This window comes from Buteo buteo, chromosome 8 (genome assembly GCF_964188355.1).
Source record: "Buteo buteo chromosome 8, bButBut1.hap1.1, whole genome shotgun sequence".
NCBI classification, from domain to species: Eukaryota; Metazoa; Chordata; class Aves; order Accipitriformes; family Accipitridae; genus Buteo; species Buteo buteo.
In genome coordinates this window covers 35700172-35772260 of record NC_134178.1, presented here as the reverse complement: position 1 = coordinate 35772260, position 72089 = coordinate 35700172, and positions in this window count along the sequence as shown.

Sequence of the window (72089 nt, the reverse complement as noted above, 5' to 3'; positions counted from 1 at the left end):
TAAAATAGCAGCCTTTTCATATTTATTTCCTAGTAATTCAGCTTCTGTCATATGTACCCTCATTTACACACTGAGTAAAGTACTCAACCAGTGATCTCATCTTTCTCCTAAAAGATATTACCAAGATGCATAATTCACTTGCTAACTAGAATTTTCTGATCTAAAATCTTTTTGCTATATTGAGCAGAGTGAAAGTAATGGTGCTGCATCAGTTCTGGAGTTTTCTCTCAGGAGTTCATCAAGTCTAATGCCTGTTGCTTTTTTTAACTGTCATGTAGCTAATAATCCTTCTTCACTTATGGTGCTGCATTTTGCAAAAGTGCTTTTCTTCCCCCACCTCTGATTTGTCTCCAGCCAACTCTTCTAACATCGTTCTAATATACAGTGCTGCACAACTATCATCTAGGTATTTTTTCACAGCTGTCTTCTGCCCCTGTGTTGGTCAAAGGTCCCATGCTCTTTTACAGAACATGGGTAGTGTGGGGTTTTGTTCAAATACCAACTTAATTTAATTTTAAAAACCCACAGTTTACAAATATATTCCTTCTGTGGGTTCCAGTCAGTTGTCACTTCCCACTTCACTGTTGCAAGCTAATGCACGATGGTTATGCTGATCCACCCTCTGAGGCGCCTGCAGTTCAGTTTGAGATAAAAAAATGGAAGCATCAGTTAAGTGAAACCTTTTATATCCATCTCTGACAATTTCAAGGTATCAATGACCTTTATATTGTAAGCACTGGTATCCAATACAATAAGACATGCTATGAACACATAGGGTGTGAAATAGTGACCAATCTGCGTATGCATACGTACACGCACACTTCGAAGCAGGAGGGTGACTTAGGTTTTATTTACCTCACTAATGACAACAGCAGATGTTACTCTGCAAAACTATTAAGATATCAGTATTAATTACTGAGGACTATTACAGAGCTGTACAAAAAGTCACTAATTGCTAATTCTGTCCTAAAGTTCCTTATTTGCTGGCAAAACTTTTACACAGCAATATTAGTACTGTACTTACTTTCTTTAGCACCCAGAAAAGAAGCTGGTATGTTGGACATTCAGCCACAGCTAAAGGCTTTGCTCAAAAGCTTGTCTGCTCATTCCAACAATATCACAGTAGTTCCAATTAAAGATATCTCCTTTCCCCATATATTCTGCCTCACACAAAAACCATGCTCTAACAACATTATCCCAGTCTTAACAGATCTGCTCCTCTTATGTCTCAAACTACATTTACCTAGTCTGTACATAGGAGAAAATCACCATTATGTAAAACTATCGCATAAGATGCCATTTATATTATAGACCTTTATATGCATCTGAAACTTTGGTTAATAATTTGATTCATACCAAGAGGTACACGTGTAACAACCACAAAAGTAACAATGGAATTGAATGGGTATCAGCAAAGGTTTGATTTGGTCTTTGAGACTGATTTTGATATTAAGCAAAGATAATACAGTTGCCAAGTGAAAAAATCAGAATCTTCTAAAATGTAAAGTTCACAAGATTAAAGCTAAGAAAAGCTATTTATATTGAGGTAGTTACATTGTTAACCATTTTTCTTCTGAGCATCTAGTTAGCTTTCCTATCTCCACAGGAACTTCTACCAGCGTGCTGGTTTTGGCTAGAATAGAGTTAATTTTCGTCATAGTAGCTAGCATAGGGCTATGTTTTGGATTTGTGTTGAAAACAGTGTGGCTAACACAGAGATGTTTTAGTTCTCACTGAGCAGTGCTTACCCAGAGCCAAGGCCTTTTCTGCTTCTCACCCCACCCCACCAGCAAGCAGGCTGGGGGGGCACAAGAGGTTGGGAGGGGACACATCTGGGACAGCTGACCATGACTGACCAAAGGGATATTCCAGACCATAGGACGTCACGCTTAGCATATAAAGCTGGAGGAAGGAGAAGGAAGGGGCAGACATTCAGAGTTATGGAGTTTGTCTTCCCAAGTAACTGTTATGTGATCCCTGCTTTCCTGGAGATGGCTGAACACCCGCCTGCCAATGGGAAGTAGTGAATGAATTCCTTGGTTTGCTTCCTTTGCATGCATGACTTCTGCTTTACCTATTAAACCGCCTTTATCTCAGCCTACAAGTTTTCTCACTTTTACCCTTCTGATTCTCTCCCCCATCCCACTTGCGAGGGAGATGACTAAGCAGCTGCGTGGTGCTTAGTTGCCAGCTGGGGTTAAACCATGACAGCCAGTAAGTGTAATGTTTGGTACCAAGCAGAAAAATTGGAAGAACATTTAAGAAATTGTGGGCCTGACTTGGTATTACTTACACAACACGTTCATTTCATTCTCTAACAACTCTGTTACTAAATTTAGTTTGATTAAGGCATGAACTTCCTTACTACATAAATGGTGTAATCAGTTTGCTAAATATAAACATAACAAAGAACAGGGGAAAAAAAGTGAAATATACATCTAATACCTCCCCTTTAACCCCAGCCCCCTGTGAGTGTGAGTGTATCCCACGTCCATTTAAGGGACAAGGTGAGTTGATTCCCATTGAAGTGAACAATGAACACAGCAGACCTCAGCCTAATGCTGATAAGAATTTTACAAAATTTGTATTTACAGTGAGAATGCATGGGGAGTATGAGGTTGGTATTAAAAAAGAATTTGCTAGTTTGAGTCAAGAACAGGAAGCAAAACCCAAATGTCATCTGATTCTTCTAGCAAACTACACAAAGTTGAGCTAATGCTCAGCGTCAGGCTCTGGCATTCCTATCAAGTGAGCAGCAAGTATTTCATAGCTGTCATGAAACCATAGAAAAGTGACCTTAATGACAAAACATATTATTTTATAGTTTCGTATTGGTTTACATTAAGAAGTCTGGTCATTTAAATGCAGCTGACCAACAGCTAATCCGTCAGGTCCTCTGAATTTCCTTCGGGAAGTTAGTCCAGATTCATAAAGATGGTTCAAGGAGCAAACTGTGATCACTGCTTTTACCAGCGTATAAACCATCAGATCTATTTCAGTTGTTTACTGTGGTGTAATACCATTATTTGGTAGCTTCTGACTTAAATATTTCATAGCTTAAAATGTACTACTGCCTACTTCAGACCAACTAAAATCAATTAGAGTTATGTTGTTTTGATCCATTCTGTCTTTTCTCTTTTCTCAAACTCACAAGATTGTGACCACAAATGGAGGGTTTATGTGTCAGGGAAGATTGTCTGGGGAATACATGAATAGTAACAAACATTCAGAAAGCTTTGTCAACTTCTCATCAACAACTCCCATTCAAGAAATAGCCTCCTATCCCTGCTAAATTGTCTCAAAGTTTAATTTCCACACACTGCCCCAACCTGACCTGGTTGAGGGCAGGTGACAGACACCCCGCGTAACTCTGCTATGGCTTGTCTGCCGGGGACTCTTCTCTAACATCCTCCTCACATCCCAGCAGCAGCATGCATATGAGGATTATCAAGACACACAGAACGAGAAATGTGACTTGAAAAGAACGGGTCTTCTGTTTGTAGATCCAGCAGTTGAGGGTGGCCAGCATAAGTTTCAACCTGGCAATAGCGGCTCAGTGTGCAAAGCAGCATTGATCCCTAGCCAAAGAGCTCTCATGGCAAGGGTTTTTGTTAGTTTGTATTTTTACTCACTGGCTTTGGCTAACTGCTTGCCCCATCTTCCAACTGCTTTTTCCTGTTCCAGTACGTTTCTAGTACCTGCCGCATGATTACCTTACGCAGCACCGCTTAATATGAATAGTTCATCGTAATGAAGACAATGCCTAGGAAGTAATTTCATCACACAAAATACCAAATGAAAATATTTCTCAGGTGTTTTCTTATACCGCTTCAGAGTATTCTTAGTCAAGGCCAAATGTTCAGGTGTGCAAGACTGTGCAGTCATGACAAGCAATTCCCTGTAAGATGTGATATTATGTGTCTCATTAAGTCTTTCCACATATATCCAGCTACTGTTTTGTGAAGGAGTTAAATGGATTAAACAGCAAAACAATGTATGAGAAAATATTTCCAATAAATATTTCCTTACTTATTGCCTTTAAACAGAAACAGGAATCATTCACATAGTTAGCAAACCCTTTGGTTTCGTTTAACAAAGATGATGTAACAGGCTGTTATACATGCAATCTGGAATTTTCTCCCAAGATCAGCCTTTTTAATGTTTACTTCTCATACCACATACTCTTATCTTAGTTATGTTAAATGGTAACTAACAAAACTGCATTGTTGAATTATTAACCAAGTCATAGCTTTTCTTGTTTCATGCTCAATTTACTTCATACTTCCAAGTAGACTTCTGCCTGATTTTCAAATACTGCAGAATGGTTGTAAGTCTAACCTAACTCATCTCTCTAAGAGCAGAAACAAGGATCTCCGTTTTGAATCAACAAAGCTTCATGGCTTATTTTCTGTTGTTGTTTTAAATGAGTTGATGAAACAGGAAAAACTTTTCTAGATTTTTAAAAATGGTTTAAAACATATAAAATTACTGGATGAAAAGATACTATTGAAGCAACAGAAATAATCAACCACGTTTCCTAAAATAGCTGAAGTTTTACAACTGTTCAGTGGGAAGACAAAATATATCAAAACCAGTCACCCAAATAAAGAGGAGAGTAATTTACTTAAAAACATTTTCACTGCCGATTTTATAATTAACTCATAATCTTGGGCAATATAGGAAGATATTACTGAGAAAAAAAAATATAAACTTTAATGGTTATAATGCAAGCATACTTGAACCTGCCAGCACACAAAGTGCAGATTTCAACTGAAGTAAACTTTTTTGGTTTGTTTGTTTGTTTTTTTCTTTATTACTTTACTTTGGGATTACCAGGGGAATAAATGTTGATACCTAGTTTATTTCTAAAATAATTTAACTTGAATTAGAAGCAGAATCAGACCTTTCAGAGTTTAAATACTGGACTGGATCAATGAATTTATGTGAAAATAAGCATAATTTTTTCAGATTTTAACATTCAAGTCATGAATTTTGAGTCCTAACCCATTTAGCTTCACAAGTCTGCAAAGACTCCCCCTCCTCTCTTTTACCCCACCTCACCTAACTTCTAAAGTTTAGAAACAGAACCAAGCGCTTCCTTTGAGAAACCCAGGACTCTCATGCTACTAAAGCAATCCTTCAATACACAGCATGAAAGCACAGCAAAGTGCTCCTTTGCCACTTGTTGTAAGACTGACGACTGGAACGAATTTCTCTAAGATGAGGTGAAGATATAAAGGTTATTTAAAGATTGGGTCCTAAGGAAAGATTACTTAAAAGATTGAACTATTGATCTATTCTCCTCCCTGCCTCCCCCTAATCTGATCTCTCCAACAGTTTTGAACTCGTTAAGAAATTTCAGCTTCATTTGACAGAGAATAGACAAGAGGTAAGGTCCTACAAGGTCTGAGAAAATTTGCTGCTGGGCAGAGGACACAAAACCCAAGTCATTGCCTCTAGCGAGGGGAAGACTACAGCTCTGAGCTCTGTTTTCAAGTCTGTCTGGCTCAGCTGAGCAACCAACACATGCATACAGCTTTGAAATAGCTATAGCATAAGCTGTGACTTGCTCATCTTCTCTGGCAACAGAAAGGGAGATGAGAGCACACATGGATAACAGAGGGAGAATGGGTAGGGGGAAAGTACACACTTTATTTATAAAGACTGTCAATGCAGTGTAACCCAGAGCTCGCAGCTTGCGCCTAAGCAATCCACTGACTCACAGTCATGCTGGCTGAAGCAGAAGGTCAGACCCAACCTACAAGGGTTAAACAGTAAGGTTTGCCTAGCCATGCCTAAGGGTGAGCCAGCAGGAGTTGTTAGCCATAAAGAAGAATTAAATGGGTTTGATAGGCAATCTCTAATGCTTTTGAATTAATTGGACACTCTTTCGTGCCAGCTCAGGAATCGCAATACCTATGACGGGCATGGGATGGGAAGGCATGATCATGCAATTCTCCTTCCAGGTATGGTAACACTGTCTCCTTCTTTGGGCAACCCCCAGTACCTAGAGAGAGCCAAGAAGAGCTGTTAGCTGGGTGGGACTTCCAGTGTAATGGCTTTCTGGAAACTCTTGTGTTCTCAGAAGCAGCAGCCACTGGCCACTCCCCTCAGTCCAGGAGTAACAGCAATCTTTTATTCTCTATCAAGCTTTAAAGTTAAGAGCCCCTTTTTGTTAACACACCTAAATCTAAAGATTCCGTAAGAATAAATGCAAGTTTTTCATTAGAGAGGTGCATGGACTCTGCACATAATAAAAACAGGAGAGAAGAGTAGAAGAAGAAAGGAAAGCAAGCAGGTCCAAACCCGACACCAGGGACCTCGATTCCTCTCACCACAAACCTTAAGAACAAGAATAATTGTCCTCACTTTACTCTTGCAAGAAAGTCAAGCTCGCTCTCACACACTGTCTCACATCTTCTTTCTCCTTTCCCAATGGTCTGAGACTTCAATCTTTAGTCAGCCATCCTTGCTGCAAGTCTCTTTAAATCATAGTTAGATAATCTCCCAGATTGTGAGGGAACCCTTTGTCAGAGGAATTCCTGAGGATTTAACTCAAATTTGATGAAATTGAGATTTGCTGAATTAAAAAAGGACTAAAGATACGATTCTTTGTTCAAGTAGAAACCCTGTTTTACCAGCAACTATTTTTAAGGAACCCTGTAACAAAATAAATATGCTTCTACATTCATGTTCCCGTATTTTATTTTCTGTCAAATAAGACATGAATTTATTAATACCGTGATCTCTGTGTCTCATGGGGAATGTGGATCTCAGCCTGCATGCTTGCAGGCTCAGCTTAAGAGATCCAACACATGTAGGCACCAGTTGACCTAACTTCACAAAATCAGTTTCAGTTTTGCACTCCAATAGTGTATGTGGCTCTTATTCACATGCAAAAGCCCTACACTTCAGTACAAGCAATAAGGATATATTGATGATTATTGGAAGCTAATCTATAGGCTGTTGGGGCCCCATTACTGCTCCTCACAAGGCAGTTTAAACCATACATTGTAATCAATCCACATTTTTTTGTGCAAGTACATTGCAGAAATGTGTTTTCAAGGAAAAATGGTAGTGAGTCCTATATCTGTAACAGAGAGGTCTATTCATCCATGGTATTCTATTTTCAACAGCTGCTTCATACCCATGTATTCTGAAAGACACTGTGGTGCTGCTTCAAAATCTTTAGGATTAAAGCTGTGATCTAAAAGTTTATTCAAGTCATGTTGAAACACAGCAGGCTGCGAGGCTGAACACAGCCTGACAACTAGTCTAATGTAGATTTAAAAGTTATTTTAGGAATCTAGCATATATGGCCTACATCTAAGGTCAAAGTGGGTAGACCTCAAAGTTATTTCAACTCCTCTCACTGTACTGCATCTAGCAGCTCTCACATCAAGTAGGATTTTCAGAAATGCAGATTGTTAGTCTGCTGGTAAATAATTTGTTTCCTGACAGATCTTGGATGGCATACATGCTGCCATAATCGGGATATACTTACTACCCTCTTCAGACTTTGCTCACACCAGTAATACATGCTTTGTATTTGAAATATTTCAAACTGTGATAATATCCATATTTTACAAATAGGATTGCTAAATATCCACCTTTGAAAATGAGGACATCTTACCTAATGGGCATACCTCCAAATATCACCAGTTTTCAGAGACACTTAAATTTAAAAATACATATTGTCAATCCCAAATGTTGTGGTTCAATATCAACACTTTTGAATAGATGGAAACTCAGGAAAATGAAAAATAAACCATTTGTCAGACTGAACTTCCATGCCAAGTGAACGCTACAGTTATCAGCAAATCTCCAATTCTCAAGTCGTTAAAAAAACAACATGTGGTTAGTCTGAAAACAATTTGTTCAGAATATGATAAAAAAAACCAATGGCTGGCCCAAAACTGGAGACAAGCAGAAAGTCTTGGGTGTTTAAGACACTCGAGAACTGACTGAACCTCCTTCTCTTTCTCTACATCCATATTATTGTAGCACTTGAAAAGATGAAGCTACAAACAGTAACATTACAATAAAAGTTTTATATAAAACTTGTACATTTTTTCACTCCTGGAATTCAGAGACCACAGGAGAACATCTGTGTTTGGTGTGCGATTACATCAACTGTATCTCCAAAACTCCTGGGACTTACTCCCAGGTGAATAGTGTCTACTGTAATTTCTAAAACATGGACACAATACTGTCAAAGCTGCTTTATCTAGGCTTTCTAGTTAGCATCCAACTCAAAAGCTAGACTTGTCAAGTATACATACAAATGCCTCTGAAAATTTGGGTTGCTTTGATAAGGTGAAGAGTGAAAAAATAATTAAAAAAAAATATATGAAAAACACTTCCATTTGCTAGAATCCTAATTTCTGGCAGTCCAATAATAATTTCTAACCTGGGTACCGGAGAGAGAAGACTTAAGTTTCATATTACTTCAAAAACCCCCAAGAGGATTTCAAAATCATTTCAGCCGGATGTCTAGCTGGCAAAGAACAGGAGTCCCTGTCATCCAGATGCAGCACAAACAGTTACTTAGGACTGTGCATATCAATATCTGACAGCTTAGCACCCCCGAAGCACTCATGGTTAAAACGTGGAACCAAACCTGAAAGGAGATCGAGCTATAAGGATAGTCTAATGCAAAAATCCAGAGTGCTGTGTTTCAGCCACTGCCCATGGCCTTGTTTATTTTAACCTCACCTTATTTTTTAAACGAAGTGTCATAAACCGCATACAATTCTCAAGACCATTCTGAACTGGAAGATTACATCTCAGTCGCAAACAATTCATCCAAACAGACAGAGGTGTCTTCAGGCCAATAAAACAATTGCTTTTGTCTGTAAAATTTAGTTGTGAGTATAACAATATTGCCTAGGGACAGATCCTTGTCCTTGGCCAATTCTTAGTCATCACCACTGAAGGCATGCATGCACACAGTACAACCAATAGCCAAGCTTTACCCAAAATATGAGCAGCAGCAGACAAAAGCATTTTCAGAACTGAAAATGAATAGCTAAATATTTCTACACTACTGACACCTTAAACCTATTTCCAGTCCAACTACCAGCAACCAAATCTCTCAGTTTCTCTTAGAGCTGTGTTCACCCATCTCCTTGACAAATGCACCAGTGCTAGGTGCATTTGTCTCTGAAAGAGATGGCTCTTTGTGCAATACAGTTTGCACAACACCTGCATTTCCAGAAAACACTGATTCATGCATTCCAGGGGACGGAGTATCCCAACATCCAGAAAAGCATATTCTGCAAGCCTGCTGAAATAAAGGAACAGAACTGAAAAGAAATATCAACGACTGGTTTACACTGCTCTCCTACTTGAAAGTATCCAGAACAAGATTCTTTAGAAATAGTTAAAAGAAAAAGAGGGCCCAGTAGCACAAGTTACTCATACACACACAAAAATTTCTTCCTAATATATGAGATGTTGTACACACATGAATTCATTCATTTTTATAATTTACTACCCTAGTTAAATACCATAGTTCATATTCTCCAGCCATATTAATATTTTTTCCTGATTTTATTTTATCAAGGCCTAACTTGACACTAGCAGCATTGATTTCCACGCCTTAATTATATGACCCCATAGTAAGCTTTTCCATTTCTAACCAATTTTAACAGAATATACTCTATTACATCGACATTAGCTCCTGATGTTTTGGCTCCTCAACAAATAGTGCTCTTCCTCTTAAGTAACCTACATGGTATAATCTGCATGGTGATTATTTTCACCGCATATTTCAAGGTGTTTTTCAGGTCAACAAATCACAATGACAGCAGATAATAAAAACAGTCTACTGGACTGTACAAACACTTCTTCACTGACACCGCAGTATTTTCAAATTAAATAAACAGTAGGTTCATGCTGCTGCATGTTAGGATGAAGGACTTTTAAGGATCATCTACACTAACAGCAACTCTGATTTCCTTCTTCAGGCCAGATCTGGAAGCAGTGGCTCCTTCTGGCACTGGGAAACACGCTGTGAGCAGCTAAATTCCACACAGGTTATTTCACACTGGGTATCCAACCTTCCAAAAAAAGAAAGAAAAAAGTTAAGACTGCTTATGCCACATAAATTATACACATCTTTCAGTCTGACACCTCAAAGCTTACAAATAGCTAGGTAGACATTGTATTTTTGATCAGGTAGCCTACTGGTTTTGCCCATGCTGTCTCCAAATTAGGACATGTGCCAAAATTGGGTCCATTGAGAGACAGCCACTCTTGGCAACAATGACTTCTTTACTCAAATCAATGACTGCAATCACATTTAGCACATCACTAAAGCACTCATACAAGCAGACACTGGTCTCAGCAGAGACCTCCAGTCACTGGTGTTTATCATCAGGTGAGGCAGGTGTTTGCCCAAGATCTCCTCTGCCATCACACTTTATTCCCTGTGATTTGACTAAAAAGAATGGGAGAGCAGATCTGAGCTGTGTACTCACACAGCCAAGAAAAAAACAGATAATCTCAGCGGGAAGGTGGCAAAGGCAGCTTTGCCTTCCAACTGAGTCTGGGACCTCTCTCCTCCTCATCCTCTCCTTGGCTGCAGGGAAGCAGCAAGCAGCGCTGCTCTCAGCTGAGAGAAGGCAAAGGTTTCCTTTGCTGCCCAGTAAAAGGGCAGGGGACAGAGAAGTCACACAGCCTGACTTTGATTACATCGGGACACCATCAGGTACAGGACTGACAGGTAGCTCCTGCCCACAGCTGCGATTTACCATTCTGTCCACGCTGCACATTAAAATTGATGTCAGTCTTTGGCCTGGGATTTTAAACCACACGCCAGCAGCTCACAGCTTTTGCTCAGAGGTGTAACAGTAGCTAAGGTAAGCAAGCTGGGGCTCAAGCTGAGACTACAAATTAAGTCAAAATACAGCTTAGACACACACCCCACCCCGCTGCCAGGGGAAAAAAGAGAGTTGATCGCTAAATGAAATTGTTCACTCATGTTAAGAGCATAAGAAATGCCTTACCAGGACAGGCCCGTGGTACACCTTGCCCAGTGGCAGTAGGACACCCAATACTCAAGACTACCTACAGCCCATTACTCTTGTGCTCCCCTAGCACCTACAAGAACTGGATTATGGATGCTAAAAGGCATATCCTTGTGTATCCCCTACTGCTTATGGACCAGTCATCCATCATGGTTTGTCCATCCATTTCTGGATCTGCTTATATTGTGTATGCCTCCACGACCTCCCGAAGTCCACTATGCGCTATATAAAAAAAGTACTTCATCTGTTTCAAATCCATTTAAATCCATTTCCTAGCTCTTCTGTGGTGAGATGTAATGAATAACAGTTCACCTCTTGCCTTCACCAATTTTATAAGCCTCAGTAATACCCTACCACAGATGTCTCTGCTCCAAACTAAAGAGCCGCAACCTTTTCAGTCTCCTTGATGAGGCAACTGCTCCATTCCCTTAGTCATTTTGACAAGGTACAAGAGTAGCAATTAAATCCCTTGTGTCTGTCTTGAAATGTGGAAGCCAGGACAGCACATTGCCGTATCTGCTGTTAGTATTCACCTGTAACCGCCTCTAGTATTCAGCACAGTTATAGGGAAGGGGGAAAGAATACTTTGAAAATAGGATTGTTATTCATGCCAGCACAGCATTAAGTGAGTCCCTGATACGGTTCTGAACCATTTGTTTTAAATGGGCCCAAACTACACCTAGTCCTCATTGTTGAAAAAATATGCCTCAAACCCTATGCATTTAAAGCATCTTACCCTAACAGGGTATAAATTTTCTATATTTGCAGAAAGGTGCTTTTGTATACTTCAGAAGCTTCACAAAATACACGATTCCCATTTCAAAATGCAATCATCCTCCCTGTTTTTCAGGTAAACTGTATCTCCAACTGTTGTCTTTTATACAGTTGATCAAACAAAACCCAAACAATTAAGAATCCTATAATCAATGTATCTCTACTGCCTGAAATTATATAACTACAGCTATCTATATAAAATGGCTGTAAGAAAAAGCCTTGCTTGATCCAGACTGGAATAAAAGAATCCTCTAAAGTAACGCTTCGCCATTTGATGAATTATCAGAACTGCTTTGTTGTTGTTACTAAGCCTGAAAGACAGGAAGAGACAGCCTTGAGTCCTAAAGTATTAGTTGCATGCAACAGAGACTCCAATACAAACAAACAAAAGTTACCAAACCAACATTTCCCCTACTCCATTTCAGTCCCCTACCCCCATACACCAAACAAACACAAATTAAGCCAACCTTTTATTTTCTTGAAGGAGTTACACTCTTAGCCTTTGGCACAAAAATCAGGACTCTTATCTCCCTTCCTTGCTGAACCAGGAAAGAACATAACTTTTTTAACAGCTATTACGTGTGTGATTTCTTAAATAATGAATTCATCTTCCCTGTTGTGGGCACTGTTTTTCTGTCGATTTTAAACTGGACTAAAAAGTCTGGCTACAAAAGATATTAGAGCAATTACAACCCTGATCTATTACAGAGAGGAAAAGGGAATCAGAGTTAAATGCTATTGGATGGCACGATGTGCAGCACCAGGCTGTGGTGGAGGTGAAGAGAGAATATGCAGCATGGAGATAGAGTAGGAAGGAAAAAGGGCAGAGGCTCACAGCTGCCTTTGCAGCTTGCCTGTTATCTGGTCACCTATCTGGAGTAACAATATTCATTCATTTCAATGTAGAATTCTCCATTCTCTTTCCTATGTAGGTCTAGTAAAAAACAACAACAACAACAAAACCAAAAACCAAAACAAAACCAGTTTTAACATTGCAAATACTTCTAGTTACATCTTTTTTAAAAGAATGTTTAAGTGTCAGTGAGTTACACTGACAGTTTTATGCAGCTGTCAGAGCTGAGCTCCCGAATCATGTATACTGGGTTGCCTGCTAACTGTTCAAGGTTTACTCTTTTGTCAGCTCACACAGCATGCTTCTCCTCTTTCTGCAGAAAGTAAGTTTGAGTGTTTAATATGCTACAAGCTATTTTCCATGTTCTCTTGAATAGTATGTGTAAGACCACAACTATATTAGAGAAGTCTTTATCCCATTATCAAGAAAAACTCATAAATATTCAGTCACTTCTGAAATTACTTCCAGGTGAGGAGTAGCATTACTCGAGGTGAGGATTAGCATAGTAAAGCCATTTACTTTCAAAATAAAATAGTTATCATTAGTTTTCACACCTGATTGTAGTAATCAGATCCTACTCCATTAACCTTTATTATGCCTGGGAGTAAAAGTAGGAGAGCACTGAACTTTCCTTCCTTCCTCCCTGCTAAATCTCTCCCTTTTCAGTGTGAGGTGTGCCTGACCTAGATATACATTTTATTCAAACAAAGGATGGAAACTAAAAGTCTTTGTGTGGCACAGGTAGAGATGCAGGGGAGAATGTCAAACAGGAAAGCTTGTTTGGCCACTCACTTGGAAAAAAAGCACAGCCACTTGAATTCCTATCAGTCAGAAATGGCCTGTGGGTAAGTTGCTTCATTTTGAATCTTTTATTTTCTTTGTTAGCTTTCAGCATCCTTTTCCCTTTCAGATATTCTGCTTAAAACAAACAAAAAAACCCCTTCAGAGTGATAGCGATCCCTCCAGACACACAGATATTTGACATATGTGACAGAGAGGCACAGCCTTGAAAACGGACCAGAATGAATGAATCTGTCTGTAGTCAACAACACAAAACCCCCAAACCCTCATATCTGAGCTGAATTCTAAAAGCCAGCAACGTTAACCTTCCTGTAATAAAGTAAACCAAACCTTCTCTAAAACCCTACCCAAAAGAGGGGTGAATTTAAACAATATATTCATGGAAGAACTGAATTAGACTGCATTTGTTTCTTTGTTAAACCACTGATTCATTCAGTGCTGTCTTTTTATTTGACTTATTTTGTGAACCGGTTGAATCCTCAGAATTTGAAGATCTCACTTCATTCTAAAATATCAGCTAAATCAGGATGCTTTATTTCCTAAATGGATGAAAGTTCAATTATTTGTGCATCTCTTCAAGTAAGTGTTCATTCAATTTCCAGAGAATCTACATTTGTACTTTTGCCAGTAGATTTCAACCATACCTTATCAACAGACTAGCAAACACAGAAGTTTACAATTTCACACACACCCCCCATTTGCACAGCACCATAGTTACTGCATTTTTTGTTTGATATAAACCCTAGCAGAAGGTTAATGTAGGATGGACTCCCAAAAAGTGAGGCTTAAAGACAGATTTGAAGTAGGAGGAGCTGTTGATCACATATGCCTGTTGTTAACAGATTTTATTCTTTTAAGCAGTGTCAGAGGGTAAGAAAAGAATGAATGTGTTGAAAACTACCGTGAGGAAACTTAGAAACAGGATATTCTCTCTCTGTGTCTTTCATTTCCAATCATGATGTTACAAACATTAAGAATGTGGAATATAGCTTCCTTGCTTCACAAATATAGGCATGTGGAAAAAACAAGCAAATGTAATTTACACTAATATATAAATATCCTAATGCCTGATTTTTTCTTTCAGCTAAAAGAGGGAAGCAAGTATATAGAATGTCCTGAGTTGGAAGAGACCCACCCATGGGGATGGAGTCCAACTCCTGGCTACACACGGGGCAATTTAAAAGGTAAAGGTAAATCATATATTTAAGAGCATTGTCCATTGTCACTTCTTGAACACTGACAGACATGGGGCCTTGATCACTTCCCTGGGGACCTTGTTCCAGTGCCTGACCACTCTCTCAGTGAAGAGTTTTCTCCTAATATCTGTTCTGAACTTCCCCTGATGCAGCTTTAAGCTGTTCCCTCGCATCCTATCACCGGACATTGCAGAGAAGAGATGAGCGCTTCCCTCTCCACTCCCCCCATAAGTTGTAGGCAGCAACCAGGTCACCACTCAGTCTCCTCTTCTCTACACTGAGCAAACCTGGTATCTTCAGCTGCTCATCATAAGTCATGCCCTCGAGTCCTTTCACAATCTTTGTTGCCCTCCTTTGGACACGTTCTGATATTTTTATATCTCTTTCATATTGTGGAGACCAAAACTGCACGCAGTACTCGAGATGAGGCCTCACCAATGCTCAGTATAGTGGGACACTCACTTCTTCTGACCACTTAGCTATACTGTGCCTAACTTACCCCAGGGTAGGGTTGGCTCTTTTGGTCACCAGGGCACACTGGTGACTTATATTGAGTTTACCATCAACCAAAACCCCCAGATCCCTTTCTGGAGAGCTGCATTCCAGCCTCTTGTCCCTCAACCTATACGCACATCCAGGATGACACCACCCCAGGTGCAGAATCTGGCATTTGTCCTTGTTAAATTTCATGTGCTTGGCAATAGCCCAATGCTCCAATCTACCAAGATCTCTCTGTAAGGCCTCTCTACCCCTGAGGGAATCAACAGCTCATAATGAGTGTTGTTGGCAAACTTAGTGTGCACTCAACTCCTGTGTCCAGGTCATTGATAAAAACACCGAAGAGAACTGACCCTAAAATTGAGCCCTGGGGAACAGCACTAGTGACTGGCCAGATGTTACCCCATTTACTAAAATGCTTTGAGACCAACCTTTCAGCCAATTGTTCATCCATCATATTGTATACATGTCTAGCTATATGCTTGCCCAGAAAGATACTGGGAGAGACAGTATAAAAAGCTTTCTTAAAATAAAAAAAACCCAAACAACCATATCTACTACCTTGCCTTTGTCCACTAAGTGGGTAACATTTTTATAAGAAGATATCAAGTTAGTAATATATGACATTCCTTTCATGAATCCGTGTTGGCTTTGACCGATGACTGCATTGTCTTTCAAGTGCTTTTTCAATAACTCCCAGAACAATAATCTCCATAATTTTACCAGGCACCAAAGTGATACTGACAGGTCTATAATTACCAGCATCTTCTTTCTTGCCCTTCTGAGAATTGAAATAACTTGCCAGCAGCCAGTGACTGGGACATCTCCAGATTCCCAAGGCTGTTGATAAATAACTGAAAGAGGTCTTGCAGTAATATTGGCCAAATCTGTCAGTACCCTGGCATGAATCCCATTGGGGCCCATAGACTTATGTGCATTCAGTTGCAGCAGCAAATCCTATACAAGTTCAAAGTCAACTGGGAGCTTATCACGACCCCAGGTGCGGTCCTCTGACCCAGGGTTCCGAGAGGCACGGGAGCCATCATGGGTATTAAAGACAGAGGCAAAGCAAGCAGTAAATGTCTCTGCTTTATCTTCCTCCCTATTTGTGAGGTAACCAACCTCATCAGGTAATAGACCAATGTTCTCTTTAGTCCTCTTTTTGCTATTAACATGCTTCAAGCCTTTTTTGCAATCCACCATAGTACTGGCCAGCTTCAACTCCAATCAAGCTTTAGACAGCTAGAAGAATTTTTTCCCTACAGTAGCAAACTGCATCTCTGTAGTCCTTCTGTGTAACTTGACCTTACTTCCAACGTCCATACACTTTGACACACTGGAATTACCTGCTCCTGGGGTCTTCAATATTGACCAGCATTTATGGACCCCAATTCCCTCAAAAGCAGATTCCCAGGAGACCTTACTAACTAGCTCCTTGAGCAGCCTAACATCTGCTCTCCCCAAATCCAAGGTATTAGCTTTGCTAACAGTTTTTTTTCGTATAACCAAAGATTTTAAACTCAACCACTTCATGGTTCACTGTGACCAAGACAGCCACCAATCATCACCCCAACGACAAGACCATCTCAGGCTAACAACAGATCCAGGAAGGCACCTTTCTTGGCTCCCCTTAGTATCTACATCAAAAAGTTATCTTCAAAGTGTTTCAGGTTTTTCCTGGACCTATTAGTGTCTGCTGCATAATAGCCCCAGTTAATATCTGGGAAATTGAAGTCATCTATAAGGACAAGAGCAACTGACCCAGTGATTTCCCTTAATTCCTTATAGATTAATACATTGGTGTCATCATGTTAGCTGAGCAATCTGCAATAGGCTCCCACAACACCACGTGCTTTATTAGTTTTTCCACTAGTCCTTACCCAGAGGCTCTTGACCACATCATCCCTAACTTCAAGTGCTGTACAGTCCAACTCCTCCTTTACATACCGCACTACCCCTCCACCTTGCCTGTCCCACCTCTCTCTCCTGAGGAGCCTATAACCCATACATCACAGCACTCCAGTCACTAGACTCTTCCCACCAAGTCCCACTTATGACAGTGACGTTGTAGCTCTGGGACTGAGCCAAAGCTGCTAACTTCTCTTGTTTATTTGTCATACTGCGTGCATTTGTGTACAAACATTTCAGATGCGCTCCCGTGGACTCAGTACATCGCAGTGCAGCATGAAAGCCCTCATTAGCACACCATCCCTCAGGAGCCAGGCGTTGATAAGCTGGATCTGTCTATTTCTTTCAACATCATTCCTTACAACTGGGAGGAAAATACTAAATGCTCTCCCAATCCCTTTTTCAATCTCCCCAAGGCCCTGAAGTCTCTTTTGATCACCCTTGGACCTCTCATTGCAACTTCATTGGTACCCACATGAAAAAGCATGTATTAGGCTAGAAAGCCTCCTGGTAACATCTTTAACCCAAGCCCCAGGGAGGCAGCAAACTTTCCTAAAAGGCAGGTCTGGCCAGCAGACCAGGCCCGCTGTACCTCTTAGAAGGTAGTTACCTATAACAACAACTTGCCATTTTTTCTTCATGAAGGTGGTCACGATGCGGAGGATAAGCTGACCTGACCTTGGTCACTCCTCAAGCATGGATAGATCACCTTCAACCTCACCGTGTCCCTATCTGTCCAACTGCAGAGCCTCATATCCTGGTGTGTAAGGGCACCTGGGAAGACAAGGTAGACGAGGAGGATCTCCTCCCACCGCCCCAAGCAGAGACCTATTTCTATTCACCTCTGGCCCTCAAGTCACTGCCTTCTGCCTGGCAGGAGAAGGCGCAGGATCCCCCTTGTCATGGGTTATGCCTAGCTAACGTTTCTGTTCTAGAGAGGACAGTTCCACCAGTCAACCCCCTCCTTGGACTCCTGGATGCTCCTCAACCTGCCCACTTCATCCCAAAACTCATCTACCAAGTGCAGCATCTCTTCTACCTGGGCATACCTCCCACAGGTGTTCTCGCTGCTGCCCTCAGGCACCAGTAGAAACCTCAGGCACATGCTGCAGCCGGAACAGCCAGAGAGCTGCACGTTCCTTGGGAGCTCTGTCTGGGTAGCGGCACCAGTCCCAGCGGGTGCTAACACCACAGGGGACACGCAGGACGTGGCTGTATGTCAGGTGGTCACCATCTCTTGAGACCCCTGCAGAGGGATGATGACCAGGGGTGGGTGGTCCGGCTGGTGAAGCCACAGTCCCGCAGTGTCTCAGTGCTCTCCAGCAGCTCTCCACCCTCGCTGCGGCCTGGTCCCCTCCCCACACACAGGCCGTGGGCCTTGGGCACCCCCGAACCCCCTCAGGCACCCCCCGCAAGCCTCACACTCCTCTCAGCACAGGCAACTGGTGCTCCTGGTTTGAAGGGGCCGCTGTGCCCCCCACGATCCCCACGCACAGCCCCGGGGTGCCGGGGGCCTCGCACCCCCCCAGCACACAGCAACCGCCGCCTCCGGTGCCGCCGTCGGCTTCCCGCGGTTTGACCTGGCCACGTATCGAAAGCGGATTAGAAAGTCCTGCAAGTGACCGAAACGTAACGGGGCAAGGATGCTGTTCCTTAATCAACTGTTAACTCAGCTGTACTAATTTGCTTCGAGCCAAGAAGTGCCCGATAACCAGAATTTTATGCGGACTGACTGCTCCTCCGCAAGGCCCGCAATGGGGAGCGGGCAGGGGTGGCAGCGCTGAGCACCCGGCGCTGCTCCTCGTACCAGCCAGGGGCAGCAAAGAGGGGAAAAGTTTTCTTCTAGGCTATACCTGCCTCCGTCACGACTGTGTCACAGGGACTAGAGAGTCCTGAAAAGCTATGCAGGCAAACAAGAAAGGAAAAGACTGACATTAAGGCCATAACACAGGCAGCTGATTTACCCAAAGCCTAGCCAAAAGGAATATCCAATTGCAAAAGTAATAATATATGCCGTTTTTTAACACAAAGCGATAGCTGCAGAGACATTTGTTCTCTTCATCCCTTGGACGTTACCTGCCAGATGTATTCAGGGTTTGCAAGCATCATGGCTATGTATACACAAATCTAGTTAACAAAGTAAAATCCAAGCCTGTTGTTTTGGGGGTACACGCACCACAATTTAAGATATGAAAAAAACGACTCAAAACCACTTATGTTTTGAAAGTGTTTCAGAACATGAAGTTCAATTATTAACTAATATCTAAAAAGGCATTAAAAAAATATAAACCCAGTAACTTACACTAACTGTTCAAGCTAAGTTTTTTTAATCTATGAACGTAAGTAACACTGAGTAACTAGAAAGCTTTAAATCAGATTACCACAGCAACCATTTGAAACCTCTCCCACGTAGGGACATACACATTAAATGAGTAAAAAAGCATTTACCTCAAAGTGAAAAAACATTCCATGAGCCAGTGCAGGCCGTATCTGGCTCTTTGAAAAATCCAGTTACATATATACTTTTTTAAAAAAAACCAAAACAGATCTCCTCTGCTCCTTACCCTCCAAAATCGCACACAAAAGGAAAAAAGTGAGGAGCAGCAACCACTCTTCACTTAACAATGCAATTGTCCATCCTCAGCCAAGAACTAGTGCCTCTAAATTAAAAACCTTCTCAGAAAGAGGGACTGTGAAGGGTGCTTAACACTCCCTGCCCCACAACTTGCAATCCTTTCCCTGCAGCAGCCTGCCCCGTTCCAGCCAGGCTATACCTTGGGACGACTGCACTTTGCTGAAGCCATCAGAGAAGGGGTCTGTGTTTTGAACCCTCCAACAGTGGGCAGAGAACAGCCCCGCAACGGCCAGGCTGCTATGCAAAGGTAAGCGCAGGCACCTCAGCAGTCACGCTTTTACAGCAAGGGTAAAACCACACTGCCATTGGGAATGGGATACATGTAAACATTTACCGACAGGACGAGGTCAGGTGCAATCCTAAACTCGAGCGGAGGGAGCAGGGTACCCAAATCAGCATATGTCCAAGTCAAACACCTAAGGCCAGAAAAAGAAAAGCAGGGTGACTGCCTCCCGAGCCGCGCACACAGGCTCGCCGTCCCTTACGTGCTCAGGGTCGCAGTCACAGAGTCACTCCAGCTCAGACAACCGCTTCGTCAAGTGACACTTTGCGAGCACACAGCTTTTCAGAGAAAACGATTGCGCTCAGAAAAGCAAACACCCCAACTGGCTGGGAGTCAAGTAATTAATATTTGGAATAAATATTAGAAGTTTTATCAAGGCGTCTCAGGCAAATACCATGAGCTGCGTTCAGACACTTTTCTGGATAATTCAAGGTGCTGACGGGTGAGGCTGGACATAGCCCTGATAAGTTTATAAACTCCTGCCTGGCTCTCGCACCCTGCCCGTATGTTTTCTTTTTCCACCTAGAAAACAGCAAGACCCCGCTCAGCCTCCGCTACTGGTTTCGGTCCCCGGGGAAAGCGAGAACAAGACTTGACAGGTGGGTCTGAAGCTGCAGGATCTTAAAACCCACTCGTGTCGGCTCAGACCCTCGAGCGTAAAGCTGCCCGCCTCGGCCCGCTAACCCCAAGGACACCGAGTCCTCCGGGATGCGTGGCGGCCGGCTGGCCGTCTCCCTCCGAGCCCTGCTTCCCGGCGGTTGCCATAGCACTGAAAGGCAAACCTAGCAACAGGCGCGCGAGCCTCCCAAGTACACAACTCCAAACCACATTTTTGAAATAAATTAAATTATCCAGCCCTGCCTGCTGTCCAGAAAAAAAAAAAAAAGACAAAACCCAAACAAAAAAACCCAACGCTATAATGGGTTTCAAGAAGCTGTTAAGATAGTGCTGTTTTTTGTTTAGACACACAAGAGAAGGGTTTTAATTACTGCTAGAATTAAAAGATAAGTGCTGTGCCATGGCAAAATTAAAGTTCTTTGCAGTAAGATTTGCGTTTTGATATGCCTTTTGTAAAAAAACTATTCTTCTGGCAGTTATTGACTATATAAGTAGTTATGTTAGGCAACGGAAAACAAAAGACTTTAGCTTTTATTTTAAACTGGCTTTGTCTTGTAACCCTGATTGCTTTTCTGTGAAAAAATGCGGTTGTACAGCGGTTTGTTAGTTTCTGTTAGTATCGCAAGCAGAGATTATTTGTGCCTGTTAAAAATTAATCCCACTACAGCTCAGGATCCTTACCTTCCATTTTCATGTGCTTATCAACATGATTATTCAATACCTATCTTAAACGTCTACAGTGTCTTCAGAGGCGTATTAACTTTGCTTCCAAAATTACTTATCTACCTCTTCAGCTTCAAAACCTTGCATACTAATATTTTATCTCTGTGACACGTAGTTGAAGAAAGAGCCTACAGAGGAATACTAAGAGCATAAAGCATTGAATTTCTGTAAATTTCCCACAGTTAAGTATATTTTAAGTAATGTGAATACAGCCTTTTCGTAAAAAGGGTATAAAGCTCTGTAGGCCAAATGGACATGAAGGAGGCTTGAAGAAATAGAGGAATGTTCCAGTGTTATTGCCTTCTCTTCACTGAAGGATTTTTCCTTGGCTCCAATTATTTTTTTCTGAACAAAATGTACTTACAGAAGGAACCCTTTGGGTAATCATTCTTCTCCTCTGAAATCACAGCTTCTAAATTCTATGACGATCACTGGAGGGATAATTCCAACAGAAGTGCCCCACCAGGTTTTGCAAGTCACCTCTCCAGTTAAATTCAGGCAGGATTAAGCGGTTCCACTCACTGCCCTGTGAAATTTTGATGGGATTGATTTGATTTGTTTACCTGTTATGACAAATTACCTAGATAAATAAAACACTTCTCATCCAGGAGTCAGGAGAAAATCCAGGATGTTCTACTGAGGCCCTAAGGAAAACAGTCTAACGTTCACCCCTGTTAAATTTACACACATACATCAACTCAGGGAGAAGGGGTGGGCAGGAGGGGACAAATTTCCCAAGTGCTGGTCTTTGGCTAAGGAGCAACACTCCTTAGAGAAGAGAGCAAAAACAGGGTGGGGTATAATATCTTTGTGCAAACACAAAATAAAACGCAATTATCTATTTTAGAGGTTTATCATTAGAGTGAACTCGTATCAAAACATTAATTGTCTCTCCTGTAAGCCATCAAAATGCAATCATGAACCTCCCCACAACTCCAAACCAGCACGCTCAAAGGCTGATGGCTGATTAGAAGCTTTTTGAAGGTTGTTGTTTTATTCAGTAGCTCCCCTGATGAATGCTGACTGTTCACATTCCTGTTGATATATCTGGAATCACAACTCATTAAATTGTTTCCATCTGCAATTGGTCTTTTCGAAGAAGGTGCCTGTGAATTAGAAACCCTTTCCCCCCCACTTACTGCAGATAAATATCAGAATCAAGATAGTAACACTCATGGTAAGTCAAGTACACACAGAAATTACACCATCTGGCACAATTAGTCAGCCTGAGGGCTGGTTAATGAACTGTAATATACACAATCGAGCATGCATGCTGCAGTTGCAATTCTTTATGATACCAGTGGACATGTAAATTTAGCAGGGGACATAAGAAGTCTTTCTAGTATATACAATTATTATTTTTTTATACACAAGCATTAGAACTGAAAGCTTTTTCTCCAAGACATTTCTGTACGTCTCTTGCTGTTTCTGTAACATCAAACAAATGAAGAATTTTGGTTTTATATACAGTAGAAGTAGTAAAAGGCATCTAGTTCAGACTGTGGTTTTGATAGCTTACAGCATTACACAAACACACAGAAAATAATTTTGGGGATTCCACCATCAAACTGCGATTTAAACATTGTCTACTGTGCCTCAAGAATGACAAATGCCACCATTCTCTTCACCTCGTTCTTCTCCACACACTAATTAGTAGCGCCTGAGGAATCAGCTCTAATATGGTCATCCACCAAGAGAAGACAGCAGCTGTTAACTCCCCTCCACAGATACCATTACAGGCCTCCTATCATCCAAGTGCCATTGGGAAAATTATCATCTTAAATGTGTCACTTCTTAGCTGCTCCTGCTAGCTCTGCCGTGGCAACATTTCTGTTTAAATCCCCTTCTTTTTTCAGGGCTTCAGTACTCGTTTACACAGAAAACAGTACTGTATGTGCCATTGAGAAGTCCTGAATCTTCACCAAAAATAAAACAAGAGTTTAAAAAAAAAACACACGGGTTTTATCGGATTAACCATGTGCACAACTGTCCTACTTGATAGCACTAAGTTAACTTTTATTCATTTCCATAGCCTCTGACACATAGTGTATGTACATCTATAGGTATATATATATATGTTAGAAAAACATATTTATTAAACTTAATTAGATATATATGCCTTGTCCCAAGCACAGATTTAAAAATACAGCTTGCTTATCTCAGGTAGTATACTTCCTCAAAAAAGATCCAAATACTATGCAAGTATATCTGGGCATAATTGAACACCTGCTCTCCTGCCATTGAAGTGTAGTTATCTGAATATAAGGCCAAAAAGGCTATCAAAATTTCATTTATTATTTCAATACAGTCTTTCTCTCCTGAAGTAGTGGCAGGGATGACCACCTCTTTTGTAAACATACTGCTGACGAAAGGCGTGGTGTGACACAACACTGAGGCTTTACAAATGCAGGCATACCTGATTGCCTGCTCTCCTGTGAACTGCCAAATAGTCAACAACTTGGTGGCCAACATTAAAAAGGAAAAGCATTCTCCTCATGCCTCATCTAGTGCTTTGTCCACTGTACTGTGTTATTTCCCTCAAAGGGAAGACTTTTCTTCTATCAGCATTATGTAGCAAAAGAAGGAGCTGTGAAAAAAAGGCTGAAAACCAAAGCAAAACGTAGAGAAGGTCTATGAAAACTTAGGCTGGCAGGTCTAGAGTGCTGTGTCAGCATATTTCACCTACTGGTACAGGTCAGCACTTGTGCATGTATAAGTTGACATAATACATCAAAAATTCTGCAGAGTAGCTATAAGCTAGACACCTCGCCCACTTGTACCCCCTTTCACAGCACTACGTCCTATAAACCTCATCGTTATTTGACACAGTTTTCTCAACAGCCCTTAAGTGAAACTTGCCTGCTTGAGAGAGATTCTTTGGTTGCTTTTTAACTTCCCTTTGGCAGATACTGAACTCCCCTATTTGGAAACCTCGAAGGGCAACGATACATCATTATAATAAAAAGTTTAGATTTATCTTCTGAAGAAGCAACAACAATTCAGCATCAAACACTTCTTCAGCAGTCAGAATCCTTCTTCCATATGTTGAGCCCCCAGAAGCTTTTTCCTTGGAGATAACATTGCTTGCCAGCACTTATGTTTAAAGCGAAAGCATATAGAAGCAGCTTTCTACCCATACCATTAACCACTGCATTTATTTGCAGAAACAGAACAGATGATTACGCCAGGCTCACCTCCACACATCCCCACCAGGAAACTTCTTCAGCCTATGGAGTACAGACTGCTTCCAGTCCTGCCCCCCCCCGAGGTAAGCTACATCATCTCGCAGCCGCAGCAGTTCAGGCTCCTGACTTACTGTACAACTTCACTCTGCGCTTCAAGCTCTGTAAATACGCGATCAGCGCTTCTGCTGCTCTCTGTGTGCCCCCTGATACTGCCAAGGGAAATTTAAGTCTACTTTATAGACCAAAAGTCCTTTACTAATGCGCAGGTTATTTCTGTGGATAAATTCAGTGCAATTATTCATGTTAATACCCATAAGGAGATGCAAGAGATGAGAAGGAAGAGATTGCCACGGATAAAATTCAGGGCTAGCAGAGTAATTCTGAGGATGGCTTAAAACTATATTTTGTATGAAAAGTAGAAATTACTTCATTAAGTCATTCACATGTTGAAGGTGGCGGTGAAAATTCCTAAAATTTTCATTTTGTGAAAGAATCTGTACCTTCAGCCAAGATTAGAAAACTATTTTGAAAGATTACACAGAGATAGGATTCAGTTATTCCAGAGTTTTTGATGATAGTACATCTTTCAGAAGTTACACTTCACACAACTGCACATATGCTTGATTTCTTAGACTAGCCTAAATCTCAAGGATTTTACTTCAAAGTATCTGCCTTCACCATGCTCAGTTTTTTACTTCAGCATGCATTACTTTTGAATACAAAAAGATTGAAGAGATTTTGAAATTAAAACTTTGAAAAATATCTGTCAAGAAAGTTTAAGTATAACATGCAAAGGATGAAAAGCAAAGATTAAATCTTTGTGAAATATGATTTTTCTAAACCATGGTACAAGTCTTTCATTCAACTGATTTTTGTCAGCTCTTACGCAATATTGCTGCTGGTCTGGTGAAAGCCTTATACTCTATATTGCGATTCTCTCAAGGGCTAGGAGATTCAACATTATCTGAGTATGGTTATAAAGGATGCATGAGACAGAATACTCCGTAGTTGCCTTGCTTCTTTCACATGCTGTCCTAGTTTCAGCTGGGATAGAGTTAATTGTCTTCCTAGTAGCTGGTACAGTGCTATGTTTTGAGTTCAGTATGCAAAGAATGTTGATAACACTGATGTTTTCAGTTGTTGCTAAGTAGTGTTTAGACTATAGTCAAGGATTTTTCAGCTTCTCATGCCCAGCCAGCGAGAAAGCTGGACAGGCACAAGAAGTTGGGAGGGGACACAGCCAGGGCAGCTGACCCAAACTGGCCAACGGTGTATTCCATACCATGGGATGTCACATCCAGTATAGGAACTGGGAAGTGGGGGCGGGGAATTGCCGCTCGGGGACTAGCTGGGTGTTGGTTGGGGGGTGGTGAGCAATTGCACTGCGCATCATTTGTGCACTCCAATCCTTTTATTACTACTGTTGTCATTTTATTAGTGTTATCATTGTTAGTTTCTTCTTTTCTGTTCTATTAAACCATTCTTATCTCAACCCATGGGTTTTGCTTCTTTTCCCGATTTTCTCCCCATTCCACTGGGTGGGAGGGGAGAGAGTGAGCGGCTGCCTGGTGCTTAGTTGCTGGCTGGGGTTAAACCACGACACATGCAGAGTGGCACTCATGTTTGACTGAATGGCATTTATGGGGCGAGACCTGAGTCTCGGTCCACACCCTTGTCACCTAATAATCAGGTACATTTACAGGAAATCATGGTTATGAACTAAGATTAGACACACTTCAGCAGTGGGATTTGAAAAATAGACATTCAGTAAAGCTTAAAAGAACTTGATCAGTTCTATGAGAAAAGTTAATTGAATGTAGTTTTGTCTGATATCAATGGATTTTTGATGATATAAAATTATAATGACAGACCTTAAAGTCTTCACTGACACACTGTGCTTTGCCCCTCTGCTTTCTTCACTTCCCTTGTTTTAGTGCCAGTTCCCAAATTCCCTGCTACTCATAATTCCTCTTTTTATTAAAAGCTATGGACTAACAAAACAAAGTTCTTTCTGCTTTATAAATAGCCTTTCTGTTGTATGTGCATACTGTTGTAAGAATGGCTGCATGGGGTCAGGAAAATATCTCCCGAGGTTGGTATCTTATCTCAGAGTTGGTGCTGAGGAAAACCAGTTTAGGAAGAAAGGCATGCACAGAACGATCTTTCTTCTGGTGTACTCTCTAGGCTTTGGCAAACTAGCAGTTGCTGAACTGAAGGTTGCATTCAAATCTTGTATGTTACCACCACTAATGGATTTCTTCATGAAACTACTCTATTCCTCCTTAATCCATTTACTGTTTTAGTTTTTACAACCTCTTAGAAGAATACATTCCACTATTTATTTATTAATTTTATAAATATATATTCACCAATGGTGCATTATAGAAGAAAACAAAATTTTTTAGCAACCTGGTTTATTTTTAAAGAGGCTAGACAGGTGGGGTTTTTTATTTCCCAAGCTTGTTGCCCATCAGAAGTACCAGATATTTAGATTCCCTGTCACTGCATTACGCCAGACCTTCCAGACTGTGTTGTTCCACGCTGTAAACGCAACTGATCTGTTTGGACACCAACCCAGAAGACTGCATAAACTATTATAAGTATCTTTCAGGCTGTATAGTATCACTGAGTCAAAGGGCAAGCACCACTTATGGATGCACTAAAGAGTACTTTGTACTACTCTCTTATTTTTCCTGGAAGTATCCATTCAAGTCCTGACCCACAGTGACCCTCATTAGCCCATAAAAGACAGCTAGATCACAGCTCAGGATTCAGTTGCATAGATGACATACATGTGATCTGATTTCTATGGATTTTTAGAAAGCAAACCTTTTTCTATAGTCACAGATATGCACTCACGGAAGTGGCCTGCTGATGCACGAGCCTCCAATGTACAGCTGATGAGAAAATGCATCCCGCTTTCAATTACCGAGATGAGCAAAAATGAATTGGAAAAGTCAGCTTGCCATGAAACTATTTGAAGAGTGAAGATAGCTGAGCTAAACACTGAATACTTCATTAGTTTTTTCCAAAGAAATCTCCTTTATTTCCTACTTAATATATCATAATTTCTCTTCTTGCTTTCCCTTTGCTAATTAAGGGACTCATGTTTGGGATATATCATCAGCAGTAATAGTGTGGTAAATCTACAGACAAAAAAAGGGGAGACAGCAGAAGGATCCTCATGTTTGAATAGGGTTACACCGCGAGAGGGGGCTTTATTTTTGTCAGAGCTATTTCCACATGACATCCTTCTCTCCCCCTCCTTAAAGCTTCTGTCAAAAACATGCATCTGCAAATAAGACAGGTAATTACATTTCCAAGCTACTTGTTCCAGACAGACTGTCCTACTTCTTATTTGTAAGAGTTTATGAGCCACAAAGATGAAGTTAATTGATAGCTAAATTATAGGTAGTTGCATTTAGAGGGTTAATTGCTTACTGCTTGCAACTACACTTAAAAAAAGCTAGAATTTGTATACCTACATTAAGACTGTAAATGACTGGAGAAAAGAACCAAAAGTGTTTTTTATCTCTCAATTTCAAGTCTTCAGAAACAAACACTACATCAATCTTTTTCACAAGAATCAGAACAAATCTCTCCTGCTGCTTGCCAGTCTTTATATGACACTGGAAATTACTAAGCCTCATCTCTGAGGCTTGCTCTGAGATAGTAAGACAGAAAGGCACTTGGCAGCAGCTGTTAACCCACCTGCAGAGACAACTTCTGTCTCATTTCATCTCTTGAATTGCTCAAGCCACCAGACTAATGTTTACTTGTTCACAATTAAAGGCACCACATGGCCCTCTGGGACCACGCAAGAAAGGAATGTCGGAGCTTTCAGGGCCTGAAATCCAAGCTGTTCTCCCCGTTTAAATATTGGGCAGCTATTAAGACCGAGCATATCGTGGAATGCTGAAATGGCTCACCCAGGGCAGCAATAAACCCTCGCTGACAGGGTATGCACAGCCACTCAATGCTAACAGCTGTTTCTGTACTGGAAGCCCTAAATTGCATGTTCACCCGTGTTCCCATTTATGATCATCTTCATAGGAAATAACCATTGAAACAGCTATGTTCAATACAAAAAGCTGTATTTTAAAGGATTAATTTGCCTGAGAAGTAGATAATGTTAAAAAATAGCATATATTGAAATGTGTTAGGACAAACTGACACTCACCTCCTCTTAACTATAATGTCTTTGAAAATTACTTCTGCTAACAGTTATTTTTTTCCTTATGGACAGCTAAAGGTGACAATAATTCTGAAAAGCAGACACATTCAGAACTGACAGCCGTCATGTTAGCACGAAGCTTTGCAATATATTTGTCTGTTGGTGTCTTTTCATGACAATTATGACTACTGAATATCGCCCATTTTTTACTGCTGTCATAAGGAAGCTAACAACAGAACTATAAAAACAAACGAGCCTTTTCTACATTAATGATATTGACTACCTAGGAAGAAAACCCACCACATGGCAAAGTATTCTACCTGGATTCCAGTGAAATGAAAGTAAAGTAACAAAGCTTAGAAAGTGGGCTTCAAAAGCCCACGTTATTTTATTAGAAAACTTTAGTTGCCAAGCATTTAATTTACTCATGACACTCCAGAAAGCCAAAACCCAATTTCACTCTGGCTGCTCAAGGAAACCAAACTTGAGGGAGCCACCAGGAACCCTTGCTCTTACTAGGCTGTTGCAGCCCAACATAGGAGCAGGAGTTTCCAAGGCATGAAGGTCCCCCCACTTCATGATAACAAGCAGACTTAAAAATAAGATAGGTCCACACTACTGTCTCAACAGATGAAAAGCCACAAAACTCAGCAATTTCTCACTTAATTTTTTTCTGAGCATCCCCAGTGTCAACACACAGCGTACATAAAAGTCCAAAGCAGTCAAATCCAGGGCTGTTTTCTGTCCAGCTGGATGAAGGACCGAGGGATGGGCTGGAAGAGTCACAGTGGAGGGATACCGCATCCCTGGGAGGAAGGCAGCTGAGAAGGCAGTAAAAAAGGATCTAAGGTAACAGCTGTGGGGATGAGGAACACAAATCTGCAGGAGACCTGAGTTCATCAGTTAACCTGCTCACAGAGCAGCCTCTTCTTCCTTGATAGATGCCACCTCCTAAACACTAGTAATTTCAGCTTCCTAAAGCAAAGGATCCTTTCCCTTTTTGACTGTGTCCAATTCAGTCAGCACAGGCTGGAGAATATTGGTAACTGTTCTCAACCTATTTTATTTAGCTCTGCTATTCCCTAATTTATAGTTAAACACAAATCCAGCCTGCTAAAAAACCCAGCCACTTCACCTGTTGTGTTTGGGAGGTTTTCTGTGAGTAGGACACACAGAACTGATCTATTTTAGGATCCTAAGTACAAATGAACTTCCTAAAACAAAACATGTAATTATGGTACAAGCAATGTGTTCTTTTGGAGTACATGAAATCGAATAGTGAAAGCTGCACTGAGGAGATGAGGACCAGCCTCTATTTTGAGCAAGAACTAAATCATAAATCTTTTGTCTGATCTTAAGCCAGCTCAACATCATGTAAAAGATATATGTTGACAAAGGCTGCAAAGTATTATGTCTAGGCATGCTATTTACTGTTTGATATCTAAATACTAATCTGTTGGAAAACAACAAATCAGCCAGAGAGGGTAATTCCAAGAACCCTAGCAAGATAACTCAACACCTACATTTCTTGGTATCTTTTCCCATACTTAGTGCAGATTTAGTAAGTTGCTCTCAAAACGCACTATTTATCAGTTTTTCCTAGTTTGTTCTACACAGGAGAGGTTGTATGAGAATGTCCTTTAGAAGGCAAAGGCTGTTTGCTGAGTGACACAGGCTATCAAGGAGAATTTTTTTTGCAGAGGGAAGTGACTCACAAGACTGAGTTTCTGCTGCTCCCTAACTCAGTTGTCTACCATGATATAGCTTATTTCTGAATTGGGCTGTGGAAAGAAAAGGAACATCGTAAGAAGGAATCAGATTACAGAGACATACATTAAAGCATTTTGTGCCTTTAAATGTATACTAGTATTTCAAGTCAATCAAATTGCTACTATTGAGTAGTTCATGTTTTGAAAGTCTGCTTATCAAGTCAAGCTTACCAGCTTTTGTTCTTGATTTCTAATGCGGCTAATAAGCCTTTTCTCAGAAACAGTCTTCCCTCTGTTTTATAAATATCAACTGCTACTTCGTACATTTGATTCCTATAATAGCAAATGATTGGATATGCTCAGACATACTGGTCTATAGAAAAAAACAAAACAAAACACAAAAACCCCAAACAGCATTACTCTTTTCAAACAACTATTTGTTAATCTCTAAATTGTTCAATATGTTATCCATCTCCTGTCATTCTACTCTGGTTGCTACCCCCAGAACATTTTTGTCTGCTCACGCTGCACGCCTTGAAATCCAGCCTAAAATAATCCAGCCTTCTGCCTGCTGCCCTCTTTGCCACTGGCCATGCCTGCCTGTCTCCATCAAGGTGCCATGCTCACTGCTCCTTACCCTTGAAGCCCCATCTTCAGTGTCAATCTGAAAAAGGTGCAAAAGCAGTGAGATCCACCCATAGACATTCTTCTAGATACCATACTTCCCCCTCCGCCCCCCCAAGAAAATTTTGTTCTGTTTTACGGTAGAAGAATGACATAATGCTTTCTAAATTCTCCTTGGCTGTCTTTTTGCAAACTGAAAAAAGTGACCACACGGAATTTCACCGTTCCAGCTTTTAAGTTCAGATTTGCAAAATACTTTGCATTCAAATTCCTAAAATTATTTCCTGGCATGCAAATAACTTTTCCCCACCTTTCACCCAGGAAACAGAGACAATCAGTACCAGAACCAAAAAAATTATCACTCTAAACTTCCAGTTTTCATGCAAACCACAGTTCCTTGTCCTGCAGCTAGGGCAGGTAAAAGTCAGCATTCTTAAATGTGTTTGTGAACATGCATGCAGTAAATTTGACAATAAGGATTTCCCAGAAAACTGAAGAACAGTGAAATACAAACTAGTTGATGCCATAATGAGAAAGTTCCCTTGTGATTTCTGTATTGAAGAGACAAACACTGTTTTTGAAAGAGAAAAGGTTTATTTTAAAAAAATGAATACAGTGTTATTTTTTATTTCATTTTTCAAATGCAAATTACATAGCTCTTATGCAAGGGATGATGCAATTTTTGTACTTAAGTACATCTTAATATAAATATTCAGCCTTTTGGGAAAAGTTTTTATTGCAGAGACTATGTATTCACTAAATTGCATTGGGAGTAGCTGAGGAAATGAATCACCCAAGATTGATGCTCTCTATCTTTGGAGTAGCTTATGCTGGATCTTATCTGGAAACATTGATGTATAAGGTCACTTAGTTTTATAAGAAAGTATTTTTTTAACTGATTTTTGAAGAAGTTCTATGGGCTTTAGACAGAGATTATATAAATGCTGAGCAGTAACATCAGATTCTCTTAATGAGGAAGGCAAATGAGTGTTTATTAGCTTACCTATAATCATAACAGGCAGACTCTTCAGTGTTGATTTTGTAGAGACTTTTAATTAAAAGCAATAATAGAATTTAATGAATAATGAAGTTATCTGTACACTTCTATGCCTGAGTACAAGATAAAGATGTCCAAGTCAGATAAAACGGTATCTGAGGATTCATAGCTGGTGAGAAGTGAAGAGAGCTCTAAGAAATTACCTACAACTGAAATAAACAAAAACCACAGCCAGGGATGATAAAATATAATGTGGACTTTTTGTATTCATGAATTCACTGTGTTTGGGTTTGGTTTATGCTTACAGTTTTGTTTAGTGCTGTTGGGTCCTGTCACTGATAAAGAATTGAGGTGGCATCCCCACTATTAGCTCATTTTTTAAATAATTTACAACCCTGTAAGTTTATTATTTTGAAATCTGTATTTTATATTTAAGCACTCTCTCACAGATGCTTTTACATTTAGTTAGGAGATCGATAATTAAGCAATAGAAACATTACACATTAATGAAAAGTGAAAGCAGGACATCTATTATAAACGAAAAGGTTTAAATTCTATAATTTTCAATTAAATTTGATTTTTTATGTCTATGATTAGATTTCCAGGGAGATTTACCTTAAAAGTGACGAGGAAGAATTTTTCAGCTGGATTCATATTTTTAATAGAAACTTATACCAACACTGAAAAACCGACTGAAACCATTCCTTGCTCTTTATTGCCCAATTTAGTTGGGCTTTGTTGCTGCAGGTTTTAGAAAAAGATCACCTTCCCTTAAGGCTAGCATTAAAAAGCCACAAAAGGGACAAAAAAAGGAATGGGAGAAAGATTCCGGTGCAAGATGCCTTTACCTGGGTATCCTGCCAGGGAGCCACAGGAGCTGGGCCACACTTCCACTAAGCACACAGGATTTCCTATGGCAATCATCCACAGGGCTAACTACTTCCACATGCACTCAACGTTATTACAAAACTCCTCAGCTGTCTTCAGCAATAGTTCATCTTTATGTATGTTACAATGTTCTCTAGTCTCCCAACAACAGAAATCTCAGTGGGGAACAATGTGGGCTTTTCTTCATTTACTGCCCCTGTGAAATCCCCACTCTGATGCTCAGATACATCTACGCAAGCATCACAAATAGAGCTGCATATTTTGTCACTAAATGAAACTCTCTTCCTCTCGCCCTCCCGATATTTATCTATCAGTCTGCAAAATACAACATAGTTCGGTGTGGATTTTTAGGGAAAAACGAAGCTATGCTGAATGCATGCCCTCAGCTACCTCTCCTTGCCATCTAAATGCTTAGGAAACAGGCATATTTCTATCCACAGCATTTAAGAACTGACTTTCTGATGCAATTTCTTTGGAGGGTAAGACAACATTGCCAAATCCTGAAATTCAAGGCACCGGTGGCCAGACTAGCTGTTGTTTCCTTTTTCCTCCCAAGCAGCATCGCAACGACTGTCACCCTTTTGCATTGCAACTAAAAAAGCTTTCAAGAGTAACTTTCAGAAGTTAAGAGGAGAGTCACAAATGTACTGTACAGGTCTGTAGCACGCAGCTTTACTGAGTCAGAACAGAGCCCAGGAATTAGACAGCAAAGTGCCTCTCTGAAGGCGCTGGTCCTCGAGCGGGCTGTTGTCAGCCGCGATTCCAGCATGACACACCATGACAAAGCACCCTTCTTCCAAAAAGACAAACCATCTGTCCCATGTCTCAGACCCTAGCCTCCCTTGCCTTGCTCTATTACAATGAAATCAAAGTCCCAACGTGATTTAGAAAAACAATTCCCAGTGCAGGATTAGCGAGTGCTTTTGCAGGAGCAGTAAGCATTAAAGGGCTGGCTAGCATCCCATAGAGAACACCATTATTCAGCCTGGTTCAGCACAATTCTGCTTGTATAACGCATACTCACTGTATTTTTGTTCCCACATTTCTTCATTACTGGCAACATTAGCATGAGAACAGGATCTCTGTCAGTTAAAACTGTACAAAGGTTTACAGATTTTCCTCACAGGGCATCACACAAGTATTGTCTTTGATTTTATTCTAATTTATTCTGAGTCTGCTCAAGTTTTGTTTCGAATTCCCAGTTAACTTCATTGAAACTAACAATGTCTAGCAATATGGCAAAAATCCCACAACAGTGCATTCCTTTCCATCTATTTTGCTTGAAAACAGCGTCACAAAATTCCTGAAAGATCCTCCTGTCTGTCAGGATAGGCCCATCAAATCAATTAGTGCCCATTGAAGACATCACCTGCCCACATAACAGGTGGAACCTGATTTCTATCCCAGGAGCCTCAAAGGGAAAAACAGCTCAGGCAGTGAGCGAGCTTTGGTTATCTATAAAGACTGCAGTAAAAACTCAGCAGCGCTTAGCTGGCATTTTAGTCCTAAATGCAAAGCCTATCATTCCTGCCTGTTAATAAATATTTAGAAATGAGAACCACCAGGTAACATGACAATCTCCACATGCCAAGTATCATCTAATTCCTAGTTTTCTGACACAATTATTGGTACATCTCGCTGCTTTATTGTTATATTTTCAAATGGACATTTTTATTTGGATGAATATAAATAACTGTATTAAGGCCACCTGTTAAGGTTCAGGCACATATCTGGGAATGCAGAAAACAAAAGCAAAGTCCTAGTAACCAAAACATGTTGGAAGGGAAGGCCTATCCACCCTGAACAAGAACTATCAATAGGACATATCTTGCTCTGCTCATTGTGCTTTCTATTCCTTTGACTTAAGAAGGATTTTTTTGGGGTGGGGGGTGGGGCAGGGGGGTTGCATTTTGGGGGGGGGTTATGTATTTTGTTTGCCAGTATTGGAACTTGTTTCCTGGTCTGTGAGAGAGCTGAAATAATTGCCTAAACAGTGTAATTGGGGGGCATGACAGCGAAAGAGGAAAAGAAATTTGAAAACCAAAAGGCTCTAATGCACTGAACGTGCCATCTTTTTTTTCTTTTTTTTTTTTAAGAGACATTTATTGATTAGTCTGACCTTAAGGCACTGCAATGGAGAAGATAGCCCTGCAGTGAAACTACATTCAAACCAGGTGTGAATTTAGCACCTCACAAGAGAATTCTGCCTTGTACCCTGCACCCTGGGGATGCTGGCATGCCCACCAGAGCCACAGATGGGGCCATGGCTAAACAGTTAACAACATTGATTTGTCTCCTCTTTCAGACTGGTGTCTGGGACTAGTCTGAAGATGAGAAAGCTCACTCCAATTCATAGAAAAGAATTAACATAGCAATTACAAATGCTGCTTTTGGTTCTGCTCTACATTTAAGGCCAGCTGACAAGTACAAGATGCATGAATTAAAAGAGATGGAACAAATGTTTCCCTGGGATATCGTGCTGTGCATGTTTTCCTAAAAAAAAAACCTTGAAAATTGTTTTCCTAAAAACATGCAGGCCTCATCTGCTCAAGGAAAAAGGAATACCTCTTTTGTAAAGAAAACATTCAATTCTCCACTTAGCACCTCATACTTTCACAGTTGTGCATTGTATAAATATTTGGACTAATGTAAATAGTTATAATCACAACATAGTTAAGGAACACATAGGGCACTCCAATGAGTTCACATAAGTAGGCAAAGTTTTGACTATTCTTTTTATGTTTTGTATTAAAACCCTCAGGCTAGTTCCTTGAAAAGCTGCCATTTCTGAAGTTCACCAGATTTAATGAAAAAATGCACACATAAAAAAAAAATCATTAAAATCCCTGAGAAAAATCTCTCAATCCTCTAAAGAGAAATCCCCCAAAAATTATTTTAACTAACCTATCCATACAACTCTGAAACATGTGAAACTGTTTTCCTAGAGGTCAAGCAACTCCTAAATTATTATTATTATAACTGTCTTCCAGGCTTTTTTCTAGGTTCAAAAAGCATGTTACCCATGTTCATGTTGTCCATGAGACCCTCACCCATTTATTTACAAGACCTTCAGCTTTCTGAGGTCACAATGTCAGATATTAGAAATTGTCATAATGGTGGAACTCTTCCATGAGCAACTTAAAGGAAATTCTTCTGCTGCATGACACTGGCCACCTTTTGGGACTTCCAGGAGTGACACTGTTTCTACCTGCATAGAATTGTTGATTTTTTTTTTTTTTCCCCTGGGAAAGACAGGGTCTGTAGATAGGGGCAATATATTTGATTAAATTGGGTAATATAACCAGAAAAAGTAGATAAGGCTTTCATCAAGCAAACCTGTTCAAGTCTGCAATAGTAGCAGCAGCTAACTAAAAAATAAATACCAGCTGAGAACATACTCATACAGTTCAATTAAAGAAAAACAAGGTCAAAACAATAGAAGTATGAAAGCTCTCAGACTATGGCAGCAAACACTTTCACAGGGAATGTAACCCACCTTCAGTACAGGGGCACTACCAGCATTTACCATAAGCATGTTGACTTACACAGTACAAACACATTTACAGCATGACACATAATTGGCTGAATAATTTAATCACAAAGTAAGCATATTCCTATCAAAATATCAATAAACTTATTTTCATTACATAGTTGTCTTGTCTGTATCATACAATTATCTAGAAAACACAAGGTTTTAATGAAGCAGCATAAATACCTCTAGGTGGGTTAATTAAAACCTTGTTCACGACTGGCTTTTTTAATTGAATAACACATATCTGATTACAGTTGCAAGTTAAAATACACTTAATCAACCACACAAGTCATCTTCAAAACTTCTTTAGTATTCTGTCAGCAGACTCTTAACAAATCTCATGTATTACTCTAATGAAGGGTAGCCTACTGGTTGGGATAAGTGACATACCAGCTTAAGTGAAAAAAAGTTGAGTCATTTCTGAGTTTGGAGGTGGACAGTCAGCAGTTTAATAAAAAAACATAAAAAGAAATGTATTTATATACTCAATGTAAACACCCACAAGTTTCAGAAATTGAGAGAAACAAAATATTAGAAAGTTTCATGAACAAAAGGAGGGAAAAAAGTATTCTCAGTGGAAGTGTGTCTTTCAGTCCAAAGCAGCTTTGAGTTGCTGATTGCTGTTTTCACAACACTAATAAAAAATTTACAGTAAAATCACCTCTTGACTCTCCCCCTTACATGAGGAGAAAACCATAATTCTCTGCTTAGTCATGCATGATCGGACAGCATGCACGTGTTCAGACTATCAAGCAGCTCTTCACTTTTCAAGAGACCTATTGACCATGGATATACTAGCAGCCTCATATGATCTTCCAACTATCCACCCATGGTTTCCAATCAACGCTTTTCTGAACTCAAGATCTGACAAAGCAGGAGTTGTCCCTACAGTGCCATGCTACAGGAATTTCAGAACCTCCAAAGTCCAAAACCAGACTAACAGCACACTCATTTCTACAAGATTTTGAAAGCATAATGAATCTTTAGCTAGGTAAAAAGTAATTGCAGAGCCAAAGACTCATCTTTTTCCAGTTTCTGGTCATATCTTCTCAAGTGTCCTCAAGAATCCGTTATTTCATGCACTTTGGTATAGTGGAAGAACACATATGCTATATACTCAGAAGTAAGACTAGAGAAAATACAACCCTACAGGGACTGTGCAGTCCTCAGCCCAAGATTCTTCCTGTCACAGCTGACAGGAAAGTTTTACATACCCATCATCCAACTCGTCAAAAAGATAAGTTTAATCTCTCACTGGACTCTCAGGTAGTCTGAAAATACTTTGACCTTTAAGTCTCTATTTTTAGTAGGGAAGGGTTAGAAATTGAACAAGAAGAAAAGGCTCTGCCCAGGGACATAAATTAAACATGCCAGCTGCCATAAAAAAAAGCCTACAGTTACGCTGGAAAACTCCCTTTGGCTCCAAATGTCACTAAATGCCTGTTGAAAATGGCCCTGCCCATGCTCAGTTCTGAGCTGTGACAGCAAATTTTTGCAAGACCGCGTTAGTTGTTAAGTGCTCAGATCACGCCAGGGAATGGTGAGTTTTCTAGTACAGACAATGAATCACAATTTACTGTACTAGACACAGACCAAATTTATTAACCGACTACCTGGGGATTATCACTGTTGCAGGCACTGATTGAGACACACTGATAAAGCAACAATTGACACCGAGGCAGCATTCATCAAGGAGAACCCACCCAAGCTACAGATCTGCATAGTCCAGCAGGGTCTGCCTAAATTTGTGGTCCCTGGTTCAGCACCTCTCTGGAATTCAGTTTCAGTCACAACACAACACTTTTTGGTTTTGAAATAACCACAAGGTAGACATCAAAGGTACCATTTAATTAGGACTGCTGCGCTTGAAGGTTTACTATTACTTATATAAATGTTGGAGAGTTTTTGATTATGTAGTGTCCCTTACTGCCCTACCAATGAAACTACATAAGCCTGCCAGGTTTGGTGCAATACCGATGCATCTGAAGGGAAGAGATGAATGTAGCAATACTGAAGGGAGACAATGCCATGCTATTTTAACTTACTCTACAGGCTATAGGACATGAGTCCCAGCCCTTACCAATCACATTTCACCACTCACTCAGGCCAGCTGCCTCCCAGAGTATACAATGTGTTAACTCAACTGCATTTCAGGACAATATTTGTGTTTTAAGGACATGACTGCATTACAAAGATCACATCACCTGAATACCCAAAGGGCAGACCTGTGAGAGCAGCTCAACCAGCTGAGTACTCAGAGTGGTCTACTAGGGCAGAGAATACTAATTATCCAGGTAGACAATTACACTCTAAGTCAATTAGAACTTCAAGTTATTCCAAGTCCTATGTCCATCCAGCATAGGACATCACCTAATGTCTAAACTCTCATCAATGCCTTTTTTCTGCTCCCAGTCATACTGCTAACATCGCACAGCAGTATGTTGCTTCAAATTACAAAGTGCTAGACTCATTACCAAACTCAGTCTGTTTTGATCACATCCAGGCTAATACAACATCCCTTTTAGATCACCTTGCAAACATTTATATTTGTATTTTTTATTATGTAACCATTATATCACAGATGACATGTCAAGCATTAGCCTCCAGTGTCACTATGAATCAGCAAAACTACAGATAACACTATGTTTGGCCTAGCCTGGATCTTTGACCTCATGTCTACTGTTTTTTTCTAGTGGGGTGTAGACCTCAGCTGGCAGCATACACCTCAGAGAGGACAACAAGCAACAGCAAACGCCTGCCATTGAAAACTGGTGCCTGCTGCCAACAGAATTTAACTAGAACTGCAGATAAAGCACAGCAAGAACTTTTCAGCAGGCAAGATGCACTGGTGCGCTGTTTACAAGACCTCCCAACAGAAAATCACACCTGTATTCATATGCATAAAATAAACTGCAGGTGGTGCAACAAGACACTAAAAAAGATAGAACTTTAGAACAAACATTTTATTCAATCCAAATGATCTCTTCCCATCTCAATTTGCCAGGTCAGCTCTACAGGAATATTCCATGAGTACTGTTTTATATCATCATTCAAAAGGGAAGGCATACCCTTATTCAGCAGCCAACACCATGACTCCAGGCCACCTCTGGAGCCTTGCTAGTACCAAGGAAAGGAAGAGATCCTCTACAGCCAAGTTAACGTCTTGGGGGAAATTCTACGAACTGCAGCCAGACCAAAAAGGCGGCAGCTAAAAGTGCTTCCTGTAGATTTAGTGCCTACCACCTCCAGGCACCAATAACAGGATGACCCAAGCATTTAGGCTCCTCATCTCTCTTCTGAAATAGGAGCTATCTGATGGCAGCTTCTCTGGAACAGCTTCAGAAAGTGCAACTCAGCTAGGACCCTACTGCCTCATCCTCACTGTGTATTGGAGTTGGGCCTCCAAAGAGAGGAAAAAAGCTAGAGATATTATAGCCAATATGTAGGTATTTAATAAAGTGGATATGAACAAGGTTACAGACAAACACGTAACAGACATAGGCCTAGAAAGTGTGCCCTGTTGGGGCTTTGTTTCTTAAACAACGCTCTGGGTATTTAAAACCCTTTACTTCAATGTAATACTAGAGTCAAGAACCTATTACCAAACATTGCCACGAGGGAGTCCTAACTGTCATGAAATACTGCCAGTGAGCTTGTAAAGCAGGAAAATCTTTCAACTTTTACAGAAAATAAAGGAGAACCTTGAGCTGGCTCTGTGTCCAGTTATTGCAAGAAGCAATGTTACCAGTAATCATGTGTAGTGTCATGGCCAAAGTTTTTAAAACTTCTCAATCCATTCCCAAGGCAACCACATTTCACTGACTATAGACAGAACAGCATTCAGCATTCTTTCTTCAGAAGGAGTGAATTTACATCTTCCATCAACACCTTTAGGATTAAGTGTAGATACACAGATGAGACTGCCGCGTAGCAAGATTTCAAATCACAAGCTGGTTCTGCCTTTAAGTGCCTCCTTCCTTGGGGTTTCAAGTAAGGGCAACATAGCTAAACAGAAAAGTCAGTATAAAAATCTTCATCTATCCAGGGACTGTAAACGTGGTTTACAAGCATAATTATTTCAACCACAATAATATTACAACCTATTCAAATAGTACATGCTAATATTAAGACAGCGATTCTTCAGTAGAACAAACAAAAAGCAAGAACATACTGTGACTTATTCGGATTGACCCCAGCTGTCTACGGCAAGGTAGGAATATAACATTGCTTAAGAAACCTTAAGAAATAGTTTGAATTTCCAAGTGTAAACCTCAGCTTAAGAAATTATGCAGCATTTGAGTTAATGAAGGCATTACCCAGTGATGGGGTTAATTTATGATTAATTTCACAACAATTTGTGGCAATATGTCAACAAAGCTAGAAGGTAGGTTTTGGGATTACTAGGGTGTTTTTAGTTGTGTTTTGGGTTTTATTTTCTTTTTCCTTCTGTTTTTGACTAAGAAGTATTTTATTGACTTGATTTATGCATCTAAAATAGTAGCTACCAAGTGCACTTTAATCTCATGACAACAGATGCCCACTACCAGACATTACTAAAGAAAACATAGCTCACAGTTAAGCTTTAGAAAATTTTAAAATATTGGAATTCATCAGTGATGTGTTTAACTTCAGATATAGGTTTTACGTGAAGCAAAGTCTTTCATAAGGTTAGCAAGACTACATATCAGCACCAAGAAGCACATACCACACCTTCACCGTCAAGAAAGATGCAAAGGCAACAGTGGTTTTGGTTTACTGTTAACACAAAAGCAGCTTATGATTATTAGCTGTCCATGTCTGTATATATGTAGTCATGACAGCAGAAACCCTTCAGCTTCCCCAGGTAACATACTTAATTGTGGGAAGTCTCTCCAAAAAACCAGTTATTTTTAATTCTGTATTTTCCAGTAAAATTAAGTTGAACACGTGAACAACTACATAATAGAGATGGAAGCAGAAGAATATGGGGATTACGGTGGCTCTCTTTTTAAAAAACAAAACAAATAGAGCCAATTTTGTAACAGAACTATCATATTTTACTTTTCCACATGATACAGAGAAAGCCATAACCAAGACAGAGTTGATTAGACTTGTCTGAACTGTTGTAGATCCAAGATTACCACAGTTCATTTTAATAAAGTGCATTACTAAATGAAACTACTGCTTAAGAATAACAAAAAAATATTGTAAAAAAATATTACACACGGTTGTATTTCAACCCTTGTCCTTCAACTACTGGAAAACGTGTTCCTGTCACCTGAAGAAGTATTACTCCATACTGTTTCATGATTCAAACAGAAACCTTAAATGGTTAAGAAAGTGAGCTTGTGCCCTTGTGAAGGTAGAAAAAAAATTTCAACTTTCAGCAGACCTGTAAGAAGCAGCTTGGGTGCTGTGAGCAAATTACTACACATTTGGATGCTGCAAAATGTAGCATTACTGCTAACAACATGGACTTTCTGTCAGGACTTGTAGAGGACACAGACACTCACAAAAGCAAAAGACTGAAAATTGAGAAAGAAACAGGAAGCATCTGCCATAAGTGAACAGAATACTTGAGCTTGAAAATATCACAGTCTTTGCATCAGATTTAGTGAACTCCCCAGAGGGCAGCAATGGAAATAATGATTCTTCCTGTCATGTCACTTGTACAAGCACTAATTCATCCAAACCCTGCATGAAAAGGCATAATAAATAACCAAGTAAAACTTGAGGTTTAGAACAATAATGACTATTCTCCTCTATCTGGAATGTGTGAAATTAACAACAAATGTAAAGCCTTTTGCCTATCAAACTGGGGGTGGGGTGGGGATTTCGGAAGGATGAAAATAGTAGTTTACCAATGTAATGTCCCAGGGAAACACGAAGGTGTCTTAGGGTTGAAGTGAAAGGGGCAGGGGGCGAAGTCAAGAACAGACATTTTTGATGTTCAGAAGTGAAATGCATGTGCCAAAAATCTTCATGAAGTAAAACAAAAGAAACAAGGCTGATGACATTAATAAATGGACCCTTTTCAGCACCCCCAGTGCTGTCTCTACCAGACAGTATACATTTGTCTTCCCAGCTAACAGGGAGGAGAAATAAAAAAAAAAAAAAAAAAGAGAAGGCTGATTTTATACCAAGGAAGACCTTACAACAATGCAAAGCACCGCACTAAGTGATCAGTCTTAGGGAGCATGGTGATTGCAGGTGTTTAAAAGCAGACATTAAGTATTAATTACTAAATTTGTCTGGAAAGCAAGATTATGTAGGAAACTACCTTTAATTTGGCTGTGAATTTCAGTTTGATAAAAGCAAAGTAAGAAAAATAGTTTCAGGTCAGATTTGTACCAGTCTAGAGAAGAGGCGAGAGAATTCCATTTGCTCTCTCCTTAACAGTGCACATACTTGAAAGAATCAAAAGCATGAACACGTACAATTTTCAAGCTTCTGGCTTTCTTGAGTTTAGATTTGCATTTTTAAACCCTCCTTAACACTTGCTATTTCAAGACAAAATAGTTATTTTAGAAGGAAAGAACTTTCAACAGTTCATCAAAAGGAATAAATGCAATTTGAAAGCGCTGGTTTACTGTGAAAGGAAGTTGTCTTAACATTCAGCAGGAGAAAATGACAGTGCTAATAGCCAAGCATCAGCTGCAGTGGTTCATCTGAGAGGGACGAAGGGATACTGGAACCTCCTACTCAACATGCCTTCCAGAATGTGTTCCTCAGCAGCACACAGTGATGTTGCTGAGAGATTTAATCACTGCTAGCACAGCTGTTGTGCACCCAGGAGTCTGCTGGAGTGCATGGTACACATATCTCTTTAGCCTGCTGACACAGGGTTTGCCTAAAAATAAATCATGTAGTCTGGATGACCCAAGCGCCTTGCCTTTGAACTCAAATTTTAGCGACCCACATGCCCTCACAAAAATACAACAAATTGTTAGTGACTAAGACAAACAGATAATAGTCCTGAAATTCATATCTTAGCAGCAATTTTTTTGTATTTTCCCAGATATAATTTACCTGGCAAAGGAAAAAAAATTGTTTGATATAAATAGAAAGAAAATTGGGAAATTAACTTGAGTATAGGGGTTTTCTTCCCGTTTCTATTATTTCAGCTTTAAAGCTTTTTGGAGTGTACAAAAGATCCAAGTGCCCAAAATCTAAAAGATTATAGAAGATAAAACCTATATACAGTTAACAATGACAGAGTGTTCTGATTGGCAAGTCTAAAAAAAAAAAAAAACAAACAAAAAAAACCAACAACAAACCAAACACAACAGAAAAGGGTCACTTAAGAACATAAGCTGTTCCCTGCTGGACTTTTTGGCTGTTTCTTTGTTCAAATAATGTGTTACCATTAAATGTTTTTCAAATGTTTCTTTCACTGAAAAGTCTTTTTCCTTAGTTGATCTCTATTTTCCTGTACCCTCACACACTCAATTCAATTTTTAATCTGATGAGCAGGATCAATTACAGCATGTAACACACTCGCCTGTTGGAAATACAAAGTCACTCTTCATTTTTGGTTATCTTCTACTCTTTCTGGCCTTTTATCTCTTTCTCCCTGTGGAGATCGCATCATTCTTAACAGAGCCCAGTAGAAATGAGCTTGCCATCTGAGTAGCAAGCTATTCTAGATTTTCTCCCTAGCCAATCTAGCCAAAGAAACATGACTGATGTTTTACCCTTTGCTGCACTGATGTACATACAATCTGCAGAAACCAGGTTAGCCTTTGTCTTTTTAAGCTTATGTAAAAATACTTATATCTACATAGAAGATGTTTGACAGCACAACAGCAGACGGGTCCTATCATTAACTACACACATTCAACTCATTCCCCTGGTAAAAACACTCGCCAGTGTGACAAAATTAAATCTCCCAGCAGATGTCTTGTGGGTAGTGATATCAGACTGAGTGCAAACATAGTTGAAACCAATGACATTTTGTTCTGTATCACAGCTGATAAAAGTTAATAATGAGTTGAGATCCTTTTGTTACTTTATTCCATTTCTAAGCCCTATGGTATTGCCACTGCTGCCAGCTGAAGTGATTCAACACTGTCCATGTTGAAATTATTAAAGAAAAAACCACTAAGATAGGAAATGCATTTGGTAGGTGTGGGTCCAAACAGATTTTACAACAGTTCTTGTTTCAATGGAAAATTACTGACAGCTTGAAAGGTGAAGACAAATCTTATACAATTCTACTAAGACTATGGTCACTCTGCTTTCTATTGGGATTCCAGAATATTTACTATTTATAATTTGGCACTAGCCTCTTCCATGCTTTTCTATTTCTACCTAGAAAGAAACAAACAAAGAAAATCCCCAGACTCCTTGCTAGCTTTTAATCAAAAGTTGAAGAGCTATCTTAACATCAACAGAAAAAAAATAACTTTTTTTTTTCCACAAGCCACAGCTCTCACTTGTCCCAACTAGCACATGCATCATCCTGTCACTGGATTTGCATCTAGAAGAGAATATCCATTACTAGAAGAATGGATGACAGCAGAAGAAAAAAGAAGAAAAAAAGCTGACAGCATATTAAATTCCATAACCCATTTGTTTCATAAACTGTGTGGTGAAAATGGAGCTAGAATTTGACACAGACTTTATACACTATATAGACTATATTTTTCATAATGGTTTCTTCTGCTCCCTTTCACACCTGGAGTAAACAGCAGGAAAGAAAAACTGTAGGAGCTTTATGCTTTCTTTTCATGCCCCCAGCTTCTGTCTTTCCAACTTGAAAGATGCATGACTTTGTTTTAAATGACAGAAAGGGTCTCAAAGAGTAGTTCTTTACGTTCAACAACATAGGGCCAGTCCTGGATGGTGGATCCTGACTGAGAGCAGAGCTCTGGGAGACGACCACCCTGCTGGGCTGCTGGTGCCTGTGCCTGCCTGTACCCACACCACCATATCCTCCAGCCCCGCTCACAAGCCCTTTGCTTGCAGTGCCACCCTACAGCATTTTCTTGGAGCTCGCTTCTGTCCTCAAAAATGCAACAGATCTCATGCCATCGCTGTTCTGGCCGTCATTGGCTCCCTATTCCCAGATGTTATGAGTCTTGATGTAAAGGGCTCCTATAAAGACATGGCAGCGTTTGCACTGAATATTACCTATGCAGCTATTGATTTTTTGTGTTATCCTTCAGGGTCTGAAAAAAGCCTGACAATTTTGCTAAGTATCTTCATAATAAACTTCTTTCAAGTTCTTATAAAAACTTCAGCATTAGGGGCCAAATTTCTGTTATCACCTTGGCAATCTAGCATACACTTACACCAGTTTGAAGCACTCTACAGTTCAAAGGTTTTCAGGTAACCTGAGAAAAAAAATGAGAAGCTTATCCAATTCCTTCCAGGGTTGAACAGGAAGAAGAATGAGAGAATTGCTCCACAGGGACATATTAATCACTACATTGGTTATAATTTCTCACACCAAAACTGTATTCTGGGTAGTTTAAAGCTCTCATGTAAAATCATATTGAACAGACAAAAGATACACACTCTGTAAACCAGAGAAGAATAAGCATATAGGTGCAGAAATCCAGAGTGCCGTACTAGCAATTGTCTTTTCTATAATAGCCAAAACCCTTTCGTGGTCTTTTTTTTGAGCCATAAGAACTAGCAATATCTTTGAACCAGAAATACAGCTTTTCCCACACCCCAAAAAATAATCACCTACCTCTAACACACATGATTAGAACCTTCTTCCTAAAGAAAAACTAAAATTTCCATCTCGTATATCTTTAGAAAAAAAACATGATGCAATTTTGACACCATTTATCCTTTCTGCTTTATATACAACAGACCATTGCGATTGGTATTCCTGGTGAGGCTGCCATTCATTAACCATGTAGTTCATTGTCCATTTGCTGGTTGAGACCTTTTCTTATAAGGCAGGCACTAACTAATAGTTTCTACCTTTATGCAATTACTAGCTAAACAGGAAAATATTCTGAAGTGCTCCAATCACATTTTCAAAGATTATTTAGGCTCTTTAGAAGTTCGAGAGTTGTATAAAAGAAGTCACTTTTTAAAATTACATTTCAGCTTTTATGAATATTTAGCAGTCACTTTAAAAAAAAAGCTATTTGGTTTAATTATTTTGGCTTGCAGTATGTTCTTAGATTAAGATTTAGCTTTGCTCTTCTACATGCACAAGAGATGGCCAAAATTAGACTAAAGAGAGAAGAAACATGATAATTTCCACAGTAATTGACTACATATATCAACAGTAATTTCTGACATCTCTCAAGAAATTTTCACTGAATTTAAAGTCTGTGCCTTTGCTTTTAAGCCCAGTTTCCTCAGCTGCACCTACTTACAGAGTTGTGCTCTGTCTTTCTGCCTCTCCCAGTGTTCATCCCACCTTGTCTTCATTAGCTGGCCACAACCCAGCACATTAGCCAGCAGGTAATGGTCTCAAAAGACAGGCAACTCTTTTCCAGCAACTTGGTTCACCAGTCAAGAGATAGGAAACAGTGGACCAAAAATCCCACCCTTTAATGGTGAGGTTTCACTTGCACACCACTATGTAATCTCTACTTGAGTACTTAAGTGAGTGTACTTAATGTAGGTGGAGATAAGTCGAAGCAACTTGAATTCCAGCTAACTACTTTAACAGACACTATTAAACATATTTAGACATGCAGTTCAGTTTTATCTGTCTTATTTAGCAGGTTGTGCCAGTGGAGAGAAGCTCAGTCACTCAGTATATAATAAAGAGCCCACCATGTAAGAATGCTTCGGTATTAGTTACTGAGTGCAGTTTGAGTAAGAAAGCTAAAAGCAGTCACTGGGTGGCTACCAAATCAAAATGGTTTCTGTCTCTGAAGTACTAACACAACTTTTCCCTGTAGTTTAATAAACACTTTGAGACTGCAGGGTTATTTAAAGAAGCAGTCACATACTCAACTGAAATGTTTCTGCTCATTTCATTCTGCCCTTCCCTCTACACCAGAAGAGCTATTTTGCGGATGTACAATAAGTCTGGATAAGGGCCCTGATCCTGCTTGATCAGTTTTGGCGCAGATTAATTCATCAGGTCTTTTCACAAATGCATGTGGAGGTGGAAAAGACAGTCATGTAGAAGCTGAAACAAGAAACTAGGCAAGGGCAAAAAGGGTGACAAGGCAGTTGTAAAGTGTTATTTACTATTACAACCTAAAGGAAACTACTTTTAGTAAGTCATCCAGTGCTCAGGCTATCACAGAATACAGCAGAGCACCTCACAAAATTAGAGCTGCACTCCAGGTTCTAAGCAAGAAACTGGAAGAGTCTAAAACTTTGACACTGGCCTCATAAGAGCCACACAATGGAAATCTGAAGTCTTGCAGTAAAATAAGAGTCCAACTTCCTTCTAAGCTTACTTGCAAAGGGTTCAAAAGTATGTTTATACTATGAAACTGGGTAATTCAGTTATGGACATTAGCTGATTTCAACACATATCTGTGAAATCCAAGTGCAACAAGACTGTAAATTTAAGAAGTTTGACTGTTGGTGTGCAGAGGTAGGGTTGAAGTTCCATTTTCTTACATACTCTGAAACAGAGCTAGAGCACTCTAAATCTTGCCAGCTAACAGCAGAGAGAAGGGAAGAAAATAATAATAAACTAGGTTATTTTTGCTTAAATACAGCAGTACTGCTCACTCTGTAGAGATCAACATCAAGCCATGCCTTGACCAAACTACAACAAATCACACAGCAAAGAAGTCTGGAACCATTGAATTTTACTCTTAAAGAAAAACAAAAAAAAGGGGGGGGGAAATCCTGCTTCTTTAAAGTCACTATATTCTGACATCAGGTTTAGGGTCATCCTTTTCATGAATTTAGAGTGCAGCAAGAGATGGCTAAGCCACAACACATTTTGCTTGCCCATTTGACCTGTAATAACTATAACAGACATGCCCAGTTAACTTGTGAAGCCAAGTACCATTTTGAACTGACCTTGGCCAACAGGTTGATGAACATGCTGTAAGAAGTAAAACCCAGGATCCTGTTTTGATTAATACAAACCGAGAGTCTTTCAATGTTTAGGTAATAGTCTTCTCTATAAAGAAGACAGAAACTGAGTAACACTTCAGGGCATAAATGAAAGCCAAGCTTTTGAGAAATTTTATTTACACCACTCTACAAAGTAGCAGCTATAATGCTCTGCTATTCTGCAGTGTGGTTTGCTTCCCACCACATCCCATCCACGTGGCTCCTCACGGTCTGCAGAAACGTGGTTGTTGGTTATCCACTAGAGTAAACAAGTTTGAGTCCTTTGTGCTCTGGAACAAACGTTTCTGTCCCTGAGACCCTCCAGGTTCAGAGAGCAGAAGGTAGCTGAATATAAACATGAGGAGACATTGGAGCAAGGAGCCACTCTTGCACAGTATTAGTATAGCCTAAGGTAGCAATAGGATAAATTAATTTTAGGCTACAAACATAGGATTCCATTTACATTTTTTTCACTTATGTGTTGTCATTATTCATTAATAATTGTCAGGATATTAAGGCAATGTGTTGTAGAAGCCAGAAATTCAAATGAGCACACTCAGTACTGACAAAAAGGTACTATGTTATGGAAAGCCCTTTTCTTTAAGCTTCTTATTAGAGATGTCAACTTCCTTTCTAAGAGCTTTTTGTTAAGATTCAAATTTCTACCACTATAGTCTTCAGCTTTCTTTAGAACAATTTTATAATGACAATTACATAGTATATACATAATTTAGATCAAATGACAGTTGACCTAAAAAATTAAACTTGTTCATCAGAAATCTTTACTGAACCAGGGCTAATGGTATTAACCACTAGTCAAAAGCTCAATTTTTTCTTTATCAAGCTGCTTTGGTTATTCAGCTGAAGTTGGGTTCAGTATTTTCAGTGAGAAACCAAAAAGAGTTTAGTAATAAAAAATTGCCATCAGAAAATATCTATCAAGAATTAAAGCATATGAGATGCAGATTAACCAATGTCCATTTCATTGCTTTAAAGGTTATATTCTAGCAAGCTGTAAGAAACAGAGTAAAATTTGAGAAACCTTCAGGTACAGGTATTTTAGGCCTGACTTGGTACACTCATGGTTTGGCTATCTTGGTGTTGATTTTTTTTTTCCTTTCAAATTCCTTCCCTCCAGATCTCCTGGCGAGTGTTCAGTAGCAATGAAATTCCTACCTTATAATGCTTTTAAGGCTGCAAGAGGGATACAAACTCTAATTTACATGATACAGGTCCTAGAGAGGGACTACTTCACACAGATGCTAAGAAAAAGAGCTGCTCAGATTCCACCCAACTTATGAAGTAACCATCTACAGTCCATATTAAATCCCTTATTTCTTCTCACATTAAGATTGACTGTCTCACATTGGATCTTTTGACTGAGGGCCATTCAGTACTCTGCTTGCCATGAGACATACAGCTTCCTTACCTAGGCTGAAAAATATTAAACTGATTTTAAGTCAGCCGCATGGACATGCACATTGTTAGGTTAGTAGCAAAGCTGAAGTTACACTAGACTGATTATTATTATGGACTTTCTCCACACCCAAACATCAGCTTTTGTCTGATTAAAAAAAAAGATCTCAAGGGAAGGAAACAAAAGCTGAAAAATTAAGTTGTCTGCATATGTAGTTTTCTTAGGTTTGTGATATTACTTATTTCATGTAATTTTAATGGTTAGTTCCAAGTTGCAGACTAAGAATAGGTCCTGTATATCAGTTTTAGACTTATCTACAGAGGTAAAAATAAACTGGATCCAGCTTGAGTATTCAAGTTTCTGTAAAGCTTTGTATGGAAAACAGAAGCCAGTGGGTATGAAAGTTTTGTAAGATGTGCAGGCATAACAGACTGCCATAGGTTAGCAATGTTACAAACAAGGTATTGTATGAGAGGCCATAAGCAGACTTAATTAGGTTTAATAATTTTTACCTTGTATCAGTAACTTTTCACGTTTACTCCTCATGGTCCCATTTTTTATTCATGCCATACATCAAAGCAGCATGACAATATGAAATTGTGATCAACATGCCAGTTTCCAGCACTAATTGCTCTATAAAGTTATTTAAATATAGTGACATGAAGTATCTTTAGTTATGATAGATTTTTGCTTTACCTAAACAGCTTTAAACAAACATTTAAACACTCATTTTACATTCCATATTTTATTGCATAATGTTGCTAATTGCAATACTTCTTTAAGCACTTTCATTTGAATAACTTAACATCCTTCACAGTTCTCTGAACCATAAAAATCTCAAAAGCCTTGAACATTTGACTGGAAAGAAGTTTAGCACACTTGTACAGGTAAGCAGCAGCTGAAGTCAGTTTTTTTGTCTGAATGATGAGTACAGAAAAAATAATAGGGATGCATACAAGCTATGAGCTGAGTCAAGCAATCTAACCATATATTGTAACTCAGATTCCTATATTCTAAAAGCTGTAACACTGCAAAACTCTGAGCCCGACCTCTTTGGTACAACAAGCCAAGCGACTTCAATATTTCTGCCTGAAGTCTGTAAGTCAACCCTGCAGCTCAAAGAAATGTTCAAGATAAACAATTTTGCAAAGGTCAAACGAGGTTAAAGTGAGCATATCCATAGCTAAGACATTTCAATGGTTAGCTGCTTTCACTCTTAAATACATTTCTCATCTCTAGACTCAATTTGTCTATGTTCACTTTTCAACTGCAGAACTTCATCATTTTCTGCTGTATTAAAAAGCAGTCTACAGTCAGAAGACTTCCCCTCAAAAATATTTAGATTAGAACAAGGTCATCTCTTAATCCTTTCAAATAATAAATCATCACCTCAGTAAAAGGCATGCCATGCTTTTATTCTTTTTCAAATGCCTTGTAGGTTTAGTGGTTTTTTTTTTTCCAGGCTCCTGATGTCATCAGGCCTGTACAGCTAACACAATTGACTGTTTCATATTCCCAAGGTTATAAAACTGAGACTTGCCCTTTCCTTTCAGCAGTGGCACAAAACATGCATCTAGTCCTGTCAGAAGTCTGAGACAACCAGGGCAGGTTTGGGTGGTGCTGCTTCCAATTACTGTCTGGTTTATAATCATAAGTGGAGCTGCTATAAGAAACTAAAACCACATTCACAGTGATGCCCTGCAGCAAATTCTGTGGATGGGTCCCACCAACAGGTCTGCTCCATTATTTATTGCTCCCCCAGCTTTGTCTAGTGTTTACAAGCTTTTCTAACATTAAGTAATCCAAGAGCAAACATCTTCAGGAGAAGTGTTCAAGAGCCCGTGACTGCAGGATCTACTATAAAACCACATACTGGATAAGTCCATCCTTAAAAATAATTTATGCACTCATCATGCAAACATTTTTAATTACTTAACTTGGACTGTTTTACTAGCATGTTCTACCTTTTATTGACAAGTCAGATGAGCTAAGTCTTGTCTTATGAGCACTTAATAGCTATGTAGCAATAATCTGATTGACAAGATTTACTTTCCATGAAGTATACTGACTAGAATCATTCTATTTTCTGAAAAAGTTATTTACAGAGATTTCTGTATCACTTCCTATCCAATGCCTTCCTAGTGTTCTAAGAAATGAAACAAAAGTTTTTTCTCTGGTTCACAGAAATTAAAAAGTCTGCTAAACGCACACTTCAAAAGAGGTCCTTGCCCAGTTTCTTAGTGCATGTAAGTCTGGCTCAGACTAACTTGAATAGAAACTATTCAAACATCCCTCCAGATCATTACTGAGAAAAAACACTTTGTGATTAAAAACTATAAAAATAAAAAAAAATCATACCACTCATCTTCATAATCCTTCACCTGACCAACAGGTGACTTGACTTCTCTTAAAGGTGGTGCAGGACCAGAAAGTTTAGGCAACATCACTGTTCCTTGAGACTTGATAAACAATAAAGGCACTTTAAGTGGACTGTTTATTTGAATGGTTATGTTTTTCTTTACACATCAGACTGGCCAGTGGGGAATGGCTAGGGTACTACATCCCCAGCTGTCATTAGGCAAAAACCAGCATTTGCACCCCGAACACACTATTAAGTGTCTCCCTGGCCCAGCATCAGATGTTGCAAAGCGTTTTCAAGGCTTCTTACACCATGACTTACTGGACACTGCATCTGAAACCTGCAAGGACTCAATTTAGAGAAGGGATCATACAACAAATTTAATGGATTCATTTTTATAAAGCTTTATGCAATTGCTTTGTCAGGTAACTGATATCCTAGTCTGTTTTCTACTAGCGTTTATTGCTATATGAAATCCAATACTATGTGGTAACTTCCTCATTCTGACACACAGAAGGCTTAGAAAACATGAAAATCCCTGTTAAGCACTAAAGAAAAAGAGTCACAGTGGATCAGTTCAGTGATGAGGAGCACACAGCCACCAGAACAAGTTTGAAATAGACGAACAAAAGGATATTAATTGAATACTGAATGTAAAAGGTTTACTTAACATGCTATATCTGAAATTATCAAAACGGAATAGAAGAAAGCGTCCACTTTCAGAAGTATACGTGCTTTTACCAAGTCCAAATATCTGTGCAGTAGAAAACAAAAGGTCATACTGCAGCTCTCTACAGCATATTTCTTAGATGTCTGAAGATCTTACAGTTCAACTCTTCCAGCTTCTGAAACAGCTGAAATTATATTATTCATAATACTATATTGACAACACTAAATACAGGCTGCATGAATTAATAGGCAGTGTTTTAAAGAAGGAAAAAAGCTCTTTCTGAAAAAGAAAAAGCTCACTGTGTGTTTCTTTCATGACACGTTAAAAATGGACCAAAAAGTTTAATAAATCTGTTTTATAATATTTCAAAACACTAATCATACTGCTTTATCCCCAAAAAAGCTTTAAAATATATTTTTTTTGATACTGAAATACAGATGCTTGATATAACTTAGAGCTACATAAAGAACCATTATCCAGTAAAGACTTTCTTTCATTATTATCCCTAGTTAGTACCAGGACAATCCTGAGGGGATGGGACTACTTTGCTTCAGATATTTGGCAAGTATATTGAATATAAATTTTTGATCCAATTACTTACAAATCTTAGAAAAAATGACTACATGAAATTAAGTACTAGCCCTATTATACAGAGTAGGAATTGAGGCAAGGCCAGATTTCTTAATTCAGACTGACCCTTTGAAAGACCCTGTCATTGAAGTTCAGATTTTCCTTGAACATATCAAACCCAATATATATTGTTTCTTCCCTTGTGATTTTTTTTTGGTATTCAAAACAGTCCAAGAGCACTCAGAAGTGAAAGGTGTTTATACATCAAAACTACATCTGCATGGTTTCTAGTGCAATTGAGAGAGAGTTTAGATTTTTGAAGGACTTGCAGTTACCAGGGGACTGTTTCAGAAAAGAATGACAGACCGGACTGAACTCTGTAACCACTTGAACTTGAGAAAGGTCCTGGATGAAATTGTCTTTATTGAAATGACAACTCTCAAAATAGCCAATGTGGTCATTCCCCTTGTGTCTCTGGCTAGCTCCTTACCCTAATGTCATCTTGTTTCCTAGAAACTGTACCACATACGGACGGGAAACATTAAGAGCCAGACCTCTCCTGTTCTCATGGGCAAGTCCTCTGCCCCCGTCACAGACGTGTCTTGATTGTTATCGTAAATTCTTCCCTGGCCTCACTGTTTCCAAGTTGCTCTGAGGAGGAGCTGCTAAAAACGTCTTCCCATTCTTTCAACAGCATTCTACCTCCCAATCCTTATGCTGTTTTTCAATAAGTCTACTTCCCTCTTCTTGCCATCATCACAACAGTGGCACAAACACCTCTTCCTGCTGCATTAGAGTTGTGGCAGGAAAGTTTGGTTGTTTTTGTTTCAAGTTGCACATTAATCCCCAAATTGTTAACTGTTTTGTAAGTCAGTCCTGCAAGGTATTACAAGAGAATAAGTTACTGCTCGCTGATCAGCAAGTAAATAACTACTTGTTAAGAAAATTGTTTTCCAAATTTTTTCATGCTGTTATACTCATCATCTGTACTTATTAGTTATTTTGCTTACCTCCCTGACTCAGAGCTTTTGCTCTGCTCTTGTTACTCAGCCCTTCTCTGGTGAGGCACTTCAGCTTCATATTGGATTTTATTCAGCTACAATTTACAGGATTTAAGCTACTGAAAGCTCATTCCAATTGCTCTGGCTTAAGAGATGTATTACTCATAATTCTTGAGAATAATATACAAAGCAGTCAGACCTTGAAATTAAAACTTATATAACAATCTTCTAGCTCTCTGCCTGTACACACGGCACAAAAGTCCTATCAACATGCAAGACATTATTTAGGTGAATGCTACTCATGATTATATTCTTTCACATTAGATGCTTTACGAAATTTAGGAAAGACTGACAACACTCCTGAACTCCAAAAAAAAAAAAAAGGCAGCCTCCTGACTTCTGACTAAAGCAATACTGTATTTGAAGTCTTTATGTTATGTTACTTCAGACACCCATTACCCTGGGCATAATAACACAGGCATTCAGCTCTGAACCCAGCTGTGCACGCACTTTACCATATCATTTACTTATTGAACTGCATGAATCTCAATACTTACTGCATCTGAGATCTTAAATCACTGATCCAGCCTCAACATGCACTACAAGTCAAAAAAAAAAGAAAGCAAAACACTGATATCTTCTCTTCTGTCAAGAAGTGATATACGCTCAGCTAGAATCTTATAAGAGCATCAACAAAGAAGTGCTGTTAGATTAATTAGTGTTCAGCATGAGATACGGTAGTGGCTAAAGTTACCCAGAACTGAGAAGAACTTTTAAAGAAATCTTAAGGATGAAATAAAACAAGCTCAAGTTATTTTTCATTACTGTTTTTACTGAGGTCCTCCAGTTATACCCAGATGATTGATATGTTCAGCCTGCCTAATGTCAATTCACATCCTTTTTAAATTAAGTAACTAAGAAACATATGAAGGAGAAAGTAACTGGAAAGGTGTTAAATTCTACCAAAAAAAATAGGGAAAGCAGTGAATGCAGTGAAACATCCTGGATTTAAGTACTGTCTTGTCCATCTGCTTACTTAACAACACTACCTGCTCTCAGTTAAAGCATATACTAACGCTGAAGTATCCAAAGATTTCTGCATCAACTTCTACAGTTAAAACTGTAGCATGCAAAAATCAACCTTTCTTGAAGGGCACCTATTCAGTTTAGAAAAAATTCAACTTAACAGATTTATCCTAGCAAGCCTGAGCATAGGCAGCCCTCTGTGCACAGCATCATGTTTTTAAATTGTTTCAGTTAAGGCTTGTCTGGAAAGATAGTTTCAAAAGCATGCAATTTGTTATTTTCGTGCTTTGAAACCTGAACCGAGTTTCCATACAGCTGAGTTGGTATTTTTTAGCCAAACAAACAAGTTTCTGGGAAATTTGAGATTCCCTTATTTACAGGGCAAACCTTCCTCATTTTCATGTTAAGCTACATGTGCTTACATTATCACAAAAATGCACCTGGATTGAAAATATAGTGCATGTTGATTTTAAGAAGCTACTTGAAGATATTTAAATTATGCTGTATCTCTGGTCATTAGTAACAGATGTGATGCTTTGTGAACTATAACATAAAAGAGACCATCCTAAGATAAACAGCAACTCTTCTTCAGCAACTTAAGGAATAGAATCAAAAGTTAGGCAAAGAGCATACCAAACCTGAAGCAATAGAAAAGGAATAATCATTTAGGAGATTAAACTAGCAAACAATTTCATAGTAGAAATGTAAAACTAATGCTGAATGTTATGTTTTAATTGTCACGCACACAGCAACCCAAAGCAGCAAGTTAAGATGTGACTACAGCAAACGTTGCTCTAAGTACAAGCAAGCACTTACATTATTATTTTTTCTGTGGTATGATACAATGGTCTTGAAAAAGGCTTTTTGTAAAACTGGGAGTATTTATGATATTAGGATATTGGAAAGCATTACATGTTGTGTGAATGTTTCAAACTCGAAGTTATAAACCTGGTTTAGATCAAAGCTTGGGGTAGTTTTGTCCTGTTCCTCACCAAAACATCCATACATTCTTTGTTACCTTTCCAGAACGCCTACCAGTAATTTGAGCTATAGGCTTGTGTTTGCTGAATCTAGCTCAGCCTTTCACATTACAGCAGCCCCTTCAAAAAGTGAATGGCTTGAATTTCTCAAGAAGATGGATGTGGTCAGAAGCAAAATACCTTTAGGTCACATCTAGGGCTCAAACGTGGTAGTATCAAATAAATCAGATGGAACTTGATACAAGATAGTAGCAGTAGCATGGACAGCAGGCTCTTGCCCTTATTTCTCTTCTACTCAGGATAAACCAGGAGATGAACTGCATCTTGAAGCGTCACCAAACCCAAACATGAGAGTATTTGTGCAAGTCCTTCAGCTATCATTACCTTTCAAGAGCACTTAGTTAGAATAACCCCACAGGTAGCTGTTCCCCCTGTGAGCAGAGGAGAGCTGGTCAGTACCTGGAGCTAACACATATTTTCCCCACACTCAGGGGAGGGTGGCATGCACCCGCTTCCCTCCCTCCATTAGTTAAGGTCCAACACAACACAGAACACAATGACAAACCCTAAAGTCTAAAGCAGGAGTGGGTTGGTAATTTTTAAATGCCCTCAAAAGGGCTTTGCAATCTGCAAAAGCAGTATCTGCTCGACAGAGAAAGAAGATAGCAGGAAGGCAGCTTTGTCAGGGCATCAGGAGAAAAAGTCTTGAATCGCAGCGCTCTCATTTGTCACTTAAAAGGTTGTTTCATATGGGTAACTGAAGTTTTATATTTTCCAAGCTGGATCTCATATACTCCCACTTGATGCCTATCATTTCAAAGAGTAAAAATAGTATAAATAACTAAATTTTAAAAAAATTCTCAGCAGGCAGCAACTTCTCATCAACATTATTAATATATCTAGTTCCAGGAAGCGAGAAACATAATATAACATGAGATTTAAAATTAAGTGCTGTTGGTCAGATTCTGTCCTCAGACAGGTGTTAATCAAGATAAATTCCAATGAATAATGAGGTTATTAATACTTCATGGTTTACGAACACCTATGGTGTTTTAAGACTAGCTGTATGTTTATCAATGTGTTTTGTTCTCCATTAGTCCTTTAGTGTTGCTTTTATTGATTTCTTTCTATTGGATTTTGTATGGAATTTACAAGAAGGAAGTCCTCAAAAACTAGAATTCCATGGACTTATCAACTTTGCATAGAAATCCTTAAACTTGGATTACCAATACCTGCCAGACTGTCAAAAAAGGGAAATACTTGATAAAGTTTTATTTTTTGTAACTTTAAAAAAGCCCCACTTATTCTGATGATACAAGAGATCCCCAATGTTGAAAATATGGTCCCAGACTCTCAAAAGAATATTGAAAACATAAAAAACACACAATTTTTCTTGTAAGAAAAAAAAGTAGTTTGCAAAGATCGCCCTGAATTTAAGTTATGTAGAAAACCGAGAAATCCAACAAATATGGCAGATGTCTGTTTCAACCAGAACAAGCAACAGTTTTGTTACAAAAAAACCAACAGCACAAAACAGTAAGAGCAAAGACATTTTATCTTATGTCAGATAAGATACTCTGTTCAAATTATTTTTCCTGTCTTTGTAGTAGCTCACTGACCAAAACAACATGTTATTCTCATAAGACAGTCATTAAAGGAACATGAGAAAAAGTAAAGGTCAGTTTCTTTTAACTTTTTTTTTAATTTTAAGTATTTTCTGTATAATTTCTACATATTAACAACTGCTTTCAGAGACTGGCTACCAACTGTTTCAGATATTCTTCCTTCCACTGTTAACTAGATGAGTTCCCCTCACTATTCCTCTTCTGGAAAATACAGCAGTTTATCCTCTTTTCCAGTGTTCCTCAATTTGAACACAAATCTAAGATAGGTAATAAATGAGCTGAACATAGGAAACAGTATGCATTTTACAATGGTCTTTTGATTCTGAATTTTTTGTTAGCCCCTGTTAGAGCTTCAAACATTTTTCTAGATACCATGGAAGAAGTGGTAATTTTGAAAATTATTTGGTTCTGCTTAATTCTTTTTAATATGCCCACATGTTTTATGATGTAAACTTGTAATGAAGTTCTTTGATTTATTTGGAATAAGTTTGTCACCCTGCTCGACATCCAAGAAAAAAAACAATGAAGTATATTATAGCCATATGCACAAAATAGTAAGTTCCAAATAAGCAGAGTTCCATTTAAATGTTGATTTTAGCTAGCCTTTTGTAGGCACACACCCAGTTAAAGGAGCAGGGGGTGGGAACTGCCAAGCAACTAGATTATATTGGGTGAAAGCTAAACAATCTTGAAAAAATATATATTTGTATGAATTTCATAAAAAAATCATTCCCTCAGTGGTGAGCAACTAGGAAAACACCACAGGGGCATATGAAAAAGCAGTCAAACCATGCCAGGATGAAACCACACTTTGGGTCAGAATCAGATTTAAACAAAAACAAACAAACAAAAAGCTTAAACTCCCATAGTTGATTTGGCTAGCATTTAAAGCAGCACATTTGTTCCTACTAACAAATTCACATATAGAAATAACTGATTTCCGTGTTTCATTCTGTATTAGAGTTCCACTGCAAGCCTCTGATGAAGAAGTTCAGTTTATGCAGTCATTTTGACCTACTTTCTCCTTGTAAGCTTTAATGGTTTCCAAACATCTAATCTAGTTTACACTCCTCATGATTTACTTGAGTCTTTTATTATAAGTTATTTCAGCATACACTCTGTATCACCACTATAGAGAGAAGCATTCTAAAATAGACATTTTACTCATCCTCCAATAGAAGCATGTACTGCAGAAAGCTGTCAACTGTTCTGTTAAACTAATAGCCCGTATAGACCCAAAAAATCAGAATTGCTATTGACAAAGTCCAGCAGAAGGTAAACCAATCAAAAAAACAACTAAAAAACCAAAATAGGTGCCTTATCCCACCTGTTCGTTTGCAAAAAAGATTTTAAGGAAAAAGTGTATATGCAAGTTTTAACTTGATAGTAAATCTTCTAGTTTCAGAGTTACCACTAAATTCTCAATAGTTATTAGTTATTTAGAAGACAAAATTTAGGCGAGTCTACTGGTCTTCAAACAGTGTGAACCTTGATGAAGAATATCTCTGCTTTGTCTCACTGGTCTCCATAGCAAATGGTTTTATGATTCCTTCAATCATTATTGATATTGGATTTGTTTGATGTAGTCATAGGAGCCTAGGCCAGTACCTAAAAAGAAAGGGCCTTTGTCACCATGAAAAATTATTAGACATAAGCCTGGAAGTATAAGCATTTTCTTAACTTCACTTGCTTATTAGCTCCTACTGTAATGGAAAGTACTGAATTGAAAAGTCAATATATAAGAGATCAGCTAGTACATTCATGTTGATCTCCACCACCATTTTGTAGAAAAGCTTTATCACCACAAATCTATCAGATTCATTATATTTGGGGACAGCTAGCTTTACATGTTTGGAAGACTTAATGGAAAAAAATTTTCTATCATCATAGCTAAGGAACTATGTATTAAAATGTATGAAGAGATTCTACCTATCCTTAATGATCTGATGATAGGGACAAAATATGTATGATTTTTCTGCTGTACTTGGAAACTGTAAGCTTGTCTAATTTTCATTCACCACTATCATATTTTCCAATCCCATCAATAATTGTGTTAAACATTCAATTCAAACAGTTTAGATTACAACAGTCTCAAGTCACAAAAGAGCTGGTTTTCTCTTTATTTTTCACATTTCAATTCCATTGCACAGAATAAATATAAAAAGCATAGATTTTCTTAGTAGCCACTTAGATTCCACCCAGTCATCCATAAATATGCTTTTTTACTTAAAAACCATTAACAGCCTCCACAGCCTATTGCATTAAATCAGGATAAATTTCTGCAGGACAGGACAAAGTAATTTCTGTAAGTGACAGGAAAGCAATGCACTCCTTTTTTCCTCCCTTCCAAATAAAGGCCTTTCAGGTTTTTTTTTCCTAAACGCTTCCCTTTCTGTGACCAGAACAGTCCTCTCTGCTTTCTTTTAGACGTATCCTTCTGTTCTCTGATGGAAAAAGCTTCTATAAAGAAACAGTCTCTATGATATAGCCCAAACTATGATATAAAACTTTAAGTAAGTGTGCAGCTACTGAACAAGTCTTTAAGTGGTTTCATAGGAAGATGCAACAGATAAAGCTCAGCTTTTTCTTATTCTGGCTGCTGTCAACATAGCAGAGAATCTTGGCAACCAACACCCATGTACTCATTCAAGGTGAGTATAATGCAGTCTGCCTTAGGGGCACTGAAAGTCCTGTACCTACTCCAAGAAGCATGCTGTGTTACTTTTTAGTATCAACATAATCCATCCATACATTTCTTTGTCCTCCTGTACAGCCTCACAAGCCTTAATTGTATCCAATGGTCTTACTTGCCTCAAGCAAACACAATCAGAAGCATATGTTTTCACATTATTCCCTTGGATTTGCTGACAATGATGCTCTTGTCTGTGCTATTAAAAGCAACATTGTTACCTTACTAAAATTTTGCCTGATACACATTGTAAAACCAAACCAATATATAAAATTTGAACTTGTACAGCTAGCATTTGAAGAAATATGTACTACATGAAACAGCCACATTCAAACTGGGTCAAAGTAAACAAATCCCGAATCTTTTTCTTAAACAGTTTAAACGGCGCATAAGGACTGCTTTCTTGTTGATGGAAAATATGCAGAAACTTAGGTTTGAAAGATGTGACAAACACATGAAACCAGATCCCTTTGCTGTGACTTCTGGCTTTAAAGCCAGTCCCTTTGCCTCTTCCTTGCTGAACATTTAAGGCAGCAAATAAGTGTATTCACTATGTGAATCAACTATTTGGCATAATTTATTTCATAGAAATAAATTCACTACCAACGCATTTCAGCTTTGTTCTAAACCCAAGAAGGGTTTCAGGAGTTTCAAATGACTCATAGTGGTGCAAAAATATTCAAGCACAAAAGTTAAAGTTTTGAGGTTTCTTTTTTTACTTGACAGGATTCATGTATTTAATCTTTCAGCACAATTCAGCTATCCCTGAAAAAATTATGTTAGAATTTAGAGTAAAGTTGCATCAAATTTAATTCTGAAATGTTAAGAGGTAATATAACATAAAACAATGCCATTGCCTTTTTCTTCAAGTGCTAAAAAGCAACTTTTCTTTGTTTGGCCTGGAGTCACAGACATAGTGCATGATCAAAACTGATACAGGAAAATATATTATTAAACCAGCCAAGAAAGTGTCCTTAGAAGAAAAAAATCCACAGCTTTTACCTCAGTAGTTTCCCACTTCCCATCTTTACAAAATAAAAACTTTTACATTTGATAAAACTTAAGTCTTGTTCAAATTTTTATACCTCAAGTTCTTAAAACTATATAGAGAAAAGGTATGTGGGAATTTTTTTCCTAAGGTATTAACAAGTAAGGGATGTATGTTACTTTTCTGGCTAAACTTCTTGCTTTTGAAAACCTGATTTTATAGGTCAAGTTAGGACCGCAGCAACACAAAGACAGTGCTGTAAGGAATCCAGAAAGCCTCTGCACTCTGCGAGGACTCCTGTTCACACCCTGGCACACGTAACTAATTCTGCAGCCATCTAATTTCAGACAAAGCATACTCAAAGCCGTCCTCATCTAGACCCAAGCATGGGACCCAATTTTCCAATTCCGACACTTTGAATTCACAGCAGCTACTGAGCTCCCAAATACAACATGATGCAGGCTGAATAGTCTCACTCTGAGCCATTGAAGTTTTAAGCACCAGTTCATTTACTTGATATTGAGGCTCTGACTAGGTCCTGAAGTGCCTTGTCACAATAAGAAAATTTAGTTAGCTGTTCAACATGAAGGTTTACCCAAATTTGCATAACTGTAAGAGGCTGGTAAATGCAACTCAGCAGTAAAATTTACTAACAGCAACAGAAAAAAATATGTTCTGTCACAAGAAGTGTAAAAATAAAAATTCAACTAGGCTAAGCTTAAAATATTTTTCTAGATTATGACTATTTGAATTTCATGGAAATGAGCAAATAGACCCTCCTGATGTTCTAAGGCACCAAAATACAGCTTGCTTTTTTTTTTTCCCTTCAGCTCCACTTATCTTTCTTAATACATAGTGTCCTTTATGAAACTTGTCAAGTTATTTCAATCATTCACAAACACTTGCCAAAGATTTTGCTTAACTTTGTATCTTACTCAGGTCAACAGGAACCTCGGGGGAAAAAAAGTACTAAGCATCTCATACATGGGGATGTGTTGTTCAACACAAGGTAAAAAGGTAATGCTTTCTTCTGCTTGTAGTTGTTATAGTTACCATAAGCATTCTTTAAGCTTGGCCTCAGACAGAGACCATGCTTTTGCTGAGGATACATACTGAAAGTTTCAAGGGGAACAATGCACTGCCTTGGAAGATGTCCCAGTGCAGCTTTTGCCCTGGGGCAGACCAGATGCATCCAAATCATTCCTACGGGTGGGAGCATAACCTCTTCCCCCACTGATTTTACTGAAAATTATACTAGCTCTATAGAAACCTAATTCCATGTTTAATTAGCCTAATCCTTGGAAAGTTTAGTTTAATCCAAGCGTAGGCATCCTTTGCTGCAGTTCTAGCTCATTAGTACTTTACCCCATGCATATAGGACAAGAATAGATCTTTGCTTTGACCCCCCCCAGCAATATTTTACACTTATTTGAAGTCTTATACCTTCCCTCAGTCTTTTCCTTAATCAACAAAATCTAGCTTTTTCAGTATTTCCTCATAGCTTGTATTTTCTCGACCTCTAATCAGTCTTTTTGCTGCCGTCTGGGCAGTAACTGGCCCACCTCCCTCAAAGCAGAGGAATCAGAGTTGATGGTGAAACTGGGATCTTACAAGTGTCTAGCAAAATACGTACTGATGTCATTTTATGCAAGATTGTCCATTTTTCTTTGAAGTACCCCAGCATGACACTTTCTTTTGTTGAAATAGCAAGGTATTTTGTACTCGTGTAGCATGTGATTTTGGACCAATTTATGTGACAAATACTGCTGATTCATCTTCAAAAGCCTTTGCTATAAAATCATACACATCTGTCCATCTCTTCCCAGATGGGAAAACTCCAACAAAACTCTCAAATACTGCCTGTGTACTACCCATGGACAGAATTACAGCTACACAGAAAACTCGCAATAGATAAAAGCGAGCGGCTGGTTAACACCGCAAACTGAAGACTTGTTAAACCAAATTGCTCCCTACAAAATCTAAGCTATCTTCAATAGCCTGCTTCTGGTTTCACTTGAAGCTTGCGTGGATTTCTTCACTGCACAACACTTGACTGCTCAGACAGACCTTCCACTAGCTAATTGGCAAACATTTTCAGAGGAACTTTTTAGACCTCATGTGATCTTAATTTATACTAGCAAGCATGTGCAAGATGTTCATCAGTATTCTCCCTCTAAAAAATAGATTCCAAAAAAATTTTCAAGAGTTTGGAATAGTTGAGGTTTTCTATTACTTGACTTGTTCTGCTCTTCAACGCAACTTACAGAGGATAACTGAGCAATGCAAAAGCTTTTGTAGGAGGACCTCCTTCCTGGGTAAACTACTTCTAACTCACTTTGAAGAGTTGTTCAGGTAGATATGTCACTGAAGTTATTGTGAAAGTCAGAGTGACTTAAGTAGAAAAAACACCCTGCAATATAAGCAGTTCTTGACCTCCTCTTTCCTTCACTATCCCCAGTATTCACATTGCATTCCAATACCAAGAATATCTCTCCCCCTTCAGCTCTGACCATCCTAAAGAAATGCCATGTCAGCCTAAAGAACACAGTACACTCAGATGATTTCTGAACATGCTGCCCAGCTCTGTGCTGCCATATCAATACATGTTTTATTGCATGGCATTCCTCTTCTCTACCCAGAATGTTGTTAGTAAGCACTCACAGCAAAATTTTCTACTAGCTTTCTCCTTCTAGTCAATTAAGACCACTTATACTTTAGAAAAGGAGCTTGAAAGTTTTTATGTGAACACCACTGTCTACATATTTATTCTCTAAACACCCATTTCAAAAACAGAATGCTCTGTCAGAAAGAGGAATACCTTGCCAAGACCACACAGTATGTCCATGCCTGTGAGACAGGCCAGCTTCATCAGCCTACTCCATTTAATGAGTGAAGTAGGGCCTTGTGGTAGGACCGCCTGCCTTGTATTGCTGATTGGAATTAGGGCTGGAGGCTGTACATCCACAAGACAATTATTTCTTTCCTATTTAAGAGCCTGGCTCATTAGAAAAAGCCCTCATTTCAAGCTGCTCAATGACCTTTGCAACAATTTATTTCACTTAACAAAACTATATGGTTGTTTTTTTCGGTTCGTATTTTGTATTGCATACTGAGTTTACAATTTTTTGTACTAAGAGCCCTTACACCAGAGGTCAGAAAGGAACATAGTCACCATTTGTTCAAATAGAAACCATCAACAAATCATACAATGTAAGGACGGGTGCATAAGAAATTTCTCATTCAGCAGTGAGCTGGCTGACTGGATTGAGAGTTTGAGGAGCCAACTATTCATATGTTCCAGTGTGATGACTGCACAAACCAAGCTAATAGATAGTACCCACATGGAAGTTAACAGGAGTTGGAAAAAAGTGAAGTAGAAGAGTGTTCAGACTGTAAAAGCCTCATTTACTTCAATAAGCATCCTCACAGGGGTTGCTTAGGGAAAGAAAGCGAACTATTTGATTAACTGTTCTCTCAGGTTTTCATCCGAGTTTGGCTCTAATCACTCTTAATCTGTTACTGATGGATTTTTGCAATATAATTCAAACCTTTGATAGGAACCTCTCTGACACTGTCTCTTTTAGAGGGCAACTGACACCAATACAAACCTGACATTGTCTGCTTTCTTGCTTTTAATCAGATTCTGCTTCCTTTATAGCATAATTTCCAGAATGGCTTCAAGAGGTGACAAGTGGCATTAAGACCTGCTTTGCATCAAAGTTAATATATACTGTTCTCTTCACCTCAGGTCAATGTGATCCCACAAGTGTAGCTCACTGTACCTCAAACCAACCCTGACTTTCAGGCAACGAGCCCAACAGTCACTTGGTTCAGGCTGAATATGACTGCAGGTCTTGAGTCTCAATTTCTCTTCTCAACCAGCACTTTAGAAGTGGTTGAAAGGAATGCTTTCTGTGTTAAGATTAGAGAGACAGTTAAGAGGCAGAAGCCAGCAAAACCAAAACATTCCCATTTTTGAGACCCATTTTGTCTCTTTCTGAGGTTTGTTTTAGTTACAACTATCTTCTAAACATCCTTCATCCTTTAAAATGTCTTTCTTCGATCAGCACAAAGATTTTTAGCTTTAGGTTATCAGTATCAGTTCACACAATAGTTGAAGAACTATTTAGACTTGACAGCCAGGAGACGGCACCACAGAAGAACCATAAGCCTTTGTAGTGAGTGCTCTTTTCCACACAGTCTTTCTTGTGTCAGGTAAACACACTGTTGGTTTGAGGGGGTTTTTTGTTTGTTTGTTTGGGTTTTTTTCTTTTACAGCAGATAAAATTTGTCCTTAGAATATCTGAGGACATACTTATTCCAGGAAAAATGGCTAAACACAAAAACATCAAATGAAAAACAGTACAAATACTTCTGTAGTGACTATAAATTGCCCTTCCTTATTTGCTCCCCTTCTTCAAAATACTTACTGCTCTATCAGTTACTATATTTTAACAAGTTTGGAGGGAATTGTATTTTTTTCTTGCACACATCTCAATGCTGCAAAGACACTACTAACATTTGTTTAAGACAGTACATTAACCATACTCTAAGTGAACCTCTTTCGCTAAGTTAGGGTGACTTTTTTTTTTTAAATAATCTTAGACTACTTCTAGCAATTATCAGTTGGGATTATTTTGCTTTCCAGAGTCCATCAGCTCTACACATATCACCTGTGTCTTCACCTTGTCCTTCTCCAGCTACCACAGCAGTAGATGTCTGTCAGTTTGAGACCAAAAAAACCCTTCAAAAGAAATTGAGTTTTCTTGGTAGTAGTATTTAAAAAATTGACTTTTTTTTTCCTGGAGTTAAACACTCACATATAAGAGGACTACAAAATCTACTAAGTGAATGTCTCCTCCATAGCAGTAGCAGCTTGGCTTTGAGTATCTTCAGCTAGCACACTTGGAAGGTGAACCAACTCAAATGGACTTCCCTAGGTTAACAAAATACACATCCCAAAAGAGACAAAACAGTCATTCCTGTTTTATAAAGTTAGAGTCAAAAGGCACCATGAGTTCCAGCCCCTCCTTCAATCTCCTTGATATATTAAGTTGTCTAAAGTAAGGAGAGAACCCCAAGTGTAGCAAAGCATTTTGTGATGATTACTGCCATATGCTTCTCAGACTTAAGCTGCAAGCAATAGAAGACAACTTCGCAGCTGGCAGGTCCTCCTTCCCATTACTCAAAGCCATAATGTTGATATAGTTAAATCTTTTCCAATTAAGATGGAGAAGAAAACATAAAAAGGCAATACATCAAACAAGTTAATGTAGTCAACTACAAGAATTACCTTAATGAGGTCTTGAAATGTTGCATCCAAAATGAACTATTTTCAAACAATACTATTAAGGTTTGACTGTGTCAGAGGAACCTATTCATCATTTAATGAACACTTAGAAACTACAACCATTAAAATAAGAGTGTGTGTTGCATTATGCATGCCATAATTTACAGGTCAGGTCAACGAGCAATAATGTTACTGCAAAAAAAAAAAAACAACCCTTCCACTTCAGGCTTTACATTTAATTGTAGAACTTCAGTTCCATATTAACACAATGGCTAGTGTGATTTCACAGCACAAATTCATCTCTTCTCTGAAGATACTAGTTTGTGAGTTTCTTGGGGGTTTTGTTTGTTTGCTTTTTAAATCACACATCAAGGGGCATTTTATCCTATATCAGTGGAAATAGACACCATCATAGAAAATGCAATTTACCACCATACTTCATTTGTCCTACAAAACGCCCAACATTTTAAAAGAAATCTCACTTCCTGCAACCTATTGAGACCCATGTTTAAGAAACATTATGAAGAATATGTAAACATTGCATACACTTATTTTTCACACTTCAAGTCCTGTGGAGAGAGGAAGGAGGGAGGGAACCAAAAATTACAACATGCTTTCAGAGATGTACAGGGTACTACAAAGCTCTATTACAAGATCCGAGCACTGGATTTGAAAAAAGTGGATGCTTTAGTTGTATGTTACATTTCATGTAGGAACTAGTAATAGTCAAGCTATTCCTTGCCTTGCTTTAAAATATTTATGGCTTTTTAACATGCAATCAAAAGGAATGACGAAGGTTTGTTCTATATCCTTTAAAACAGTCTTCATTATAGGATTGTAAGTGCATGTGAGAAACTGGACCAGGACAGGAAACCTCACATGAACAGAGGAAAAGGCAGAAATGTAATTTGTTTTAATTGCTAGTGCTTTAAGTCTTACAGCATGTTGGTAGGTAGCAATTACTAGTTACAAACTAATGAATTTGTATATAGAAACAATTTACCTGGACTATTAACATGGTAATAAACAGGTCATAGAGTAATCATTCAGGATCTATGCATTTAGTTTGTTTTCCTAATGTGGTTTAAGCAGACAGGCATTCCAGGTAGAGCACTACATGTACAATCTAATCTCAAACTTTTTTTACATCTACACTGTAGATGTAATAGGTGGTAATTTTGCATGGTCATTTAAATTCCTTTAATTAGCCAAGAAGACAAATAGGTGTTTCTAGGGAATTGATTATTCTATCCTAAGGTAAGTGTGCCTGTAAAGATCAGACAAATCCTATGTTTCATTTTTTTTTTCCTACTAGTGATTATAAAAGGATTATAGACAGCTACCTCAGTGACATGAAGTCCTTTCTCCAGGTAGAAGTTTACCTTAACAGCAACTCTTCTATATCCACACAAACTGTTGAAGTGGCAAGCCATGTGAGAAGAGCTTCTCATTAGATTTGCTTGGTCTTAATATCACAGCCATATACTTGAGCTTAAGCAGGCTATAGTGCAAGTAGCCCATCTTTTATTGAACCAGTGCAAACTTTCTCATAATCTTTAAGGAAATGAAGCACTGTTTAAGAGATTTCAAGAAATACACCATGATCTTCAAGACAACCACACAGCTTTCCTCCCAGCCAAAACCCCCATATGCCATTCGGGTAGTGCAGCCCTCTGCTGAAGTAAGGCTTCATTCTTGTCCAGGATCTTGTTTTGATGGACAGTTCACCAAGATACCAGATCTAGGCAGATCTTGTTGTTCCAGAATATAGCTTTGAGACCCTTGTCTGGAGCCCTTAGCATTCAGCACAGTACAGAAAAGGTAGTGCTGCATTCAGTCAACATTGTCATGAAAGAAACGGAATAGAGCTTGGTAAATGCCTCCCTCTTCCAAGTCACTTTTAATCCAATTAAATTACATGAAGATGTCTCACCTGGTGTTTCACTACTAATTGAGAAGCATTCATAATGAGTGAAGCCTAACACCAAGTCTTGCAAGAATTGCTAGCAACTAAGAAAAAGGGTCCTTGTTCAAGTGCCCACGCTTCTACTAGCAACAGCTATTTCACTTCTAGCTGCTGTCTTTACTGCGCAGTAATACAAGGCAGCTTGTCTGTTCAGCCACCTGCAGCACAATTGTTCAAAGTTGACTCTCTTGATCTATTCCTCCAAGAGTCATTTCATTAGGATAGTTCCATTGTGTCAGTAAATAGCTAAAGGAAACACTTTATAGTCATCTCCACTGTAATTCCTACGGTTAATGCTGTATTGGCATTTTCATTGTAGCCATCATTTTTCAAATGCATACAACTTAATAGTAAAACTTTACCTTTGGCACACAATGGTTAGGCAAAATAGCAGCGTTGTTTTGTTTTTAAATCCAGTTATTTTATATCTGCATCCACCTGACTTTTCAAAAGCAATTGAATGGCAACCAAAAAGAAAAAAGATGGGTTTTTTTAATCACACAGCTTTTTGTTTTTCTCTGTTGTAAAACTGCTATGCTATACCTTTTTCTATAGGCATATATGAAGGTCAGATAGTTTAGGAACTCTCAAAAACCTTCTCAACTACCACAGACTAAAACTGCCACCAGCTACTACTTGACCGAAAACAAAAGCTCATGACGCGAGACAGAACTGAAAAGATTAATATAGCAAAGAAGCCCAGTGAGAACAACAACTGATAGTATCAGTGTTTAATTCTGATTTATTTATGTATAAATGCAATTCCATGGTTCCAGTAGACTATCATTTTCTTGCCACTTTGTAACATCACAGAAAAAGCGAGCATTTACAGTTGCTAAATGAGAAGAAAAAATTATTCTTTGTTACTTTTAAGTCAAGATTGAATCCCTGTTACATATAGTGTGCCCAAGATATGGGTACAACACCAAACACCTATTATTCCTCATCCATCATAGATTAGCAAGACAATACTCCGCATTCATGGTGAGACTTGAAAAGCCCCAGGTAAATCATTTCTAATGTTACATAAACTATGGAGAAAGGCAGATGTATCCATCTAAAAGCATAATTGCTATACCAACACTCAGTTATCTTCAAATGGCATAATTTTTTTCATTCTAAAGAAAACTGGATCACAGTAGTATGATATCAGTGTACACTTTTAAACACAGTACGCATGCAGGTTCTACGTGTAACAAGTGGCAACAAATGACTTCTGTTGCCCACCAGTAGACACCTTTCTGTTTTCAGCAGAGAGAGGACAGTTCCTTTCTCAACCTTCCTCCCTCCTCTTAAGGTACAAAGAGTTTTACTATGGCTGTTTATACCAAAGAAATGTTGCGCAAAAGAAGTCTTACTTATGGCCAGTTATAAAGCTGTAGGTTTCTTCTTGATACAATGTTAAGCAGTAGAGAGACCTTAAGATAAGAATAATTTTTAGTATGACATGAAATAGGAAAGTATCTAGGATACCATTATGGTGATTGGAGGAAGACTAGACAGACAAGCCAGAAGTCATTTATCCATCAGGTTTCATGAAGAGGTCAGACTGCCAGAATAAAGTGTAAAGCGTAATTTGGAGCGATTTATTTCTCACCTTTCTATTTGCTCTGTGTTAAGCAACAGTATACTTGTAGTGAAAATGTACTAGGAGAGACCATAATGTGCCCTGAAAGAATGAAGAGATAACACAGCTTGAACTTTGCCTTTCCTTACGTGCTATCATTATCCTCAGTTTTCACTGGATTTTCCTCAATCTTTTCCACTCTGATCAAACCCATTATTCTCTCCCATCACACATCAGTTGAAAAACAGTGGTGCATTACTTCTAGTTTTTAAACATTACAAATACTTCTTCTCATTTCAAACTTTTCCAATTGTTCAGGCTGTGCAAGAATAATACAGAGCACTGACAACTGTTCACCTACGACATCAAAAAGTTTAAGACAGAAAGCTAGGTACCTTCAAATTTTGCCAGTGAGTAATCTCAAGAGATTTGGCAAGCCTTCCTGCTTCACAATAACCTAAAGTTAACATAACAGCAGAGATATGGAAATTAACAGATTTCAGTCTTTAGCAATAGTAGACAAACTCTGCTACAAAAGGCATTAGTCATTTTTTGACTGACCAACCTTTTTGGATTTAGGTTTCTAACAAATATCATTGAGAAAAATCTTGCTACCCCCTTGAGGCCCTAGTTGTTCTTTCCTGCTCATCAGTTGTATTGAGCACAAGCAATTAAATCTATGTTGTAACATTCACTTACTACTGGTATTTTACTCAGCAAGTCTCACCCCACTGAACTCCTACACTGCCGATTATCTGTTAACCGATTCCAACACTGAACAAAAGGCAGTAAGATATCACCAAAGCCTACCACCTGTACTACTTTCCAGGAATAAGAAGGAACAAGAAGGACAACTAATCTTTTACCACTTATATCCCAATCTGTAGGTATTCAGCTGCACGTCATAACTTTTGCTTCTGTTGCGGTTTAACCCCAGCCGGCTATTAAACACCATGCAGCAGCTCACACCCCACCCCCCCCCCCCCCCCCCAGTGGTATGGGGGAGAGGATCAGGGGAAAAAAAGTAAAACTCGTGGGTTGAGATAAAGACAGTTTAATATGACAGAAAAGGAAGGGAAAAATACTACTGCTAATAGTAATAGAATATACAAACCAAGTGATGCACAATATAATTGCTCACCACCAACTGACCAATGCCCAGCCTATCCCCGAGCTATGGTGCCCCCCGGCCAACCCCCCCCCAGTTTATATACTGGTCATGACATGATATGCTATGGAATACCCCTTCGGCTCGCTTGGGTCAGCCATCCTTGCTGCATTCCCCCCCAGCTTCTTGTGCACTCCCAGCCTTGGCTGGCAGGGCAGTATGAGAAGCTGAAAAATCCTCAAATTAGTATAAACACTGCTTAGCACCAGCTAAAGCATCACTGTGTTATCAACATTATTCTCATCCTAAATCCAAAACACAGCACTACACCAGCTACTAGGAAGAAAATTAACTTTATTCCAGCCAAAACCAGGACGGCTTGGAAGGGGTACTGAATAACCTCCATCATCTTGTCAGTACGCCTTCTGG